This window comes from Gordionus sp. m RMFG-2023, chromosome 2 (assembly GCF_954871325.1).
Source record: "Gordionus sp. m RMFG-2023 chromosome 2, tfGorSpeb1-WG-v2, whole genome shotgun sequence".
In the NCBI taxonomy this organism is placed as follows: Eukaryota; Metazoa; Nematomorpha; class Gordioida; order Chordodea; family Parachordodidae; genus Gordionus; species Gordionus sp. m RMFG-2023.
The window spans coordinates 1,049,868-1,121,956 of NC_088776.1; the positions used below are offsets into that span (position 1 = coordinate 1,049,868).

General features: G+C 28.2%; 3 protein-coding genes across 5 annotated transcripts; 1 reads left to right on the forward strand and 2 right to left on the reverse strand.

The window, feature by feature from the left end:
• Positions 1–21,417: 21,417 nt before the first annotated feature.
• LOC135925558 (endothelin-converting enzyme homolog) lies at positions 21,418–30,066 on the reverse strand. The gene is made up of 14 exons (XM_065460949.1): positions 30,031–30,066; positions 28,702–28,850; positions 28,407–28,638; positions 27,853–27,951; positions 27,313–27,390; positions 26,780–26,883; positions 26,227–26,285; positions 23,953–24,004; positions 23,620–23,687; positions 23,385–23,509; positions 23,080–23,145; positions 22,056–22,151; positions 21,916–21,992; positions 21,418–21,739 (listed from the first exon to the last, which is right to left on the reverse strand). Exons 1-14 carry the CDS (start codon positions 30,064–30,066, stop codon positions 21,640–21,642), a joined length of 1,341 nt encoding a protein of 446 aa, XP_065317021.1. The 3' UTR covers positions 21,418–21,639.
• A 35-nt stretch (positions 30,067–30,101) lies between these two features.
• Positions 30,102–35,317, reverse strand: LOC135925560 (endothelin-converting enzyme homolog). Its single transcript, XM_065460950.1, has 5 exons — positions 35,312–35,317; positions 34,278–34,466; positions 33,677–33,880; positions 31,134–31,515; positions 30,102–30,120 (listed from the first exon to the last, which is right to left on the reverse strand). Exons 2-5 carry the CDS (start codon positions 34,447–34,449, stop codon positions 30,102–30,104), a joined length of 777 nt encoding a protein of 258 aa, XP_065317022.1. The 5' UTR covers positions 34,450–34,466; positions 35,312–35,317.
• Positions 35,318–38,353: 3,036 nt separating this feature from the next.
• LOC135925472 (uncharacterized) lies at positions 38,354–42,784 on the forward strand. 3 transcript variants are annotated; one of them, XM_065460804.1, is made up of 11 exons: positions 38,354–38,466; positions 38,523–38,643; positions 38,696–38,807; positions 38,880–38,965; positions 39,031–39,173; positions 39,218–39,382; positions 39,460–39,554; positions 39,794–39,836; positions 39,889–39,921; positions 40,530–40,767; positions 42,108–42,784. In XM_065460804.1, the coding sequence occupies exons 1-11, from the start codon at positions 38,404–38,406 to the stop codon at positions 42,713–42,715; spliced, it is 1,707 nt and encodes a 568-aa protein (XP_065316876.1). In that variant the 5' UTR covers positions 38,354–38,403; the 3' UTR covers positions 42,716–42,784. The 3 variants fall into 3 exon arrangements, with proteins under 3 accessions (XP_065316876.1, XP_065316877.1, XP_065316878.1); XM_065460805.1 differs by having other exon boundaries at positions 39,218–39,358; XM_065460806.1 differs by lacking the exon at positions 39,889–39,921.
• Positions 42,785–72,089: the final 29,305 nt, after the last annotated feature.

Below are 72,089 nucleotides of genomic sequence, written 5' to 3' on the forward strand. Positions count from 1 at the left end.
ACAGAAATTCCAAATTTATCAAAACAGAAGTTCCAAATCCATAGAAACAGAAATACAAAACCATCAAAACAGTTCCAAATCCATAGAAACAGAAATTCCAATCCAAAATCAAAAGACAGAAAAATAAATTAAAAAACCATCGAATCAGAAATTCCAAATTTATCGAAACAGAAGTTCCAAATCCATAGAAACAGAAATAAAAAACCATCAAAACAGTTCCAAATTCATAGAAACAGAAATTCCAAATTTATCGAAACAGAAGTTCCAAATCCATAGAAACAGAAATAAAAAACCATCAAAACAGTTCCAAATTCATAGAAACAGAAATTCCATATCCATCCAAAAAAATCAAAAGACATAGAAACATAAATTCAAAAACCATTGAAACAGAAATTCCACATTTATACAAATAGATCAAAAGACATAGAAACATAAATTCAAAAACCATCGAAACAGAAATTCCACATTTATCCAAACAAATCAAAAGGCATAGAAACATAAATTCAAAAACCATCGAAACAGAAATTCCAAATTTATCAAAACAGAAGTTCCAAATCCATAGAAACAGAAATACAAAACCATCAAAACAGTTCCAAATCCATAGAAACAGAAATTCCAATCCAAAATCAAAAGACAGAAAAATAAATTAAAAAACCATCGAATCAGAAATTCCAAATTTATCGAAACAAAAGTTCCAAATCCATAGAAACAGAAATACAAAACCATCAAATCAGTTCCAAATCCATAGAAACAGAAATCCCACATCCATCCAAACAAATCAAAAGACATAGAAACATAAATTCAAAAACCATCGAAACAAAAATTCCAAATTTATCGAAACAGAAGTTCCAAATCCATAGAAACAGAAATACAAAACCATCAAAACAGTTCCAAATTCATAGAAACAGAAATTCCATATCCATCCAAACAAATCAAAAGACATAGAAACATAAATTCAAAAACCATTGAAACAGAAATTCCACATTTATACAAATAGCTCAAAAGACATAGAAACATAAATTCAAAAACCATCGAAACAGAAATTCCAAATTTATCGAAAAAGATGTTCCAAATCCATAGAAACAGAAATACAATATTATCAAAACAGTTCCAAATCCATAGAAACAGAAATTCCACATCCATCCAAACAAATCAAAAGACATATAAACATAAATTCAAAAACCATCGAAACAGAAATTCCACATTTATCCAAACAAATCAAAAGGCATAGAAACATAAATTCAAAAACCATCGAAACAGAAATTCCAAATTTATCGAAACAAAAGTTCCAAATCCATAGAAACAGAAATACAAAAGCATCAAAACAGTTCCAAATCCATAGAAACAGAAATTCCAATCCATCCAAACAAATCAAAAGACGTAGAAACATAAATTCAAAAACCATCGAAACAAAAATTCCAAATTTATCGAAACAGAAGTTTTAAATCCATAGAAACAGAAATACAAAACCATCAAAACAGTTCCAAATTCATAGAAACAGAAATTCCATATCCATCCAAACAAATCAAAAGACATAGAAACATAAATTCAAAAACCATTGAAACAGAAATTCCACATTTATACAAATAGATCAAAAGACATAGAAACATAAATTCAAAAACCATCGAAACAGAAATTCCAAATTTATCGAAACAGAAATTCCAAATCCATAGAAACAGAAATACAAAATTATCAAAACAGTTCCAAATCCATAGAAACAGAAATTCCACATCCATCCAAACAAATCAAAAGACATATAAATATAAATTCAAAAACCATCGAAACAGAAATTCCAAATTTATCGAAACAGAAGTTCCAAATCCATAGAAACAGAAATACAAAACCATCAAAACAGTTCCAAATTCATAGAAACAGAAATTCCATATCCATCCAAACAAATCAAAAGACATAGAAACATAAATTCAAAAACCATTGAAACAGAAATTCCACATTTATACAAATAGCTCAAAAGACATAGAAACATAAATTCAAAAACCATCGAAACAGAAATTCCAAATTTATCGAAAAAGATGTTCCAAATCCATAGAAACAGAAATACAATATTATCAAAACAGTTCCAAATCCATAGAAACAGAAATTCCACATCCATCCAAAAAAATCAAAAGACATAGAAACATAAATTCAAAAACCATCGAAACAGATATTCCAAATTTATCAAAACAGAAGTTAAAAATCCATAGAAACAGAAATACAAACCATCAAAACAGTTCCAAATCCTTAGAAACAGAAATTCCACATCCATCCAAACAAATCAAAAGACATAGAAACATAAATTCAAAAACCATCGAAACAGATATTCCAAATTTATCGAAACAGAAGTTCCAAATCCATAGAAACAGAAATACAAAATCATTAAAACAGTTACAAATCCTTAGAAACAGAAATTCCACATCCATCCAAACAAATCTAAAGACATAGAAAAATAAATTAAAAAACCATCGAAACAGAAATTCCAAATTTATCGAAACAGAAGTTCCAAATCCATAGAAACAGAAATACAAAACCATCAAAACAGTTCCAAATTCATAGAAACAGAAATTCCACATCCATCCAAACAAATCAAAAGACATAGAAACATAAATTCAAAAACCATTGAAACAGAAATTCCACATTTATCCAAACAAATCAAAAGACATAGAAACATAAATTCAAAAACCATCGAGATAGTTCCAAATTTATCGAAACAGAAGTTCCAAATCCATAGAAACAGAAATACAAAACCATCAAAACAGTTCCAAATCCATAGAAACAGAAATTCCACATCCATCCAAACAAATCAAAAGACATAGAAAAATAAATTAAAAAACCATCGAAAATGAAATTCCAAATTTATCGAAACAAAAGTTTCAAATCCATAGAAACAGAAATTACAAATACATCTAAACAAAAATTCAAAAGCCATTGAAATAGAAATTCAAAAGCAATCGAAACAGAAGTTTCAAATCCATAGAAACAAAAACTTAAAACCATCGAAACAGAAATTCTAAATCCATTGAAACAGAAGTTCTAAATCTATCCAAACAGAAATTCAAAATCCATCGAAAGAGAAGTTCCTAATCCCTAGAAACAGAAATTCAAAATCCATGAACAGAAAATCCAAATCCTTGGAATTCCAAATCCATAGAAACAAAATTGAAAATACATCCAAACAGAAATTTAAAACCCAAAGAAACAGAAGTTCCAAATCCATCGAAATAGAAATTCCAAATCTATTGAAACAGAAGTGCAAACTTTAACTTCCAAACCATCGTAACCTCACCACCCAAGAGCAATGCGACCTGATCAACAAATTTAATAAATAAGAATATTTTTAATATTAAAAACCGCTTATTGATAGCAATATTGTCATAAAATTTATTAAAATCCGATCTAATTTCCTTACAGCTATTTAAATTGGAACGTATTTTAAAGCTTTGATTATTTTACAATCCAGAACGGTGTGTTTGAAACTCTTGTCATTTAAATAATTTTAAGCTAATTTAGATTGGCATTAAAAAAAATCTTTCAACATTCAGCTTTGCGTTTATATTATTCTTAATTTTGTCAATTACCATTAACTAGCTTAAAATTATAAATTTTTGTTCTCGGCGTGAATTATAAAAATGAGATAAACCTTCATTATCTGATTTAAATTTATAAAAATTTATCCGCAAAAAATTTCCATAATATTATAGAACATTTATGAATTCTGTTAATATACATATATACAGGTATTATATTTTTGTCATTATAATTACAGAAATTCTAAAGCCCAGAAGTACAAAAGCCATTGAAACAGAAAATCAAAAGGCATCGAAACAGAAGTACCAAATCCATCGAAACAGAAATTTAAAAGACATCAAATAGAAGTGCGAACTAAATTTTAACTTCCAAACCATCGTAACCTCACCACCCATGCGACCTGATCAACAAATTTAATAAATTTAAATTTTTTTAAAATTAAAAAACCGCTTATTGATAGCAATATTGTCATAAAAACTTATTTATTAAAATCCGATCTAATTTCCATACAGCTATTCAAATTGGAACGTATTTTAAAGCTTTGATTATTTTACAATCCAGAACGGTGTGTTTGAAACCCTTGTCATTTAAATAATAAGATAATTTAGATTGGTTTAAAAAAAAATCTTTCAACATTCAGCTTTGCGTTTATATTATTCGTAATTTTGACAAATTACATTTCAATTTAAAAATAAAAAAACTAGCTTAAAATTATAAATTTTTGTTCGCGGCGTGAATTTAAAAATGAAATAAACCTTCATTATCTGATTTAAATTTATAAAAATTTATCCGCCTTGATATTATAGAACATTTATTTAATATTCACATACATATATACAGGAAATAAAAATTGCTATTATATTTTTGTCATTAAAATTATCTAAATGATTCAGTATCATATCGATTGGCACTCTAGATATATGTATATTAAAGAATAAAATTCATAATTTTGCATAAATTTGTCATTTGATGTAGTAATATTATTAATGATTAACAAAAGTAATAAGAATAATATATAGAATTTTTGGTTAAATAATATATTTCTCTCATTTTGCGTAATTAGCTATTAAATATAATAATATTTATCGGAGTTGATAATTTTAAATCAAATTATTAATAATTATGATATTATTCTTTAATCAAATATATTAAATAATTGAAATAGAATTATTTACCGATATCATTTTCTTGGGTTTGAAATGCATTTAATGGCTAAAGACATTAGAGATGATTAGGGATAAAAATAATTCGTTATTCCGCGAAGAAAACATCAATGAGAAAACATAATCTATTTTTAATTATTATAATCATCTTAAAATGAATATTTTATAAAATATTCAGTATTATAATAATGATTTTATAATTTGCTCAGTTTATTAAATTTATTTTTAAGAAATTTACTTTAACAAAAAAAGCTCAAAAATTTCGAATAATATTTAAGCAGGTTTTTGTTTTTATGCTGTTTTAATGCTGTTTTTTTGCTGTTTTTTTGCTGTTTTTTTGCTGTTTTTTATGATATAAACGAAGTATATTTTTTGTTTCATTTTACATATATAGGGTTGAGTTGACCTCGGATAATATATTTTAATCTTAGGAAGAATTGTCAGTTTTTCTTTTAAATTTGAAAATAAATTTTCCCAGTTCTTTTGGTGAGATCTAATTACGGCCACTGGAATATAAAACATATGCAAGCACATTGTTAATCATAAAAATATTGGTTTATTAATGGAAAAAATTTATTTTGTCTACACTTTTTTTTAGATTAAAATTTGCTTTTTTTTTGACTCAAAATTTTGAATTTTTAGTCATTATTTAAAAATATTTAAAGTCATTATTTAAAATCTAGATATTATTTTTTTTCCCTGGGGGGGGGGGGGCGGGAGAAGGGATATTTTCTTTAGTTTGAAAAGTTCAGAGTTCTAATATACACCATGAAAAACATAAACTACGGTGGAAGGAGTATTAGGAATGATCATGTTGACGGTTATTCTTTTTCCTCTTCCACTCTCCGCTCTTGGAAGAAGCGGGTTACTTTCTAAAAAAAGAAAAATTTTTTTTGCTCAGAAATGTTAGAATTACTGAAAATAAATATGGGTTTTTTCCCAAAGATTTTTATTAATTTGATATAATGAGTAACATGTATAATTTAAAATTTAAACGAAATATAAGCGTAATAATAATATTCTTATAAAAATTGAATAAAAAAAATTTCCGTGTAGACGCTATATACGTATATATTTCTAGACTTAGGGAATCTATTCAATAGGACTATCTTGACATAGAACTTTTAATAGTCACGTATCCTAAAACCTAGCTAGGGCGGTGGATATTAGCTTGAATTTGACTTCGTTTTTCCTTTAATATTTAGTTGCCAGTTCTATTAGGATATGTTATAATTTCATAAATTTCACTGTGCTGCATTAGCGTTTTCGAAGTCCAATTTTGAAATTTCCTGGTGAGCCTAAACTATACCTATATTACTGCCACAGAACTCACCTAGGAATAATTAAAAATATTAGCCTCATTGCGTTATAACCATGTGTATTCATTTCAGCCCCCAAGTGGCTATCTAAATTGGGTAACTGTCAATTTGGTTATAATCATGTTAACGATTTTGAGCATGGTGGATTAACTGCAAATCTGAGACAACAACCTAAATAGTAATAAAAATATACTCTATAAGAATAATATTGTAAAATATTCACTGAAAAGTTGGTTTATCTAGTGAATTTTTTAAGGTCCGTTTCAAATAACTCACGTTATTAAAATTACATTTCGAAATCAAGGTACATGACTATTAATATTTTCATGTTTATTTATATATGTGCTTTTTTTACATTGATAAATTTGGATATTATATTAAAACAATTATCTTATATTACTTTAATGTTGGATTAGATTATTTGTAAATTTTAAAAAGTGAAAAATGAAATTGTTTTTATCTTTGGATTTACTTTAAAATTTTATTCATGATTGATATTTTTTCATTGATTTTAGCATTAATTTTAAATATATTTTAATTTATTGACTAACGCAAAAATCAAGAACAGAATTATGATGAACGCCGCCAAGGTTAGCGGGAAGCGATTCCGCGATGACGTAGAGGTCTATGTATTTTGCCCCTCTGAAATTCTATATCATCCCCTGTAGCATGAAACTATTTGGTTGATTTCACAAATATAACATGGTTTAGCTTAATTTAGACCTAGAACTAGTGCATTGAAATGCACGATACTGATTCTACTAGGCCATAGAGTCTATTCGAAAGCAGCAATCATTTTTGTATGGGTAAAATTAAGACACTTTGAATACTGTAATAAACACATTAGAAATCGATAACGTTGAAAGCTCAGTAATTTTGTAATATTAAGATATTTATGGAAAATAAATTTTCTGATATATTTTTCAAGTTCTTTAATTTACTTTAATTTATATACGGTTATTAAATAAAAATTAAGATAGCATGCCTACCGATGTTCAGAGGAAACACTCCATCTTTCTGGGAACAAACTGTTACAGGGCACCAGAAGTTTTAGTAACCCTTATTATAGTAAATACAATATTTCATTCTATTTCACAATAAAATTTTCTATTTTTATTAATATAATCGTAAAGATAGTATAATAACTTTGGAATTTAGTAAGAAAAAAAAATCGTAATAATTATATATTTAAAATAATATTATATTTTATAAATAATCGTTATCGTAATTTTTAAAACTACTAGAAATATTTCTTTATATAAAAATTCAAAGACTTCTGCATTGACTGGTGGGCCTTAGGGGTAGTTCTGTACGAAATGCTGGTTGGCGAACTCCCCTTTGGCCTAGAAGCCAAACATATCAGATCCAGGTTCAATAATTTACAAATACTTTTAATGAAATTTAATTAAAAACATATTTAAACTCAATATATTATCATTGAGTTAAAAATTCAATTATAAAGATAGTAGGCATATTTAATCTATATTTTATTTCTTTTTAGTCAAACTCGAACGACTTACAAAGTTCGTTTCAATCAAAGCTTTATCCATCATACATGTATTTCTGACCGAAGTTTGATATAAATAATTAAATTTTATTATAAAACATTATATCACAAAATTCAGATGAATGATAAAATTAAGCTTATATTCAAAATATGCTTTAAGAAATTAAAAATTTTCTGAATTTAAACCTAATGTTGAATTTTTAAATTTTTTTAGAGGTGCATTTTTTTGATATATTTATTCATATATTAAATGGCTTATTATTTATTTTCATTAAAGTTTTCATAAACAAATTTTAAAAAATTCAATTTTAAACCTACCTTCACTCATAAATATAAACATCATATTATAATTAATAGGATCCCAGGAAAAGGCTCGGTGCTAATCCGATGGATATCAAATCTCACCCTATTTTTCCAAAAAATAAATTGGGAGCTGGTAAAATTATATAGTTTATCTTATTGAGTTTCATTATTTATTTATACATTTTTTTACAAATCTTTTAAGCTTGAGCAGAAAATGATTACACCCCCCTATACACCGGAAACGGGTTGCTACAACCGTAAATATAGGGGGGTTTGGGATGCCGTGAAACTTGTTCAAATATGACATGGCTCATATCGAGGAATAACCTTTATGAAAATGTGTTCAATTCTCTTAGCGCCCCTTTGATTGGCAGAAATAGATTACTGAATAACGTAATGTAGACTATTATTGCCATAAATAGTTTAAATGGCGGTTTTTACGGCCAACCATAATTAGTTGCCTTATTACGAAGTCAGAAATCCTTGGGCACCAGATTCTATGACATCTTTGCCTACTGTTGGGAAACGTAGAGGTAAAAGCACTAAAGGAAGGGATTCCTATAAATATTATTTGACGGAAGATGAATATAAAATTAACTCGTCTAAATATAAGAGAGAAGTAATTACATTTTCACTCTTCAAAACTCGCTCTATTTGTAGTATTGTTCTACTATTTCTAACACTAGTTCTAAATCGCTTGACAAGAACTATAGGAGAGTATTACTTGTATTTAACTAATATTTGAAAGATCCCAGGATAGTATTTGTACAGTATGGGTTTACTCGGGCCATAGGTCTGGGATTTAACCATTCTTCTATACCCTCTATTCCTTGATATGAGCCATGTCATATTTCATCAAATTTGACAGCATTACAAACCCCCTCCCTTATATTTACTGTTGTAGCAACCCGTCTCCGGTGTATAGGGGGTGTAACCATTTTTAGCTCAAGCTTAAAAGATTTGTAAAAAAATGTATAAATAAATAATGAAACTCAATAAGATAAACAATATAATTTTACCAGCTCCCAATTTATTTTTTGGAAAAAGGGATGAGATTTGATATCTATTGGATTAGGACTGAGTCTTTTCCTGGGATCCTGTTAAATATAATATGATGTTTATATTTATGAATTAAGGTAGGTTTAAAATTGAATTTTTTAAAATTTGCTTACAAAAACTTAAATGAAAATAAATAATAAGCCATTTAATATATGAATAAATATATCAAAAAAATGCACCTCTAGAAAAGTTTAAAAATTTAACATTAGATATTTTTTTTTTATAAAAGTTTTAAATTCAAAATTTTTTTATAATTTCTTAAAGCATATTTAGAAAATAACCTTAATTGTATGATTGTTTACTGTTATAATGTTTAAAATAAAATTTAATTATTTATATCAAACTTCTGTCAGAAATCCATGTATGATGGATGAAGCATTGTACGAAACGAATTTAGGAATTCGAGTTTGACTAAAAAGAAATAAAATATAGATTAAATATACCTACTATCTTTATAATTGAAAAAGAAAACTTCGATATTTTTAAATCAATGATAATATATTGAGTTTAAATATATTTTTAATTAAATTTCATTAAAAGTATTTGTAAATTATTGAACCTTGATCCTGATTTTCTTTGGCTTCTAGGCCAAAGGAAAGTTCGCCAACCATTTCGTACAGAACTACCCCTAAGGCCCAGCAATCAATGCGGAAGTCTTTGAATTCTTAATATTACCATTTTTTTTCTTACTAAATTCCAAAGTTATTATTATCTCTACGACATATTATATTAGTGAAAATAGAAAACTTTATTGTGAAATAGAAGGAAGTATTGTATTTACTATATTAAGGATTACTACACACATCTGGTGCCCTGTAATACCTTGTTCAGTGTTTCCTTTGAACATCCGTAGGCAAACTATCCTAGATTTTTTTTTATTAACCGTATATATATTAAAGTAAATAAAAGAACTTGAAGAATATATCAAAAAAATTTATTCTTAATATTAAAAAATTTGCAAATTACCTAATATGTTTATTAGTCTTAGGAGATTTTTGCTATGATAAAATTGGAATGCTGAGATATTGTTAAGCGAGAAGGCAAAAGGTATCATTTAAATTTTATTATCAGTTTCCATAAAGGTACCAAGGATACAAGCCCTCTATATATTTAAAACTTTTCTAAAAATGACTTAATCTACTCTTCACCCCTCCCCCCGACCCATTTTCAAGGATAGGCATGCTTCATAGCTCTACTTACATGATACATTTATTAATGATCTAATTTATAAGAATTACTAGCAACATATATAGAATTTTACCAAGATGGCAACAACAAAAATTCTAAGAGGTTCACCAGTCACCTCATTGGAATTAGGTATTTTTGATAATTAGACATTGTCGAACTAATTTATTATTAGGTTAGGATCATATTCAATTAATCAAAAATAATTTAAACTTCAGGTATCGGTTATATAGTTATGTAATCTTAATACATTAAGCTGATGAGACATAGAAAGAAAAAAAATTGTAATATATTTTAATGATGATATAAAATATGATAAATATAAGATAACGGAGATTATGTATAGAGATGTATATATATATATATCATTTACAATTATGGGTTACGATTGAGTTTAATTCGTCCTTTGATATGGATCTCCATCAGTGGGTCAGAAATTGGCTTGGGAACATGCAATCTTATTCTCTTCACTAATATACAAAATCTAGTCCACATTAGACCTTTTTAGCCTAAAAAAATAGTTTAGGTGGTCAAATAAATTATAAATATTTTTAAAGAATATGAATTTAACTATTATCAAATCATGTAGACTATTAACAGTTTTTTTATTCAGAATATCATCACATCTAAATTCATCTCCAATAATTTCATTCATCTAACCTTTCTAAAATATTAATAATAATTTAGAGCTAACTAAACTATAATATTCGTTAAATTACCTCATCCCCATTTGCCTAGTATAAATAGGATTCAAAATTCCCTAGTTAATGGTGGATCACTAATCATAAGGGAGTTGCTCACGTCTTAAATGCTAAATTTTACAGATCTTCTAAGTGCCCTCGCGATCCTTCACGATTACTTTAAAAGAAGCTTTAATCTTTAGAATTTTTTTTCTATAATCAATTTAATTTTATATAAATTCATTTTAAACAATCAATTTTTATTAATTGTCAAGATATGTTAGAATATAATTGTATATTTATATAAACTTAATATTATTTACTTTATCAACAAAGCACTATTATGTAATAATGGATATTTAATGGTTTGACATCGCAAAGCATAAATTAAGACAAAACATAAACTAATAAATGTATTTTTATTAAAAACAAAAGAACTAAAATATTCTAAAAAACTGAAATAATATGGTGTTCTATATTTTTTCTTTCTTCTATATAACATATATTATTTCTTTAAAATCAATGGCATATTGAAAAGAGATGAATAGATAAAATATTTTGTATGTTCTTAATACTTTTGTATGAAATTTTAAACTAAAAATTCGCTTTCATTTTGTAAAGTCAAGGTAGTGTTGTTAAACGGTTCGTTTTAAGCCGATTTTTAAAAACGGCTAACTCAGTATTTCGTCCAGAATAGTATTACGCAAGCCTGAAGATTTTGTTTATAGAAGGAACAAACGTTTGGACATCTATTAGCGAAATCTCGAGGCTTAGAAAATATTTTCCTGGCTAATATATTGAATTAGCCGTTTTTAAAAATCGGCTCAAAACGAGCCGTTTAACAACACTAATGCAAGGAGAGAACATGCACTTAGAATTTGTATTTGATAACGGTGTTAGAATCTGTAGGTTGATAACGGTCTTGTGATATAGTATCAAAGAATGAAGTTAAAAAAAAATTGAAAATGAAATATAATAGTATTTATATAAAGAAAAAGTTTATTTTTTATTTAAGGAACATATAACTCTTGTATGAACATATATAATATATATATAAACGAATTTCATCTCTTTAAAACAATTAACTTTAAAACTCAAAATAAAACATATAACATGTCCAAAATTAAAGTAAGGTCTTAAATCATGATTAATAAATAAATATTATTAAAAATATATATTAGCTCTACACTAATATAACATATAAGAATAAAAACACAAAATTGTATTCCAGTCATCATTCCAGAATTTCTGTCATCTTATAACACTTATGCAATGAACATAAAAGATATAAAATAGAAAGCCATGGTGAGATCCTTTATTCAAAAATTTAATAAGACACATTAGCAAGACAATTTATAAAGCAAAAGTCTTAATTTTTTATTTTATCAAAGAAGTTAAATTTAAAATTGAACAAACCACTTTAATTGGATTGAGAGTCAATTTCAGCAATTTTAATAATTTTTTATGATATTTATATTTCACGGAAAGTCAGTGATAAAATTTACACAAATCGAAAGTACAGAAGAATTGAGAAATATCATAACTATCATTTGTTAGATATCATACACTTAGCTCTTTGTCAAAAGGGTGATTAATTTTCTTTCGGTATTATCATTAGCCAATTAGCTATCAATGATAAAAAATAAATTCCAATAATTATTACGAGGTCCGATCTTCGTAATCCAATCCCACCCCATAATAGTTTCGACATATTTTTTTCTACTAACCCCATAAATTCCAAACTTATGGTGGTAGTATCATTGAAAATAGGATCCCATTTAGTTTTACCTAAAACTTTAATTTCAGAACCATCAAACTGTTTTCCACACATACTTTATTTTTTTCAATAATGCCATTCGGCCAATATTTATATAAAATTTACATGAGACATTATAAGAAATGCTAGTTCGGGTATCGAACCACAGATCAATGTACACTATGGCCAATCCTTAATTTAGCCCTAGGACAAGGAGATTGTTCATTTATTCTTTCAGTCATTTAAAATCTCACATGTTGTAATCGGCTGATTAATATTTATTCTATCTGAAATATTATCAATTTCTTTAGAATCTAAGCTCTCGCCTAAATTCAACTCGGAATTTAGAGGCAGCTCTTTAAGCATATTGATATGTTTTCTTGACGATATCACCAGGATGGATATTTTTCCCATCTGAAACTAGTAACAACCATTTTATTTTGGATGGCAATACTCATTTAGAATATATTATTTTTCTCATTTTAAAATTATTATAAACTACTTTTTTATTCGGATTATAATGATAACTAACATTTTTAATTTTATCACCTTAATAATAAAAATTTCTTATTTAAAATCATTATTTTCATGAGAACTTATATCTCACTTTATCATTATTATATACTTTATTAAAATTTTGATCTCTCTCGGTATCTTAACTACAATATGATTACATTTGCAATCGTATAGTCAGTGTAAATTACTTGATATTTCACCGCAATTCATGGCTACATATCCCGTTTTGTTTACACTTAAAATACAAAACTGGAATAGTCATAATTTGATTGCGATACATCAAACTTATTTGGGTTAGTTACCCAAAATTTTTATTACATTAGAATTTTCCATTGTATTTTCTTAACGGAAGACCTCCACATGAATTTTGTTCTTAAACCATTCAGGTTTCAACTTTGTGGCCTCTATAGCCACAATGGTATACATATAATATTATTTCCAATTTCTTTTTCCGGGATGGCCTAGTGGGTTTATGATGTATGCTTGGAAGCAGAAGGAACAAGTTTTTCTTCCGTGACGGATGTTTAAAGACATATGATAAGATAAATTTTTGAGCTTAGAAACACCTCGGTCACGGACAGGCTTGGACAACCGGGTGCTAGGAAACGTCCAATAAACCTTAATTAGATGAAAGAGATAGCAAGAAAAACATAAAATGGAGAGAGATTTTGAGGAGCTTACCACCAGAAAAAGGTAAAAGCTAAAAAGAAAGAAAGAAAGAAAGAAAGAAAAAAATAATATATTTTTGTCCCATATTTGTCTTTTAACACAATTATTATTCATATTAATCAATTTATATATATATTCTGATATATAACATTGATTATTTCTTATAATTTCTTTTATTTCTTGGAGGATAACCACCGACCTCTCCAAAAATTCTGTATACTCTAAATTAACCACTTCCAGTTTATCATTCTTGAATTCCATTCAAAACTATTTTTAAATTATTTTCCAAGTTCCAATACTTTTTTTTAAAATAATAATTATCCAACACCACAGTGTCTTTCTTTACATTATTATTAATACACCTTTTGTCACTACATCGGTACATTTTCCTTATCCAAATTGTCAATGAAATGAATAAAAAAATATTAATAATACTTATATCCAATTAGTTTAGGTTTTTTACAAATATTTTTATAACCATAATCCTTATATAAATGAAATCTTTATCAAAAATTACGATGCTCATTATAATGATCAAAATACTAATGTTGTTAGACCATTCAACTTTGCCCACTTCTAAATCAGCTTAGCCAAGTTTTTATTCTAAAAAAGATACTCTCTATCATTAAGTTGAGGCTAAGCTTAGACTTTTAAGTCAATTTTTTAGGCGATAGTTGTTTTTATAATGACACTTCTTATTTAGAACCTGAATCTTAAAATGAAAAATTATTAATAATTTATGTATATAATCTGCTGAAGCATAAAACGATTGATCTTCTTATACCTACTTTATTTTTCATTAAAACAAATACATTATATCTGAGGACAAAGCTTCCTCAAACATGTGATCATTTTTTTTAAATAATAATATTCACTAAAAAAATTAATTCCAAAAGATCACTTTTGATTGACATTTCATATATATCATTACATATTATTAACAAAAAATACAAAACTACAACATAATCTTGACCACGCCATATTGGAATTCGTCAAACTTAAGGTGATTTAAATTTAACCTTATGAAATGCTCATTTTTTAAAAATGTATATTTTTCTAAAGCCGAATTAATCCAAGTTCGAATCCACTGGTCACGTGCATGGATTTATCTCAACTAATTCCCAATTTTATTTTATCAAATCCAAATGATTCATTTCCAAAAATCCTCCATAAAATCCGATAAATTTATTCACAAAAAAAAATAATAAGTGCGTACAAATATTTTTATTCATCATTATTTCTTATTCATGATAATGCTTCGTTTAAATTCTAACCAATCAACGATAAGCGTCATTTTTTTGATTGACGTTTAAAAAAAATTTAAAAATAAAAAAATTTACAACTCTTATAAAATTAAGTGAAGAGTAAGACAATTAAGAGTGATATTGATATTCCATTTTTAAATATTTTACCAATAACCAGTACTATTTATAGGTAACCCTTTAGTAGAAGAATATAGTGGGTTTCTCATATTCTTTGATAGATAAATAAGGTAATAACTTTCATCTTGGTCTTTAAATGGACATTTATTTGTATGAATATATCAGAAGTTTAGATTAAGTAAATGTAAATATAAAATTCAATTTCAAATTTACAAATTATTTTATTATGTTACACTCAAATATTTAGTGACATCTATAATGTCTTTAACGTTTTACATTTTATTTATTAAAAATCTTATTATATTTTGGACATAGTACGAAGCATTTGTGATATTTTTTAGAAATAATATTAGATAACGGGGGGAGGGGGGTGAGTTGTATATAAAAATTTTACCAAGTTATCTTCACCTGGTTCTCAAAATAGAAAGGTTATTTTTGACTGTTTCGTTAATAATTCGTATCATTATAAATATTGAAGGGGATCAGACTTTATAAAAACTTTTTTAAACAAATTATATTATCATGGATCTTGAAATAAAATATAATCATCTCATGATTACTCTTTAATGATATATTAAGGATCCAGTGTATACGAAGGGAGTTATGTATGGAAAATTTCTTTCTAACACATTTTGGTCTTCATAATATTATTTAGAATTAAAAGTATATTAAATTCAAATTTAAGATTCATAATACTCTCTTGTGGATTATCGATTTTGAGAAATAAAATTGCTAATTGAATAAATACCATTTTTCTAAATAAGAGTCATATATAGCAAACTAAGCCTCAAATTTATTTAAGAATTTTAAACTCAACGATATATTTATTGTTAAATCATAATTGTGGAATGAATAATAAATTGGATTATTAATTTTTTAAATAAATATAATGTTTGGGTATTTTGTAGTACTTTGATATAATAATGACTAAAAAGTTATATAGAACATTAAAATAAATGTACTTACCTTTTTGTTGATATAATTGATAATAGACTGAGATATTTATTAATGTTTTATTTGATAGACAATTTAATTCAAGTAACGATAATATCAAAACAAAAATATATCTAAACATTAAGAAAATTATAAAAAGTTAAATATTGAGTGTCACATTTTTGAATATGCTCAATCATATTTTTTACAGTAATATACCTAAAACCATTTAGCCCATCATTTTTAGAACCCGCTTACATCAGACCTATTGCAATAGAATCGCTCTTCCGGCGAATAATTTCTAAAATAATTTGCTCCAGTATAAAATCTAATCCATCCAACCTGCTACAACCTAACCAACCTATGATTTAATGTTCCTGGAAGTTGTAAGGCTGCATCTCATTCGACACGTGTCATCTTCCATAATACACATTATCAATGCATCCTCAAAATAGATCTACAAAATGCCTTCAATTCAATTAGAAGGGAACATTTTATACCCTTTTTCTGTGATATTTCCCAGATTATTCAAAATACATTTCAGCATTTTACAACCAATCCACTTTTTTTTAAAAAAAAATTGAATGATTCTATCACTCTCTAAACAAGGCATCCAAAGAGGAGATCCTTTAGGTCCTCTATTATTTTGTCAAGGGCATTCAATTAATCATAAAAATATTTAAATGTTTGGAACTTCGATAACGGCACACTATCGGGCCCATATAATGAAATTATAAAAACTACTACAATTATAAATCGCTTAGCCCCTACAGCAGGACTGTCATAAAACCCGAATAAGTGTGAATTTTATTCCCCCATTGAATCGGACTGCCCACCCGAAAATTTTATTGTAGTTGACAAAGCTAACTTTACCCACCTAGGTTCACCCATTGAAGGGGAAAAGGCTGTATTTCATTTTAGAAATGAATTCCTTGCCAAATTCAATAGATTGATGTTTTAATACATTTATCTGCTCATCAGGCTTTTTATTTACTTAAATTTTTTAATATTTATTACAAAGATTCTACATGCCTTTCTTTCATCAACAATTTTCACATCCCCTGAAATATTATTAGACCTTAAAGTTCATTTAAAAAATACTCTCGAATCTATTTTAAATATCAAATTCTCGTCACACTTATGCATGCAAGCTACCATTCCACCAAAGCTCCAATATCCTTGAGCATTTCAGCCTTTTTATACCCAGTTGCTAAATTTCGATACACAATGGAGACTTGGATACTAAGATCTATATCATACGGCGGCATTAGAACCCTGGAGCAAAATTGCCCCGAACAGCTTTTAGCCAAATTCTTAAAGACAAAGAGACTGGTACCTTTAATACAGCATTACGTCGAATACTTACACTTCTAAGCTGTTCAAAGAAAATCTCCATCGTTCTTTCTCCATATTACCCCAAGTACACAAAATGACAACATTAGGCTGCGAATTCGTAACGCCTACATCATGTGTCCTGTTTGATACTCATATCGATAGTCTTGGACACCACCCCCTACACTGTCGCTTTTCAAAAGATGCAATTATCAAAAGAATAATGAAATCCACCAATATTCCTTCTTCACTAGAACCCTCTGGCCACATCCTTGATAATCAAACCAGACCGGATGGAATGACGCTAGTCCCTTGGAACCAAGGTTTACATCGCTTTGGACTAATACGTGCGTAGATCGGTTTTGCCAGATCTTTTTCTGCCAACTCCATCACGAATGGGCAAAATATATAGCCACCTTTAATAATGTTTTGTTTGTTCCCATAGTCTCAGACACCTGATGTGGATCATTTGGATTACGGGCCAAAATAATTCAAAACAAATAGGGAAAAGGTCACGTTTAATCACAGGCGATCCAAAAGAATGCTTACAAAAGAATATCAATAGAACCCTGTCGTTTCAACTTGAGCATCCATATGGGTCACTGTCGATCATACATAAATATACATTATTTTTTAATATAAAAGTAATTTTACATAAAAGCAAATTAATTTTTAATGTTATGTTGTCGAGAGGCGAAAATCAAGCGGGGGAATGTTAGCTTGTTTTTTTGGACGTCATATATAGGAATTAGTCGGAAATTTAAATATAAGGAAGATTTCTTTATTATATCAATTAGAAATAAAAATCTGTTACTATATTTATATAAAATAATCACGTTATCCAATTTACAACATATGATATATAATTATAATATTATATATCGATCGCCTTAAACCAATGACATATATAATACCTAGACTGACGATTCATTCATTCATTAAAATGCATTTTTAAACGTCGTTGAAATGCAAATCAGTTGGATCCGCCATTTTGGTAACACCCATGTTACAAACTACTATTAAAATAGATAACTTGCTTCCTTATTACCTCGATGATCAGGTAATTTTTAAATAAAGTTTGCATCAGATATAGAAATAAATTAGGCGCTCTCGTATAAAATTTTAATAATGATTACTTGTAAACAAGATGGCGTCCCCAGCTGATTTGCATTGATGTACAACCTTTAATGAATGAATGGTCAGTCTAGGTATTATATAATGTCATTGCCTTAAGCCATCTAAAATGAAAAAATTATATTAATATAAAACAAAAATATATAGTTACGAACATGTAACATGTTACATATGTTATGATTAACATAATGCAAATCTTTATAGTCAATCCTTTAGCTGACGAGAATCGCTTTTTCTTCTCGATTGTTAGATGGGCAATTTATTTGTATCCAATAATTTGAGAGATTTAGATTATGTAAATGTAAAAATTATAGTTTTAAATATATAAATTTGTTTATTATTTGCCCCTAAAATATTTAGCTACATCTATATTATCTATTAATATTTTTACATTTTATTTATTAAAACTTATTATATTTTGAACATAATAGGAAGCATTTGTGATATTTTTTTTAAAAAAAATATTCGATTGACAAAATGTATAATTTTATTTAATATAATTTTGGCTCAGAATAAAGAGTTAGAACTCAGAAAATTATTCCTCAAATGTTGGCGTTGAAATTAAAAATTAGAATTTTTACTGATATTTTCAATTATTTTTTTAATTAAAGCTCTAAGGTCTTTGAGTCTAGTATAGAAATGGATGGGGGGGAGGAGAGTTATTTATTGCATAAAAAATATCTCGATAGGATATTGTTATCATACCTAAATATATTTTTAGTTGAATGCTTCATGAGGTGTGATTTAAAATATTTTAGTTTTTGATAAAAAAGAAAAGGTGAAATTATAGGCTTGAAGATTTAATCTAGAATGGTTATTAGGATGGTCGCACAGGATAAAAATTAGACAGAAAAAAAGACACTTTATTAAATTCAATCGAAGAAAAATGATAGTCTTTATTGATTATTTTATTAGAATATTGACGTTGATGTAATGTCTTTTTATTTTATAATATGGTTATACAAAAAAAAGCAAGTGGTGTTTAAAAATGAAAATATATATCAATATATATATATTTAATCGCCTTGAGATGTATTTATATACATGTTAATTTCATTGAATAAAAAGATAATATGAACATATTTAAATATTCAATTACAACAAATTGAATAAGCGAAATATTTAAGAAGTATTTAATTATACAATGAATTACAACAAATTAAGCGAACATGTAACAGTTTTAATATATATTTTATCGCTTACTTAAATTCAGTTTGTATTGTATCATCGTTTAAATTAGGATTTATAATTTTATTTTATTATTGCATAAATTAAAATGATAGATTGATATATTTAAAAACATATTTGAAATTGTGGACAAAAATATATATATAAAGATGTCATCATATATTATTTATTGTAATGATATATATATTCTGTAACAACCTAGACATTACATATACACACCAATATTAATTTAATTAGAAAGTTATAATATATTTATTTTACATAAATAACCCAAAATAATCATTATTATTGGTACATCGAGTATCGGTTTTTGAAAATCCGCTTCAAACCGGATCGGATATTGACCGTTATCATATTAAAATCTGACTCGATGACAATTATAGAATGTGTTAAATACATTACTTCAACCACACCAATTCTATCTTATAAAACAGGTATTGAAAAAATTCCGTTTTTGCATTTTATTGATAATTAGCATTAAAATGGGGGAAAGCAAAGTAATTTTGCGGAATAAATGAATGATTTAAAAAATTAGAAATAAAACACCTTAATTATTTTAAATGATGCGACATTAAATAGTGATTATAATATAACATAACAGTTTTATTAATTATCATAAAATTATAGAGAGGTAATTTAATTTTTTGTTCTTCTAGTAACATAATTTTATTTTTGTCCCGTATCTTCGTAAAAAGTCGTTTATGTTAAAATGAAAGAGAGAAAATTACGGTCAAAGATATTGGAGTGGTGGCTATTATGAGTAGGAATATGATTAGAAACAGGGGCTATTTGGTAACTTATTTTCCCATTCAGCAATGAGATTTACATTGCATGCTATGGAATCGATATAAGAAAATCTCAAATTAGGATTTAATTATTGTTCCAGAGAATTGGGTTCAGTTAGTATGACGTCCACCATTTGAGTGGATTCAGCCGATTTTTAATCACGTGTTAGTATCATTACTTTATTGTTTATAGTGTTAGGTGTCTCAATGATTATATCTTTATTTAGTTTGCAATATATAGTTAATTGGTATTTGATTGAATGAGAAGGAGACAATAATAAAATGTGCCATATAGGTGCCTGTAGCAGCGTGCTAGATAATACCACTAGCAAGACATTCTGGAAAAAAAATTAAAAGAATTGTTCTGCATCAACTTCAAACTAATGATAAGACTTTATGATATACGATAATATACTTTTTTCTACAATATATATTTGAAACTGTTTATACCAATGTATCACGATTTTTATATTCATTAATTAACTTATATCGCTATAACACTATATAATATAACTATATTAAAAATAAAAGCTTGCCTTAAAAAAAAAGCCTAAAATATTTTTTCAAATTACAATGAATTTTTTTGCAACTCCCTAGAAAATTTCCTGGAGCACCCATGCATTACTATCTTTGCAGTTTTGCCGGATGTGAATGGCAAGATAAAGAAGAACATCGTGGCATATAGTTTGATAAAAGATTTTTGAGAAAATTGCATGTATATTTTTTGAAATTTGGACATGTTTTTATTTTTATATTTAAAAGAGCTTATTATTTAGATTCATTGAGTTTAGAAAGTTGTGAAATTTAATTATTTAACGATTTTATAAATTATAATCTTAAATTAAACCACATGTTAAAATGATTATTTCAATATAATTTATATCTCATCAATTTTTAAAAATTTATGATGTTTTAATAAAACCGAGACTTTACAAATTACACCCAATATTAATTTAATGAGAAAGGTCATAACATTTATTTTAAATGAATAACAAAAAAAAATCATTGTTATTGGTACATCGAGTATCGGTTTTTGAAAATCCGCTATAAACCGGATCGGGTATTGACCGTTATCATAGTCAATTTAACATTATATAATATATGAATGTGAGAATTAATTTGGCTTTAAATAGTTTGTGTATAATATTAAATGACTCTTTTTTTGTTCAAATATTCTTTCATTTTTTTTCCGAGACGCGATCTAAACTACCAGATGGTACACTTGTTAGGAGGATTCATGGCGGATTTAGCTGAACAGTTATACGCCTCTGAAAACTGTTTAAAGTTGGATAAAACTCCGTTTACTCTGTTTTTATATTAGATTTTAATATAAATCATAAAGTTTAATATTGAATCTACATGTCGAATTAAGAAAGAAAGAAAGAATGAAAGAGAATCCAAATGGCTGCTATATGTTGGCTAATAATGTTAAAAGTGGATTTTGAATAATAAATTTAGTATAATATATACATATAAACAAACCTGTATTTGCCAGGGCTGTGAGAATAAGATATAATTTTTTCATATAGAGCTTCGGGCGTGTCCTTAGAACAATAACTCTTATATATTATTTTTTAAAATGTATATATTTATTTTTTAATAACACATTCATATAAATAAACTTGAGCATAAGCAAGGAAGAATAGTTGATCTTCGATTGTATCGGATTTGAAAGGGTATTCATCCCTCCTTTTCCTGGCCTGATAACTCTTCAATGCCTATTATTTTTTAAATGCAACAAGTATTTTAATTTTAAATTATAGGTTTTTAATAAAATATGCCCAAACAATTTATTTTTCTAAAACTCTTTTAGGGTTTTAATTTACTAATAAAATACTATTCATTATTTTCATAGAATAATAGTTATGCAAAGATCAAGATAGCATCGGAATATGAAGATAGCCAAATTGTTTTAAAAGTGAATATTTAGACTGAGTCTTGTAAGGAATCTTTGTAATTTTTTTACATCTCTTAGAAATGAATCTATCCCAAACAACAATATAATTTTTTTTTTATCTTACCATAACTCCATTCAATGTGTATACTGCAAACTCCTAAATTTTAAATTCTAAATGCTAATAATATTATCTGATAATCATATCAGTTTTAAAAAATCAGCACAGGCTTCTAAGTAATTTTAAATCAAAGGCCCATCGTTACCCTAGCATAATGATGTGTTGTCGATACTCATTAGCCCAATAGCGGTGGACGGATATTACTTTTCAATTTTTAATTAGAAATAAATATACCTAAAAAGTAACAATTATCGTGATCTAAATCTCAACTTCATTACTATTATTTTTTAAATTAATGGCGAGCCAGAACAAATATTCAGTGGTGTTGTTATTTTTTTATATAGTAATAAGCATAGTTTGAGAAAATATCTTCAAAGATTTTTTAAAGTATTCTGAAATGTATCTGCTAGTAAAAAAAAAAGGATAAGATTAAAAATCTTTCTAATTCTGGGATTATTTGTGAGAAAGATTTGTGCTCAATCATGACTCTTTTTATTTTTCTTTCTTTCTTTCTTTCTTTCTTTCTTTCTTTCTTTCTTTCTTTCTTTCTTTCTTTCTTTCTTTCTTTCTTTTATTTCTTTCTTTCATTCATTTATTCACAATAATTCAATTTTTGAATAATTTTTATTACTTTCAAAGATATAGCAACTCCCCCATTATCTGCTATATTTTCTCTTAACGTTTGTCTGCCGTCCAACTTTGGATAAATATTGTAATCATACAAAGAGAAAGCAATATTTTTTTAAAAAAAATGATATAACCTTTTCAAATAAAAAAAATTAAAGGACTGAAGATTTACAAATATTGACAAAGATTTCTAATGTTGTGTCTTAATGTTAGTCTTACTAGTTTGTCAACCAACTAGACATTATAATGCTATCTAATAACAATTTTTTTCTTCTTCCCTTCATGATTAGATAATGATATATAATATACCTTATTGCCATTGATAGAATAATTGGAATATTGGTATATGTAACAAACTGCTTTTTTTACGAAGGCTTCGATAGATTTATTTGTCCACCACAAGTTCCGATTACCATTTTTATCATATTTCCTACCTATAAAATAAAAATTGTCATCTTATCTATTTTTCCACAATTTTCCATTCCAATCTTTCCTTATAAGATCCTTTTTTTAGGACAAATCAGAATAAACATACGATATTTACCTTCAACATCAAAGCCGTGTCCTATTTCGTGGGTTATAACACTACCTATAGTTCCAAATTGATAAGAGCTAAACGAAACACAATTAAGAATCACAAATTATTTATATATTAGCAAATATGAAGCCTATTCCGTATCAAGTACAAGCAATAGCTTTAAAACGATTTCTGAACAAAATCAATAAAGACTGAGCGGCAGATACTACTGTTTCAAAAAAAAATATGACTTATTCTCGTTTCGGCGCATATCATTACCCCCCCCCCCCCATCTTGCCGTTAAGTCTTTACGCATGCGCTCTGACATTTATAATAAAATAAATTATGATTCTTTCGTACTCTGGATAAGTTTTATCGTAGAATGGCTTCCTCAAAATTCCGGCGGGGAGGTCTAGTGCAAATTATTTATTTTGTTTAAAAGAAAGAAAGAAAAAAATTAAGATAATAAGAAAAAAAAATGAAATATAATTAATTTCTTTGATAAGATATAGTGAATCCCAAGAGAAATAAACGAGAGTTTCAGCCAAAACCCTTTTCAGATATCTTTTAACTGAGAAATTTTGTATTTAAACCACCATAGGGAACGAGATATGAGGTATTCTAAGCGCAAGATTTTTTGAAATGGGAAATATCTAGAAATTTTATTTAGAAAATTAAATAAATTTAGTTCCAATTTACTAAATATTTCGTGATCATTTTAAATAACATGGAGTTAATTATTGAAATTGCTGCTGAATATAGTATGACCTGGTCAAATACGTTCAAATACTCTAAAAAATATTATTGGTGAATTAAATATATTTGATTTAATTAAACTAATATACATATATTTAAAGCATGTTTATCAATTCTAATTAGGTTTCAATTTTATGCATCATCAAGGCATCGAATTTATTACTATTTTACAGAGTTGTTAAAGAGATACAAGTATCTAGATCCTGTATCTAGATATTAAAATGTGGTATCTTATCTGTATCTAGATAGATTTTTGATTAAAATATCTGTATCAAGATATTATTTTAGACGATGTATCTATATCTAGATCCAATTAAAAAGTATCTTTTAACAACTCTGCTATTTTATATTAAAAATATCATTATTAATTTGATCCGATCTCAATATATAAATAGATATAATAATTTTTGCTAAAGCATGATTTGAGAAAATTATTAATAGCCTGCCAATTTATATTATAATATGAACAAATCCAAACAAGATAGGCTTCATCAATAAAATGTGAGGAACAAATACAAATATACTAGAAAGCTCGGAAAGCAGCTGTTGACGAAGTTGGATATTCGTCCAAAAGAAGTTATATACCAATAATTTATTAAATTAATAAATGGAAAAAAAAAAATTAGAAATTCTAAAACTATTCTTTAACAATTTTAGCTATCTCATTGTTGTAAGTGCAAAGGGATGAATATATATTTTTTGGGCCCACTTAAAATAACAAGTTTAATTTGGAAAAACGCATGTTTCAATCATGCCATAATTTATCCATTTTTTCCACCTAAAAGGAGTAAAAAAAAATTAAAGATATGTTTGAATAAGAAAAAATGATCCAAACTAGTGTTGTTAACTTAATATTTTAGCCAGAAAAATATTCCCTATTCGAGATTTCGATAATATGTGTCTAGCTAGACCTTTGTTCCTTCTAGGAACTAAATCTTCAGGGTTGCGTAATATTTTTCTGAATGATATATTGATTTTACAAGCCTTTTAACAACACTAATCCAAACACGTCTGCTCACAACTGAGGATTATTTATTGGATCCCCATTATAAGGGTCATATTACTGGTAATGAGCTTGATGTAGCAGGTGTTAGCATGTGAAGGGCATTTTACAAAGTTATGATAATCAAGTTAAGTGGCGTGATAAATTTCTGAAGTAAATACGGCGATATAGCCAAAATATGTGTAAAACAATAACTTCAATATATAAAAAACCCGTCAAATTTTGGTCATCAAGCTGTTGTAATGGGCTTTGAATCTTGAAACATTGAGAGAAGTGTCTAATATCGTACTAAGAATTATATTTATCTTTAAGAAGGCTGTTTGGGGTAGAATATTGAATAAATCCTGCCATATTTGAATGGCTAACAACTTTAATTATAATTTTAAGTTATTTAAGACAAGGGAGGCAAAAAAATTGAACCATTTGTCTCTTTTTTTTACATTATCGAAACGACAAAACCTGTAGAAAAATCCGAAATAACCTAAATATATATGAACGCCTAAAAATTAGAGAAAAGGTTCTTTCTAAAATCGCTTTGCGTTTTTAACTTCCTATATGCTCTTTATATTCTTTGGGGCCGATTTAATATAATTAAAAGAGGTAACGTTAAATTAATAAAATAATATTATATTTTAAAAATTCAATAATTTAATTCAAGTTTTGCACATATGAAATGCTCATATCTCAGGACCCTGAGTGATTTATCTAGAATTTTTCTCAGTTATTTAAGAGAATCTAATATATACAAAAAAAAATTTAATGATATCTGATGGAGAGAGGATGGCAGAAGATAGCCTCATTTTTTTTTTGTAATTTTATAAGTAAAGAATTCATTATATTTATTATATATATATAAATTTTGTTTAAAAATATACATATTTCATTTGCGGAAAAGGAGTAAAAAGCGTTAAAAGTGTGAGGTAATACTGACCATCTGTTATATATATAAACATTATAATTTATATTAAAATAAATTTGAAAGACTTTCTTTCTTTCTTTCTTTCTTTCTTTCCTTCCTTCCTTCCTTCCTTCCTTCCTTCCTTCCTTCATTCCTTCCTTCCTTCCTTCCTTCCTTCCTTCCTTCCTTCCTTCCTTCCTTCCTTCCTTCCTTCCTTCCTTCCTTCCTTCCTTCCTTCCTTCCTTCCTTCCTTCCTTCCTTACTTCTTATTAGAACAATAAGATTTTCCTTTTTAAAATTTTTACGACAGTTTATAAAAATGGGTAATATTTTTTAAAAATAAATAGGGCGTGATGGTATGGGGCGAAAAAGTCAGATCTCTATGACACTTAAAAACCTGTCGATTGGGTCCTAAGAGATATCTATAACTATATGAAGGAAAATTTATTAAGAAAAAATATAAACGTCAAAAAAAAATACTTTTCTTTCTCCTTAGAATAAAACGGTTTTAATTTTTTATTTGTAATAACCGTTTCTTATCTACTGGCGCGAAAAGTTTTTTGATTTCTTGTAAGTCACTCGCACTTCTTTGACTGACGTAATTTTTAAAATAAGTGTCATCTCGCATATATAGCTTTTATAAAGAAGAAGAATATAATATATTATTTGTAGCCTTTTAAATCACGTGATGTCTTATTGAATAGGTAAGAGGGCATTACGAGTTTTTAGAAAGATTTCGATGTTTAAAAAGTGACCCAAATTAAGAGAAGAGAAGAGAAGAGAAGAGAAGAGAAGAGAAGAGAAGAGAAGAAGAAGAGAAGAGAAGAAGAAGAAGAAGAGAAGAGAAGAGAGAGAGAAGAGAAGAGAAGAGAAGAGAAGAAGAAGAAGAAGAGAAGAGAAGAGAAGAGAAGAAGAAGAGAAGAGAAGAGAAGAGAAGAAGAAGAGAAGAGAAGAGAAGAGAAGAGAAGAGAAGAGAACAGTTTAATCTTAAGAAACTTAATTCAAATATATTCAATATTGATTATATTTTCCATATGCCATATATATTTATATTTTGTTTAACTCCTTCGTAATCTTTGTCCAATTCATTGGGATCTACGATGTATTCCGGATAGCCAATTTTAGCTCTTATCGCATCTACCTATAAGAGCATTATAAAAATTTAGCAATAATTTTAAAAAAATTAAGGTAAGGTATATCAAAAATTGGGAGGGGGGCGGGTTTGTCTTGAGCCATCCCTTTAATTTTAAAATGATTTTTTTTGCTCCGGTTCTAAATTTGCTCAAATTATCACTTCTCCCTTGGTCCTTTTGTTTATAAAATTAAAATAAATTGGTTTTTTTCCAAACTCTGGAAAAAATTTATATTAAAACGTAAAAATATGAAATGTTCCTTAAAGGGAACAATGTTAAATATTTTATGAATATAAGTAAGTTTTTAATACTCCACTAACAAATTATCGAATATTTATAACGATTAATTATGAATAATTTGGTCAGATTATATAAAATTATTCGAACGAATAATATATTTCAATTATTTGGTATTTGATTCAAATACGAATAGTTTTGTTATGGAGAATGTTTAAAAAAATAAAATAAACTTTTTCCATAGATCTATTCTTAGTAATTTCATCCATCCAATCAAGATTCCGAAAAGTTTCTTTATAAGCCATTTTCAAATAATCAACCATTCCTTCCACCTGGGAGATAAATTTAAATGTCCAATAAAAAAAAATGATATTGACTTGATAATGAAATTTAAAAAAAAATTAATTATTTATAGAAGAAAGAAAGAAAGGAAAGAAAGAAAGGAAGGAAAGAAAGAAAGAAAGAAAGAAAGAAAGAAAGAAAGAAAGAAAGAAAGAAAGAAAGAAAGAAAGAAAGAAAGAAAGAAAGAAAGAAAGAAAGAAAGAAAGAAAGAAAGAAAGAAAGAAAGAAAGAAAGAAAGAAAGAAAGAAAGAAAGAAAGAAAGAAAGAAAGAAAGAAAGAAAGAAAGAAAGAAAGAAAGAAAGAAAGAAAGAAAGAAAGAAAGAAAGAAAGAAAGAAAGAAAGAAAGAAAGAAAGAAAGAAAGAAAGAAAGAAAGAAAGAAAGAAAGAAAGAAAGAAAGAAAGAAAGTTTTGCAATAATATATTATATATGTTTAATCTATATTGCCTTTAATTTATCGGAGGAATTAAAATTAGATTTCAGGTAGAGGGAACTCAGTGGGAATTGCATAAACGTGGGAAATTTGTATAAACATTTCTTCCAAGCGGGCACTGCCACGTCTTCATAATCTTTTATATCGTCCGCCATTAGGACTGGGTCACGTGCATCCCTGAACTTTTTCGACAAATGAGATATTAGGGGTTCTACAGCATGCCACATTATGTAATCGTGAAAAGTTCTTTTTTAAAAAATAAGTAAGAAATAAATTAAGATACAGATACTTCTGTTTTAAAAAAAATACCTAGTTTTATGGGTTTCATTTATGTTAAGCTTGATTAGGCTATTCATATATTCCATGTAAGAGATGGATTTGACCCAAAATACTTGATCGGCTGGCAAGGATATGTTATGAAATTCGAAAAATTGGTTTATATGTCTTGTCCAATTCATCTTGTTGATAAAAAAAATAAGGAATAATAAATTAATTAGACCCCTTTGACGACAACCGTGTATGCTGGTCCTGCTAACGTATCTTATACGCGCAATTTATCCGCTTTCTATAATTTACAAAAGGATTAGGATGCGGCAAGCGTGCCAAGCTCCTACTAACCTTCCTTCATTGGGATTGCGTACTTTAGGTTAGATTTAGTCTCACATAATTTTATTTTAGTTATAATCTCAATCGGGCAGTCTTTTAAAATCAACACCTAATCGGTCTTCTTAATAACATTACCGATGGGCGTACCGCTTCCCCCTGGGATATAGGTAAAAATACAAGTGACCTCACGTGTATGTAGACATTTTTTTCCCCCATCAAATAATAATTACGATCCATTTAGGGTTATAGCGGAAAAAAAATGAAACCCCCAAAATATTCACATTATAGTTTTAACAAACTGCTCATTTGGGAAAAGGGCATAGCAAAGTATACCCCTGCTCCTTTTCCATAAATCCCTAATCAAACTTAGAATCACCAAAAAAAACCTTAAAACAAACAATTCTCAAAGACCCTTTTTTGAAATCAAACAAAAAAAATTAGCTTAGAAATACTAAGTTACAATTTTAAAATTGTTTTTAAAAGATAAATGGCCGCCACCAGAAGAATATGACTATTTTTGACAAAATTTTTCTTTTCTTTTCTTTTCAAAATATCTTATCATATATGCAGTTTACATGATATCCTGATTTAGTACTTTATATAATTTCGATAAATTAAAATTAAATATATAAAAAAAAATGAAAAAGATATAATTTAAAACAAAAAAATTACAAAAAATTTTATGGTTAGAAAAAAAAAACCTAGTGAAAAAAGTAGCAGGTTCAGCTATGACTCCAACAGAATGGGAACATATCTAACCATTTATCGTCCAATTTTAGCAATATTTGATTCAAAATAAATTGGGGATTTTAAGTTAATAAAAATAAGTCGATTTCGTGAACAAGTCTGTAACACGATTTAGAAGTTATATAGATATTTTTAAGTCACTAATAGGTATAATATTTTTGTAAAAATATTGTTAAATTGCCTATTTTATATATTTTTTTATAAAAAATATTTTTTAATATCATGCCATGGGACATTTTTTGGCTAAAATTGTCACATATATTCTCTTAGATTATTAACACTTACGAAATCAAACTTTTCGTCCAACTCTTTTAACGACATTAAGACGTAATTGGATTGGTCAAGAGCAAGCAAATTTAGCGGAAATGTAGTATACTGGTTATGTATCAATAAAATTAATAATTATTTTTGATAATATATAAAAAATAATCTTAATCATGTTAATGTAATTCCACCCTAACCCTAACCCTTTTTCCTTTAAATGATTCATTACGGTGTTTACCCTTTTAAAAATCGATTAAAATAATATATATTAAACTTTACCGACTCATACGACTCGTTGATAAACGGCTCGATTTGAACCGGTTTTTAAAACCGGTTAACTCAATATTTTAGCCAGAAAAATATTGCTTTAGCCTCGAGATTTCGATAATATATGTCTAAACCTTTGTTCCTTCTATGAAGCAAAATCTTCATGCTTGCGTAATATTTTTCTGGATGAAATATTAAGAAGAAGAAGAAGAGAAGAAGAAGAAGAAGAGAAGAGAGAGAGAAGAGAAGAAGAAGAAGAGAAGAGAAGAGAAGAAGAAGAGAAGAGAAGAAGAAGAGAAGAGAAGAGAAGAAGAAGAGAAGAGAAGAGAAGAGAAGAAGAGAAGAGAAGAGAAGAGAAGAGAGAGAGAAGAGAAGAGAAGAGGAAAATCATAATACGAAATATATATCCTTTTTTTTTAATAAAAGGGAAATATATTTGACGTGATATTTGTGGCGTACATTTTCATACTAAAGAAATCATAAATTGCGATTCGTGAAATTAAATTATGCCAAAATAATTTTTAAAATTAGAGCCTGATTTCTTGATCTCGTAACTCTGGGACTGATCAAATATGCGTCACTTTTTGCTTAATCGCGAAATTCGTAAGTTTTGGCGCGAATTTTCGGCAAAATGCGCCCAAAATATTCTGGGATTTTGGTATTCTTTCACCGAAAATTCGTACTAACTTCTGCGAATTCGGTTTATATTAGATTAATTCAATTAGGGATTTCGTCAAATTGCGTAAGATTTTAAAAAAAAAATGGTAACATTTTTAAATTCCAGGCATTCCTGATCATTTTACGAGAATATTCGAAAATAAAAATTGATTGAAATAATTTAAACGTCAGTTAATAACCACTCAAATATTAGCACGTTCTTCATAACGAATGCGAGTCCATTATTTATCTGCGTCCGATAATCTTCTTTGCCCGAAGCGTGGCAAGTTAGATTAGTATCGCTTTGATTGCATCTTCTATCTTTGCTCCCTGTTTTGGAAAATTTAGGGGCCCCTGCACTATATACCAGCAAATTTCCAACGTTCATCATGTACTCTAAATAAGCATCGTAACGTGTAATGTTATAGGTAGCATTGCTATAGTAATCATCACGATATGGGAGGGTGAGTTCCCCTGGAGAGATGCAGAGTATGTATTTGGAAGAGTTTTTGGGGTCTAAACACGGATATAGTTCAAAGAATATAAATCCGAAATTGGCGAGAAAGCCATCAGGGTATCTGACTATGTGGAGAGGGGGGAGGGGGGGGAGAATAAATAAATTCAAATTTTAGTCAAATTCCATTTAGTTTGAAAGGAATAGGAAATCGGAAGAGAATATATGAATAATTGAAAGTAGGTAGAAAAAGAAAGAAAGAAAGAAAGAAAGAAAGAAAGAAAGAAAGAAAGAAAGAAAGAAAGAAAGAAAGAAAGAAAGAAAGAAAGAAAGAAAGAAAGAAAGAAAGAAAGAAAGAAAGAAAGAAAGAAAGAAAGAAAGAAAGAAAGAAAGAAAGAAAGAAAGAAAACAATATTTAATTAGGAATCGCTCTTGAAAATCCTGTTTTAATTATTTTCAAATTTTTCTATCCTTTATAAGATCCCCACTACAAAAATTCATAAAATTTGGCTAATTTTAATAATTTTGGTTTTGTAAAATAACTGTGAGAGGACCGTGGTAATATAATCAGTCTTTTGCACCCCAACCTTCCACCATCTTCCATCTACCATTGAAATTAAAAGTAAATATAAAACAAATCATAAAATCGAAATTTCAAATACCTCACTTTCACACAAAAAAAAATATATTTATATTTATATAAATACTTTAGAAAAATATGCTTAAAATTATGTGAAATGTATTCTTTTCCCGCTAAACCCAAGGGTAGAGTGGGTTAAACCTAACACTGAACCTGATATTAGTTTGAGAAAAGAATTACGATCTTGGCATAGTTGCATATATAGATATTGTCAAAATTAGCACATTTAGAATATTTACATTAATGAGTTTAAAATAAAAATAAGCTTTGTTTTGGCAAAATATATATTAAACCAAATATATATTTTATATTTTAATGAACTACGAAATTATACGAAAATATAACTTCTCAAAGAAATTATTCGGGTTAAAATTGGATTACCATTTTAACCTCTTTACCCCGGTTTCCTCTGCGATCAATCTGCCCCACCCGAATTTGTTAAAAAAAAATTTTTTTGGTCCGGATCGGATTATAAATTGATTTATCTCTACTCTAAGACCGGCCCGGATTTCAATAATTATTATTTTAAGGGCCGCTTAAATTCGGTGTATGAACCGGATTTCGGTTAGAAATTTGCTAAATTCTGCGAATAGCTCTCATTCTGAGGAAAAGTTATTTGAAATGTTTAAAACTGTTAAAGTCCTTAATTTTTATTATATCTAATCCTGAAATAAGAATTATTCTCAATAACATTTTCAATAAACTTCCCTACTTTTTGCATATAATTCTTAAATTATCCAATATTTCCTAACACAATCCTCAGTTATCGATAAATGTACTGTTTAAATTAACATCTTCTTATAGAATAATACTTCAATCTATTAAAAAAATTAAATTAAAAATGTATATTATTACCATATAATATTATCATTTAAAACAAAACAAAAAAGAATTTGAAAGATTAAATTATTAAGCATTATTTATTACCGATAAACTAGTGTTATTAAAATAGCCCTATTTATGTTCGTGTTTTGAATACGGGTTCTGTTAAGAGTTTAGCTTAAATAATATTATGTGAGCCTGAGCATCGAGATCTGGCAAACAGATACCTGAAGCATTTCTGCCAGTCAACGAGCAATATCTTCAGGCCTTAAATAATGTCATTTTGGTTATCAACCCTAATCGGACTTTATAACAGTGCCTAATTTTCAGATAAAAAAAAGCACCAAAATTATTTTTATATAAGAATAGGTGGACCTAACGATCTCCAGTCAGCAGATGGAGCAGCCATGGCTGTATGGCCAAAAACCCCGCTGAATAAGATTTTCTCCCTATAGGAAAATTCTGGATACGGTTATGTATGTTCTAATAAGAATATATTAATTACAGAGGATAATATAAACTCAATATTATTTCTAATATATTCAATTTTTTTTAAAAAATTTTAATTTTAATCTAAAATATAAAGACAATTATGTAAATATAAAGTTTTGACAATAGTTTTGCCATGTGTTTAATTTTGTTTGATAAATTGTACTTTTTAGATTAAATAACATAAAAAAAAATGAAAATGGTTGGAGTTATTTTATTAATAATAAAAATAAGAGAAAGAGAAGAATGGTTGAAATGAAATAATGCCTGAAATTTCCTGAAACTCTTAATTCTATCACTCGTCAATAAAATGTAAACTACAAATTCAAAGAAAAAACTTTTCTTTAAGCTGGAAGATTCATCTATGAAAGGGGAAGATTTGTTATCCACGTTCAACACATCCCAACCTCCATATAAGTCTAATAGATCGGTTAATGGCTTTCCACCCAATTTTTCTATAATATTGGCCTCATCCATACAAGAATCATAATATGTCTTGGCCAATCTCTCCGCCCTTGCTTCGTATTTTGTATGAGGATTTTCTATATTTATTTATATGATGTATAGATATAATTTTTTTTCGTTAATTGTTATTACATTTTTTTTTAAAAAATTTATCCATGTAACTTATCTATTCGTGTTAATGTAACTAATGAATATTTTATGAAAGGTTATACTATCACTGTGGTGTTTTTAAATTAAATATTAACAAGTAACTTAGTTATACCTAAATCATGAACTACTTTTTAAGAAAAAATATAACTCTAACTTGTAACTTTTCAAAATACATAATTAACTAATATTATTTTCAAGTTACACTTATTACTTTGAAAAAATTTACCTAGTAACTGTAATTAAATACTAGTTCTCGAGATAATTTTGGCATTACTGATCCTTCTTACCAACCCATTGTTGTTCCTTTGATGAATGAATAATTACCTAATATATCTTTTATAGTTAAAAGTATCGATTCTGACATTGCTTTAAGTGGATTCCACTCATTAAAACCGCTTGGAATTGACGTTTTTTGGATGTAACCACCGCAGGCGAATTCGTAAAAATCTGTGCATGGATCCACACTTCGATTCATCCAGGAAGTTAATTGACTCATGTTAAAACTAGACAAATCTTTTTTTTTTTTAAATTTCATAAAAACATACACATATATAGCCAGTAACCTTATCGCTTGTCCAGTTTAAATCTAATTATTGTATCTTGATTAGGGGTCTGCAGCGGACGAGTCAAATCAAACAAGCCGCCCACTCGTTAATTGCGATATTTTGAAATTAAAAAGATGGTATTTTAATAATATTTAAAATTAACATGGCCCCCAAACCGCCATTTTTTTAACAAATATTTATCAGCTCCCTTCTCCGCCACCCGCCGGATGTTTGAAATATATTAGATAGCCCGCCCGCGCCAACGCGTAGAAGCGGAAAAAGATGTAAGAGCCAAAAACCAGCCATTGAGGACCTTTAATTAAGATACCAATTCTTCAATTATATATTACTTTTTTCCACATCTGATAAATCAATTTAATTTCCGGATTGAATATTTGCCGGATCGAGTTTTACATATGTTTTAATTTAAACTTTTATTTCATTCCCTTTTTGGGTGTTCCACCAATTTATGTTTGGATTCAGCTTTGGCATATAGCATTAATCATGAAATAATGAGCAGAGATGAAAAAAAATAATATATAATAAAAATCCAATGCTTAATTTGTTATTTAGATCTAAATTTTCATTCAAACGTGTTAGTTTATATGTATAATGCATGAGTTTTTTTTTTTTAGAAATTCTAATCTTTAAAAATTCAGCACACTGATCCCTGCAGATGTAGGCAGGTCTATTGTATACTATGAAAAAAAAACTATATATAATCTGTTATAGCTAGCTCTCCCTATCATAAAATAGAAATGCGTGTTTTTTAAAAAAAAAATATTTATTTTCAATTCAAGGGGAAAGACTTACAATTCTTCTGAGTGAAATCTTCTGGAATGATCGAAGCACGTGATATGAATGCTATCATTAATATCGATAAAATTAGTCGAAAATTTAGGTTAGGCATCTCAAGTTCTATTTTATAAAGTTTTATAAATTTATTTGGATAAATTTATTTCGGTTTAAATAAATGAGGAAAGGGGGGGGGGGACTGGATGTTTTAAAAGATTTTATAAAAAATATCTTCAAACGATTATGATTATTGAGCCAAAAATATTTTAAAAAATAAACCAATTTTAGTTTAATTATTTAAAAATATTTTTATTATTTTTTAAAAATATTTTTCTTTTTTAAATTTCTGAAAAATATTTATCAAAGTATAATTTGAATAGAATATAGTTGGAATTTTTCTTTGAACCTGTCGAAAAATATTATTGTCCTTTAGGCGTTTTTATATTGCGTCTCCGCAAATTTGTTTGTATTTAATAGTTAACCCAAAAATTTCTTTTTTTTTATCCACTTAAAAAATATATTTTTTAAAAAAAATGTTTTTTTTTGTTATTGCTAAAAAATATTTTTTTCATTACTTTTAAGTTTAGTTCTTAGTAAACAAGTAAAATATTATATCCACCACCCTAGGTTATTCTTTAATTTTTTTTTATTCCTTAAATTTCATGTATATAAATCATTTCTACCTAAAAAAAAATTTTTTTATCCAGTTAAAAAAAATATTAAAATTTTTTGAAAGAAAGAAAGAAAAAAAGATACTTGCTTTAAAAAAAAATTGGTATGATGAAAGGGAACCTAGGCTACACCATGCCAGATCGTATGACCAATGATAGCTTACGAAAGAAGGTGAGAATAGCTCCATTTTCAGAAAAGATAAAGGTAGAGTAGAATGAGAATGTATGGACAGGGGTTAAGAACTGTGCTCAAACTAATGTGAATCGGTAAGTTCTGATCTTGGAGTTACGAGCCAACAAACTAGAGGCAGGCCACGACTACACTTGGATTTCTCAGAACCGTGAGGACATGTTAGATAAGAAAATTGTCGTTGATATGGGCCCAAAGCCGAGCTGTATGGAAAGATGGGAGGCGTTTTAAAGATCTCAACTAGTTTTGGAATTAGTGATATGGAAGAAGAAGAAGATTGATTTACATTCCTTGATTTCTAAATTTGAATTTTTTTGCCCCACTATTTTTGAGCCATTTTTCTCAGTTTACAATTTGCCTAATGTTGTTAAAGTCATTGAACAAGATTTCAGTCACTTAAATGAGACATATGAGTTAAACTTAAGAGTCAGACTTCTTGGAAGGATTCTTGCGACTTTAGTTCCGTCACATATTTTGCTAAATGATTCCAATTACTTATTTACTATTTAAGGCATTTTCATACTAAACCCGTTATTAAGCGATGCGTTATTTAAAAAAGCAAGCTTAACAAATAAGGCACAAAATTTATAAATATGGAGCGTAATGAATGATAATGCTATGTTAAAATTTGAAAAACATATGTTGCTGTGCGATTATAAAAAATAATAGCGAATTCGATAAAAAGTTATATAATATTTCTGAATTATTAAGGGAGACCGGGGATAGTTTGATCCCGGAGCAGGTATTTCCTCTCGAATAATTTAAAAATTAATAAAGTTTAAGTTTTAAAATTTTAGCCGTATTTTAATAAGGTGTTTAAGTTGGCCCAAAAATGTTACGGACAAAATTGCTCATGAAAAATTTTAAATGCAAATTTAAATTTCAACATACCCAAAGTAAAACTTATTAAAATTTTACGTTTTCACTGATAACTTTTTTTTATAAACGGTTGTTTGGACTTAATATTAATTCTAAATGATAAAAAAAATCTCCATTTTATCATATATGAAAATTGATACAAAATTTATGGCAATTTAATATCTTAAAATTATATTTTAATTAATTGGGAAAGCCTGGGGCAGGTTTTGGTGGGGTGCGTATTAGCCATTTTTAAGCAGGGCAGGGATTATTTTGAATAAAAAAAAATCCAACTAAATTTATAAAGACATTAGAAGCCACTAGTTTTTATAGGTCCACTAGTGACAATATGAAGGTTATTGACTTAATTTTTGTAATTATATTGATTTAAGTGACAACAAGTACTTCCGGGTGACATATGTGATATAGATGAACCCTAATAAATTTAACATATTTTGACAATTTATTTTTATTTATTTACTTAGAATCAACACTTTAATATAAAAAAAATGTAAGCGCTATGACACATAACGTGAAAGGATAATAGCTACCCCTGGTGTTTTTCATAAAATTTAAATTTTCATTTTTTTTAAATTTCTCACTAATTAAAAACTAAATTATTTTTTTCTTAAATATTAATTTCTACCGTAGAGATATATGTAAAGAATAAAATTATGTTTAAACATTTTAGAAAAATTGCTTTGTCTATTTTTTATATAACACTCCAATTTTTTATGGACAATATAACCCCGGTATCCTCTAAATAAAATATTTCGCTTTTTTAAAAAACAATATTAAAACTCTACGAAGAATCAGTTATGATTTTTTCGATAGCGTTTTTAATAACGCAACGTTTCGACAAAGCGTATTTAGATATAAATTCAGCTATACTCTCAAATTGATACAAGCCTTTTTATTTTTATTTTCCTTAATTAAGTTTATTACTTCTTAAGTATATTTACTAAAGTTTTGGATAGCTAGACTTGATGATTCAACCTACCCTGACCCGTTTGGACCCGATCAAACAGTTTTTTGAACATTTTTTTAAAATATTTTTCAATTAGGTTTTTACCGTTTTATACGTTTTTATCATAACTATCACCCCTTCTAGATGCTTAGCTGACTTTTTTGGCATGCGCCTGATTGCATGGCATCAACCGATTTTATTATCATTATTTTAAATTAATTTTCATTAAATACACTATTCTATTCTTTTATTAGCTTATTTCCAATTTTACATTTACATTTAAATTTACAATTTCCAAATGATTTACGATTCGTTACTGCCTAATATATTAATTAATAAAAAACTTTTATCCTGTAAAAAAAATTTATATTTTATTTTATTTTTTTAAAATCGTCTGCGCTATTGAAAAAAAAAAATTTGTATCATGAATTGGATGAATAGGTATAAGCAGAAATATAATTCCAAAGAAGATAAAAATATACAAAAAGTATTAAAACATTAATTTTAACATTTCTTTTATAAATATGATATATTTAAATAAAGAAATTTTTCGCACAAAAAAGATCGTACGATAATAAACTAACAGTAAATAATTTAAATACCATTGGATCAGATCTAAAAGCGCTATGTTATGCCAATCGCATATCAGGAAAAATAATATCTAGTAAATATTTTTGAAATATTTAATATTCTTTTTATAACAATCCATTTATTAGATAGCAATACGATTAAATATGTAAATATTGAAAATGAAAATTCCAACAATAAACCTAAATTTAATGTGTATAAACATATTCATAAACCATTGGCTACCTTGAATGAAGAAAAGTAAAGCTTAAATCAAAATAAATTTTAATAAATTATATGCTATTTACAAATATTTTAAATGATTATAATAAGAGAAGATCCATTTGATATAGAAGATGAAAAAATAAAAGAACTTAAAGATTCAAAGATGAGAACCACACACCTACATCATTCTAATTGTATAAATAATTAAAATTTAATTCATATAAACTATATAATATATAATTAATATACAAATATATAGCTGAATATATTAAACATAAAACTAAAAATCGAGAAAACATGGGCCTATGTGATAATAATTTGGCGGAATGTAAGTCGAAAATTAAAAGTAGATATTTTGAGACCTGCTTATCAGAGCCTTCAACATCTTCTACTGATAAAAAAGTTAAATTCTAAGCAAAATGTAATATTATAATTCCGTATTTTAGATCAATGACGGTTTAAAAGACACTTACCTTCTAAGAAAGCCAATTTCAAATTTATTTAATGCAAGGGTAGGTGATAAAGAGTGTCGAGATAACGATTTTGAAGCCGATTTAAATGAAGGATGGACGTATAAACCTCACAGGGTACCCAACATTATAATTGTAAAAGTATAATATTTTACTATATCTTAAAGGTATGATATACTAAGTTAATTTTACCCACCCCCCACCTCCTCATTGTTTAGAAAGATGAAATTGGCAGCAGAGATATCGATTGTGACGTGAACGAAAACGCCGAATGTAACAAAAAATCTCTTTTACTTCCATATAGATCAAAAAGGTATAAAAAATATTTACTTATAATATAGAAGTTTAGAGAATCTGGGACCTGATTTTATCGGCTTCGTATTTCCAGCTTGGTCCGATCCGACCCTAACATAAAATAATTTTTTTAATATGGGGCATATTGGTCCGCAATTTTAAGATTGTTCCTCGAAAGGAAGAGCTTCAAACTTTTATATTAATTAAAGTTGGTTGATTTTAAAAAGAATAATATTTATATAACATATGTTTTTTTAGAAATGGACGAGCTATGCAACAAGACAACATGAGGGAGAGGCGAGTAAATAATTTTCGATATTTTATAATTCTGATAAACATCTGTATTTTTTAAGGTCACGTGTCCAAAAGCTAATTTTACTTTTTTCGTAAGTTGATAATGTAAAAATAGGAATGTTGTATCCTAAAGGAGCGTTTTGAAACCGGAAACGGGAACCTTGAACCCTCGGATGTTTATAGTATTGTTTATTTTTTTACTTTAACAGTTTTGAAACCGGAAATAGGAACCAACTTCAATTTTAGGAAATCCGCGTAAGCCTGAAAAATTAATTTAAACGACTTAGAATTCATGGTAAATGTGACCTAGGAAAAAATATTCTACCCTAACTGTAATAGATATAACCTTATAAATTTAAAGCATTTTTATATATACTACACTCACTGATTTAACTTAAGACGATAGCCATATTGCCTGATTTCCAGCATTGACTCTAACAAGAAATATAATTCAGTAAACGATATATCATTTAATCAAAGGAACAAGATTGAATGTGGAATACTTTGAACATGGCAAATTTAGCCGGAGCATATTTATAAATATTTTTGGCTGTTTTTCATTTTGTTTATCATAGATTTTATATTCATAATATCCTCGTGCAGTTCTTTCATCCCCTCTATACAGAATTTAGATATCTAATTTTTAATAATTATATTAGATAAACCAACAGTCGTCTTTATATAATAATTTTTTTCAAAGAATTCCAGAGATTATGAAGGATCTAATGAACATCGGAATGATTTAAATTTCGAGAAAAGTGATATTAGCGGAACCGCCGATAGCCCAAACCGCTATAACGGGGATGAAGATCTACCAAAAATGGGGAGAAATTATGATGAGTTTGAAAGAGAAGGGTTCGATAAATCGAAACGCTTTCAGTGGTCCAAATATGCCCATCCTTTCGCCACTTACGATTCTGGGAGCGGAAATAATGAAGGTATCTGTATACTCTGTAGCACATTATAAATTTTATACCAATTTTTAAAAAAAAGTGGGCTAAGAGCTAAATGTGATTTGACAGGTGTATATCTTTTTTATATTTTATCTAAGACTATCTCCAAACTTTATTTTTAAGTTTTTATTTTACAATTAATGACGGGGGAATAAAAACCTTTTTTTAAGATAAAAAAAATTTTTTAGAAGAGGTTAAAATCATTTTATTTATTTTAAAGAAAATTATAAATAACATGAAACTATACAGTGTTGACCAGATAAATTTCTACAAATTCTTCATCTCTTCTCCGTTTAATGGCGATTTCCGGGTTTGCCCAGGTTGGCCAGCTTTCCATCTGATTTTTCTTTTCCATTTTTGACGGTCCTGAGCATAAATACTTTGTAAGATCAGTTTTCTCATATCCGCTGCTATCACATTTATCCACGTCATCTCGGGCCTTCCTCTAGGTCTTGATCCCCTCCCCCCTACTTCCATTAAGGTGCATCGCTTTACCCGGTCATCTTTTGTCTTACGTTTCACTTCAAACTATCTTAGTCCATTTCTTCGCATTACCAATAAATAAATATATTTACAAATGAATTTATAAAAAATATGGAAATGTTTCCCAAATTAAATCTATACTACACAACAGTATTTATAAAAATAACATTTAAAATCCTTATTTTTACCAGAAATATATTCTATCATGTTTTGAATTACCTATCTAATAAATTGTAGACAATTTTGCTGTTAAACCTTTGAAGTTATTTATAATTTATATAAAAAATGTATGGAAAATTCGAATATAAATTATATTAAATTTAAAAGTTTATAAAAATAAAATGGTCTAAAAATTTCATTAGGATATTATATTCCAAACATGATGGAATACCATTTCCGGTTTAATCAGATTTTTAAATTCTTAAAAACGCGCTCAAAAAATTAGACTGCTGTTGTTGAGTTCCAAGGAAACCTAGATAATTTGGGCTGATTGTCAAATTTTAAAACAGAATCCATGATCCCCAGTTGACCGAAATTTTTTCGAAGTAATTCATTTTAAATGTTGAGTGTTTTGAAATTATATTTTAAGCCTGTATTTTTAATAGATTTTCCATTTAAAAAAAAACAGCTCTTAAGATACAACACCTCTAACTTGATTACCCCTATTTCAAATTTTCTTTACTGGTAATTTAGGAGTATTTAAAAATATTACTTGTATGTGGAGCATAAGTCTTAAATAAGATGATAAAAGTAAAGTTTAAATAACCATTCCTTGAGGAGTGAAAAAATATTTATTTAATAATTATACCTGGGGGAATATATTGTTATATATTTAATCCTAGAAAACTTCAAGTTTGCCAAAATAGCGATTGAAAAGAGTCACGGGATAACGACCAATACCAAAATCACTCCCAAAGGAACAATCTACAAAACGGAAAAGGCGTTCGTCAATGCTAAATTGGAAGCCTTTCCTGTATACGATACTGAGGATTATTCCTTCACCGATCCGGATCATATTTTTCAGAGGAAAGGCTTCGAGAGGAACGACAGAAAACCGGAAGAAAGGCACGATAATTCATATGAGGAATGGAAAAATCTTAGAAAAAAAGGAGGGTGGGATGATGGAATGGACGAAAATGGAAACAAAAGAAATTTCGAACACGATGTTGGGAAGAATTGCGGGCTCATCACTCATAGGTTTAACGATGTTATACAAGAACGAAGAAAAATGGACCCTTTTCTAGGTAATGACAACATGATGACCAACATGGAGGACCAATCGGTAGCCAGGGATAAACTTCATGAAGGGTTAAACCAGATTAAGGAACATTCGGGAATGAACAATAAAAATTATCACGATAACGAGCTCGCTCCTAATAATTACAGGGTGATCAATGGCAAACTTTGGGATACAAAATCTCTGATGTTGGAGAGGCTAATTTACGACTGATTATTCATTTTACCTTAGAGCTTCATATTAAAGAAAGTCATTCGAAATTATATAATTTTACTTTGTAAGATAAACCAACAAAATTGATATTAATAAATATTTTATATATATAACTTTACTTACTGCTTTCTATATTAAAAAAATTTATTAATTGATATCAATAATCATTTAAATAAATCCAATATTATTACAAATTTAAAAAAATTGTGCTTAAATAAATTTAAAAAATTTTTTTAAAACACCAAATTCATTGGTTACATCTAATACTTTATTTCCACTCCACCCTAAAAATGTGGCGCCTACACCTTTGAATTAAATTGAGACTCTAATATCTATATTAACTCGAAAAGAATATTAACTGATAAAATCCATATTATAATTGTATCAATTTAAATTATAGATAATTCAAAGTTAACGACATTCAAAAAATTGAATGTACACAATATTTTTTTACTAATTAGCCACGTCAGATAATTTTTAATTCCTATTATTAACTAACCAATCATTATTATATAGGAGCAGTAAAATTATCTGGAAACCTTTGAGCTGTAGGTCCATCCATGATTATATTTATCCATAGTATTTGCATGGCGTTTAAAGGAGATATATGGATTTTATGGTGCAAATTCGGTGAGCTACCACCATTGTGATACTGATAACTTCCTACATAACCATGGTTAGCGTATGACTCATTTCCAAGGGTTAAACTAGAATATGCGAGGGAATGGAGAGTTTTTACTCGTATTTATGAAATAATAATTCTATATAAATAAAATCTTTATAACTAAAAAATTTTCGAATAATAATAGCTATGTCTGGATCTTCGAAAATTGATCGGTATTTTTTTGTCGGACCGGTTTCGAAAAATAAAGCGATGAAACAAATGCAAAAATATTTAAGTTTCTTTAAAAAAAAGTAGCAAAAATGAGAAATTAATATAAAATATTATGGCTAATAAAATCAGTGGATTGAAAAAGAGGGTGTTACTCAGGGACATCCATAGATAACATGGTTGACAATGCTATAAGCGTCATGGTTGAATAGAAGTATACCAAGCTGAAATCAAATTGATTATCATCAAGAAGATTAATATATTAGACACAAATTTTTTTTAACAAATAGTACCACAAATATTGTTAAAAAATCTTATTCTGGTCAATTTTAAAAAAAATGGCTGTTTATCTCTGTAACCAAAATAATATTATGTGGTAGAATGGTTTGAACATATTTGCCAAATCTCCAGGGGTTACATAAGATTATTTTTTTACTAAAATCTTATTCGATCCCTTCATAAATCCCAAATTATGCTTTCACACATACCCCCTTTTCCCATCTAAAATGCTCCTGTTGGTAGCTTTACTTAGTATTGCTAAACGGAACATAGGCTAGAAAGGGTAACTGGCTTGTCAAGATTTTTAAATTTCTAAAAATTTAGTTATACTTATAAAAGTAATATATAATTTTTTTTTTTGGTTGCGTCCATCTAAAATATACTTTATATTAGAAAAAATTAAAAATACTTCGTTAAGAAAAACTTGGTAGCTGGAGGAGCTATCTCCTTCTTTTAAATAGAAGTTATTAAAAATTAACAGCTTTGCATACTGGCTCTCAAAATATTTTTTAATTTTGATAAAAAAAATCTTTTATCTTTTAAGAAGAATTCTAGAGTTATGTTGATTCAGCGAAATTCTGATTAGGGATGGTGACAGAAATATGTAATCAGCATATCAACATATATTGGAAATAGTATGAAATGTTTATAAAAAAAAATATTGATATGAGTATTGTAAACGGCATCAAATTTTATTTACTCCAGGAGAAAAAATAACTTATATAACCCAAAATGTTTCTTAAAAAGAAATATAGACTAAAGCTTAGATAAAAGAAATACTCAAAGTATAGAAAAAATAGCCATCTATATATTATGTAGTGAACTGCATCCCGTCTAATTTTTCAAACCCGGCCTGGCCCCAAAACCGGCCCGGCATGAACCAGAATTTTTTTTAAATATAGAAATATAATTACTCAAAATAAAAGACATACGTTATATGGCCTAGTTTCTATAAATAAAATCAAGTATTGACATTTTGCATAAAAAATTCAATATAAAATTGATAAATTTAGATATATTTAAATAAATTTCCAAGGGTCGACCCGACCCGGCCCGAACTCGCTTCTTTAAATATTTAGGCCCAAGCCCGACCAGATCTCTAATATAAGGCTAATAATTTATTTTTACAAATGAAATATTTTAAAATCAAAAAAATGTGATAATTGAAAATTATTTTCAACTTTCAAAATTAAGTACATCTGTTTAAAAGAAATAATGAGTAAATAAAAAAAAATTTTTTAAAAAAATACGACACACCCGCCCATCAGGTCCAGCGTTCTTATATTCAAAAAAAAAATGCGTACAAATAATTCTGATCATCATATTGAGTCCAAGGTGGCCATTATAATCACGTAAATATTGGAGCAAAAATTGCTTGCAGCTGATTGGTTAAACATTATTTTTATAATGTATAATTTAGTCAATAGCGTCATTGAGGGGCGGAGCGGGTGCAGTGACTAGAACCTCAGCAAAAATTTGAAGAGCCCCTAATATACTAAAACTATACAGCACAATGCAAACATTGAATAATCAAACGCGCTCGCAATAAGCGTTCACAAAAATCGAACGCCTTAGTTATTGTAATAACTTATACAGAGGGGGGGGGGGTCATATTATTCTTATTTTTTTATACTCACGTGTCTTGTTCGCCAATCCCAATATGAACTTTACACTAATTAGCCCCAATTCACACAATTTACGATAAATAAATCTATTCGGAAATCAGAAATGTTTAATGAAATTAATAAATTTTTCTACAGAAGCTCCCTAGGGTCTTTCCTTATTTTCATTAATATTAGGATTTTTAACCTAAAAATTATTAATTTAATATTACTTAAATATAAGTTTTGCCATTCAACCTAGCAAACAATTTATTTGCGAATGATTATGTTACCTTCAAACGGCCAAATTGCCACAGCCATTAAAATTTATCATTGGGTAGGCAATACGAAAAACGATTGCTTTTAGTACATATTTTAACCTAGTAAACTAATAAACTACAACAAACATTAAAAAAGATTTTATCACAATTTTATAAATTTTCCAATCAAGTGTTAACCTTTATCTAAAAGAGGGACCATAACAATTATCAGGACAAGACTTTTCCCTGGCTGTCTTTATATTTACTAACTATTTTCATTATCTGGACGAGTCACATAAAACATTTAAATATTAAAATAAAATTTATAATTATAAATTTGAGGTATTAAAGGAAGCCATTTTTTTTTAAAATCAGAAATTTTTATATTTAATTATTTCTTTTAAATTTATATATTTTTCGTGAACTTATTTTATAATAATTAAAATTTATCTAAGATTATACTTACTAATTTCATATATATATTAGATATTATGATGAACCCTATTTCTATAAAATCTAATTAAATTTCACTGAGATAAGCATATTTCTAACATACAATAGCAATAGAAATACATACTAAAAGGCTATTATATTTTTTTTACTTCAAAATTTGTATAAAAATATTTTAGTAAATCTTTTTTTTTTGTTTAAGAAGAAAATATATTCTCTCTAAAGAACTTTTAAAGAAAAATGTTGATGAAAATCTCGCTATTGATATTATGTGCACTCCAAACTGGTAAAATTATTTTTATAAATAATTTTATATTTTATCTGAGACCAGCAGGCCCGGCTCATGTACCAGGGCGGAGCGGGGCCGGTCCTGTTTTTTAAAATATCCTGGTCGGGTTGGGCCTTAAAATTTTTTAGGTAAACAGATTCCCAAAATAAACCCTAGAAATAAAACCACTTAACATACCCGCTCCCCCCCCCACCTTTTCCCTCTTCCAGAAGAAAAACATCTAAGAAAATTTGAGAAAGAAAAATTCTGAAAATTTATAGAGTGAAATGGAAATTTCAAATATTTTTGTTTTCAAGTCATAATCTGCCACATTAGAATTCCCTTAAGGTAGAGGATGCCAATATTATAGTAATATTTTACTAAGCCCAACTTTAACACTTTAGGATTAAAAGAATATCCATTATTTTCAATTTTCATTAGTCATTTTAATTTGGTTATCACATTTTCCAAAACTGTTACTAGCCCATTAAATTTTTTTAATGCTACCACTACCCATTAAAGATATCATAGAACTTTCATAGACATCGGAGTCACATATTTCTATTACAGCATTACTTAGTGGCTTAAGTTTCAGAATAGGTGCTTTCAGAAATTTGGCAACAAACTATATGATTAAAGACATAGTCTTGTTGTGATTAAAATTCCGATCAAGTTCTTGAAAATTTAACTAGTTTCTTGAATTCATTTAGATTTTAACTATTTTACTACTCAGACAAATAACATCTATAAAGATGGTAGAATCATATGATTTTCATTATTTTAATAGGGGAATGAATCAATAGGTTACATGTAGCTGTGGTAAGAAATATGAGCGGAAAATTTCTAAGACAATGTTCTCGCGAATATAGAAATATTTTTAAGGATAGCGCTTGAGATAGGTAAATTTTTCTTCCTATCTCCCCTCCAGGAAGGAAAGTGCCTTTTGGCCAAAATTTCAGGGTGTTGATGGAATAACATAAAAAAATACTATTAATTTGCACCGAATATATTATTTTTCATTTCCGCCCCACTTGTAAAGAAGGTTTTTGTGGGTGTTTGATTTATAAATATGTTTTAACAAGTTGTAATCAGAGGAATATCCTTGCCCCACAAAATTCTGGTCTCTTTAAATTATAGAGACCTTATGGCTCTAAGATGCATAATATGTTGTCTTTTCTTAGATCTTTGAATATTATATCGTTGACTGAGTATGACTAGAAAGACGGCCCTTAAAAGAATCAGCCAGTGTTTTAGATATTTCTTGAAGAACGAATATTTAAAAAAAAATTCATATTTCTAAAAGTATTCAATTTGGTAAATGGAATATTTTATACATATATTACTTATATATATATATATATATAGTTATTTTTATATATAATCCATTATATTTTTAAATAATTAAATTATTTATAATGGGTATGATTTGTATCTCATTATGCGGGATAATAGTTTAAATTATATTGATGAATTTTTTGACTCAGAAGCTTAATATGCAGCTTGCATTTATTCTCCTACCACCCCCATTTTAAAGAAATGATCCTCAATTAATTCCTGCACCGCTTACTTTAATAAACCTTATGGGTCAAAAGATATTGAAGATGCTGTTACTACATATAAAAAATATTATAATTATTATTATCTGATTCTTCTAATAAAGAGGATAAAAAGATTATGAGTCTACTTAGATTATCATAACGCCTGATTTGCAATATCAATTCGATAATATCTAAACTAATGCCAAGAGGTTTGAATTACCTCTTATCCATATCACTATATATATACGATATTACTTTCGACCCAAATTTTCCGATCTCGATTAACTTTACACAACTAAGGTAATTAATATCTGTTAAGTTGACAAAACGGATAGTTTATGTGTGCACATCTACCATAAGAATCCAGCTACCCAACACCATCTTATAAAAAGAAAGTGTGCGCGAAGATTAGGAGATGTGCCGCCTCACGTTAACCAAATAAAATACGAATAAATGAGAAGATAGGCTTATTGTTCAACAGTTATTGATTAACATTGTTCAAATTGGGCATGCTGTATGTGGCAATAGTTTTAAATCTTATTAAGAAATAATAAATCACAAATCAGTGAGAGAGCAGTAGCAGATGTCCCACTTTAATTTTTGTAATATCTTATGAAAGATTTTTTTTATTATATATTTACATAAGTTAAATGTATTCTTCATTTTATTTCTCACTGTTTTCCTTGAAATGTTCTCGTTTTTTCCCGGAAATTGGCAGGAGAAAATTTAGGTGTTTACTAATTGTACATCGATTGCCAAAAAATTATATATTATAAACTGATATCTCTGAAGTAGAAATAATTAAAGGTTTTCTGCCTTTTGAAATTATTTAAATTTTAAACCTTTTTTTTGTCCTTATTTTTTTTAGCAGTTACAATTGGCGGGGAGATAGAGAATAGATGTATGTCCGGCAAATACGGCACCGAGTGTATGGCAGGTAAAATATATATATAAATATATTTTATAAAATAGCTTTTATTATTATTATACTCTTAAAATAATATAACGAAATTATCAGTTTATTATCACCCCCCCCCCCCTCTTCAATTATTATTGTAATTTATATAATTTTGATGATAAAGGGAACTAAAAAAATTTAGTAAGCAAAATATCTCAAATCGGACATTTGTAATAACCAAACCCAACTAAGAACAAGATCTAGATCCCTCTCTGAAAAACTTTAGGAACCAGAATCCTAAATCCATCCTATAAAATTAACACTGAATCAGAACCGATCCATTGAAAAGAGAGATTAATAACCGATTTTGTACCAGAATCTGAGACACTAAAAACTTTTTATCAAATATTAAAAGCTGGAATAACTTCTCTCTAGTGCTGCATCCTAGCTAAGATTAATCTCTGTTCTTAATTCTGATTTCTATGCAGAAAAGCAGTCAAATGGACATCCTTTATTTTATGAATTATACACATTATCCGAAAAAACACATTTCGTTTTTTAAATACCAAGATTGCTCTTGCCACCAGAATGGATCATCTGGAAATTGTTCTTTCTATGGGCAGTGTGATTGTCTTGATGGTTACTGGGGATACAAATGCCAAAGAAGTTATAAACGATATTTTTGTATAAACATATGTTTTTTTTAAAATCTTTCATAAATAAATTTATTTAGATAAAAAAGAATGTGATAGGAATTGTAGTTCAAATAAATGCGATGCTATGTGGGGTACCTGTAAATGTGAAAATTTTATGTATGGAAGAAATTGTGAACACGGTATGAATTAAAATATTATTATTAACCACTTACCGCGTATATAAATATTAATTTAAATTGCTTTCCCAAAAAGCGAATAGTAAAGTAAATTTAGTTTTTATTTTATGTAACAATGTCTAAAATGACATATTTGAGTGTCAGTTAGTGTCAAAGATTTCTACTTTCCCGAAAAGCGAATAGTAAAGTAAATTTAGTTTTTATTTTATGTAACAATGTCTAAAATGACATATTTGAGTGTCAGTTAGTGTCAAAGATTTATATTTTCCCGAAAAGCAAATAGTAAAGTAAATTTAGTTTTTATTTTATGTAACAATGTCTAAAATGACATATTTGAGTGTCAGTTAGTGTCAAAGATTTCTACTTTCCCGAAAAGCAAATAGTAAAGTAAATTTAGTTTTTATTTTATGTAACAATGTCTAAAATGACATATTTGAGTGTCAGTTAGTGTCAAAGATTTCTACTTTCCCGAAAAGCAAATAGTAAAGTAAATTTAGTTTTTATTTTATGTAACAATGTCTAAAATGACATATTTGAGTGTCAGTTAGTGTCAAAGATTTCTACTTTCCCGAAAAGCAAATAGTAAAGTAAATTTAGTTTTTATTTTATGTAACAATGTCTAAAATGACATATTTGAGTGTCAGTTAGTGTCAAAGATTTCTACTTTTCGTGAAAGCAAATAGTTGAGGTAGATTTAGTTTTTATTTTATATATTAATGTCCAACCTTATTTGAATGTCAGTAAGGTGTCAAAGATTTAACTTAATCTAAAAAATAGAATCTAAAACAAATATCAAAAAAAGGAAGAAAGAAAAACAGAAGAAAGAAAAACAGAAGATTATAATTAAAATACTTCTAACCCACGAAATTTTGCTTCTATTTCCCTGAGTATAAGAGAGCTAACAATCCTCGAGGTAGGAAAAATGGGGGGGGGGGGGATTAAGATTTTAAAAAATTGAGGGTTTTTATGGGAATATCTAAATAACCTCTAGTAACGAAGAGAAAATCTTGCAATATTTTATAAAACAGGAAATGAAGTTGTTGTTTTTTTTCCGAAGGGAAGGATTGGAGAGATATTTTATTTTCTAGAAAATGATACACTTAATAAGAACTCTTCTTAAAAGTTATGTATTCACCTTTTTGCTGCTAATGGGAGTATAAACAGATAAAATCTTCCTTAGAAAATCGTTGGGGGATTAGAGGAGTGAGGTTAATTGGAATTGATATATTAAATCAGTATATCTTTTATTAGAACTTTAATAGATTAACCTAAGCCAGATGTCATGCCAGGAACTGGCTATTTTATGTCTGCCACCCCCCTCTCATTCTTCTTGAAAGAAATATGGGTGTTATTTGCTTTTCCATCACTTGTTAATATAATCATTACTCACTTTAATGACTCTATATTATTTGACTGAGAAAATGCTATGTTTCGATTTTATTAATAGTGAGTAGTGTAAAAGTATCATGACCATTCTCCTATACCATTCTTGGATTTTGAACTAGGCACAAATCTGTTAAAAATATGTCAGGCGTTCCTTCTATTTGAAAATTATTTTAAAATACCCAAGATCCATATATTCTATGAGATGCGCCCCAATCTTCTGTTAAAGATCTTCTGTTCAAACACGAGTTGTAAATACGAGCAAAGATGGAGGCCAAAGTTAACATAAAATTTTTAAAATCATATAAAAGTGGCATGATTAGTTTCCACCCCCCAACTCTCCTCTCTCTTGCTGTTTTTAATTCCTCTTAGTTAAGAATCTAAATCCATTCCTACTGGTCGTAATCTTGACCATGATAGAAATTTTTACACTTAGATGAACAATTGTCTACCTGGTTTTAGCACACCTATATCCATACTTCAGAAGATCATGGGATATTTCCCTAGTGTCTCACTCCGGTGATTATTTATTATAGAGCATTAGAACAATGTCCCAGATTCTGAATTCTATATCATGACTATTCCAAGCATAAATCTTGGACGTATTTTCACTGATTTAAAACTTTGTGTAGCTATTTCGCTTTCTTCACGCGATAATTGCTTCCTTCTAAATCTATTAATTGTTCTTTACCATCTGATTCCAACGCACCCCATCTATTATTTTATAGATATTCCAAAAATCGCCTCCCATGCCATAAAAACATAAATAATTTAATCTCAAAACTCTTAAAAGGGCCATAATCATGAATACCCTAGAGTAACTATTTATGCGTTCAAGGAACGACCGAAGGTTTGATGTCATCAGCCTGAATACCTTGGTCTTTCTGGTTTTTCAGTAGCTTGGATGCATCGATTATTCAGCGCTATCTAACAGAAATGCCTCAGCAATAATTAATTCGTCATAAATCTTGAAAATAAACAAATATTCAGACACACGTAATCTTATCCAACTGGTCAGCAATATTCCAATCTCCTAATTGTTTTTTTTAATTCACCAGTTGTTTGTTTTTTAACAAAATTTTTATAATCGTTAGTTGTTTTTTATACATTTTAATATTTAAAAATAACTATATTTTTTTTTCTCTTTAGCTTTCACCTTTTCTGGTGGTAAGCTCCTTCAACATCTCTCTCCACTTTATGTTATTCATACAATCTCTTTTATCTATTTTATACTTCTTTATATTGGCTCTAACTTTATGGCCCCATTGAAGTTTTGGCCTTCCTCTTTTACGTTTGCCCATCACTTCCAAACTTTCAACTTTATTTCCTATGTAGATCATAGGCCTTCTCATTGTGTGCATACCACCTAAGTCTGTTTACCATTAACTTAGTCTTAATGGGCACTACCTTTAAACTATTTAGTATTCTTGTACTGCGCACCTTATCCTTTCTTGTTACCCCAGCAATCATCCTCAGCATTCTCATCTCCATAGTTTGTAGACTTCTCTCGTCTGATTCTTTGGTTGGCCATGTTTCCGAACTATATAGAATAGTTGGTTGTACTATGGAACTGTAGATTTTTCCCTTTAATTTGTGTGGGATTCTTTTGTCAAATAGCACTCCAGATAAAGATCTCCACTTTAACCACCCTTGATTAATCTTATTCTTTTCTCTTTTTCTATTGTGCCGTTTGTTTGTATAGTGGAGCCCAAATATTTGCAGCTTTTAATTGCGGATATCTGCCAATCATTTATATCAATACTCTCCGTTTCATCTCCTCCTATCACCATATACTCCGTCTTTTCTCTATTTACTTTAATCCGTGCGTTTCTAGGATATTTATCCAATTCACTAACCTTTCTTTCATTTCATCCTTGGATTCGGCAAGTATCACAATATCATCTGCAAATATCATATTCCACGGGACTGTTTGAGGTATAGACTGTGCTAATACATCTATTACTGTAATGAAGAGAAGTGGGCTGAGAGCCGACCCTTGATGAAATCCTTCGGCTATTGTGAAGTACCTGTTGTGCTACGGACCATTGTTGTATGTCCCATATACATATCCTGTATTATTCTTATATATTTTTCGGGAACTTTTTTGTGGCGTAGCGCCCACCAGATAAGTTTTCTTGGGATTCTATCGAAGGCCTTTTTTAGATCGAGAAAGACCATGTGTAGCTTTTTGTTCTTTTCTCTGTATTTTTCACTCATTTGCCTAATTGCATGGATAGCATCGGTTGTTGATCTTCCAGGCATAAAGCCAAACTGTGTCTCTCCTATTTCGATTATATCTCTTAATCTCTTTTCTATTATTTTTTCGTATAGTTTTAGACAGTGTGACATTAGTTTTATGCCCCTGTAATTTTGACAATTGTGTGGATCCCCTTTATTTTTGAAGATAGGAACTAGATAGCTCTTCCAGCATTTTTGGGGAACCTCTTCATTTCCAAGTATTTTATTGTACAGATTTGTGAGGAGATGTATTCCATCATCTCCTAGTGCTTTAAGGCTTTCTATTGGAATATCGTCTGGACCCCTAGCTTTTTTGTTTTTCATATGCTTGAGGCATGTGATTATTTCTTGTTCCGTTATAGGTTGTACAAGGTTTTGACAAGGGGAGTGTTCATCGAGATGCAATATGTGGGAATTAAAGTTGAGAAGCTCCTGAAAATATTCTTTCCATCTATTCATTATTTCTTTTTCCTTTATTATCAATTTCCCATCTTTATTTTTGATTACTTTCGGAGCTCCGTTTATATCCCTAGAGTTCTTTTCTCGCTGTTTGGCTAATCTGTATATTTTATTTTGCCCTTCTTTGGTATGTAGATCTTCGTACATGTCATCGTATGCCATAGATTTGGCCCTAGCCACCGCCTTTGTAGCTAATCTCTTGGATTTTTTGTATCTTGACTTGTCATCTGCATTTTTGGATTTGTACCATATTTTATAAAGGGCTTTTTTCTCCTGTATAGTGGTTTGTACCTCTTGATTCCACCATCATAGTTCTTTGTGTGATTTGTTGCCTCCTCTTGCCAAGCCTAGCGTCGATTTTGCAGTGTCTATTAATCTGGATGAAAGGTTGTCCAGATTTTTCCACTGACTTGTGAGCAATTTATTGTTTCAATGTTTGCATTGATTGCAAAGGCATCTGTCATTGTTTTTAATTTGCCCATTTAATGCATGGTTCCAGTTTTATCTTATTTTGAGTGGATTTATTTGAGATTTGTAAATCCATGATTAGTAGCTTGTGTTGTGCGGCGATATCTTCTCCTGGGATGACTTTGCAGTCTATTACATCTTTAATCTTCTGCGAGAGATTAGCATGTAATCTATCTGTGTTTTCCTAGTACCACTTTCATATGTTATTAAATGACTGTCTTTTTTTCCTATAGTAGGTGTTGGTTAAGGCAAGGTCGAAGGCTTGCGCAAATTTTAGTACGTGCTCTCCTTCATCATTTCTTTCTCCGTATCCAAAACCACCATGATGCCTTTTGTAGCTATCTCTTGCTTTCCCCACATGCGCATTTAAGTCACCACCAATCATGACTAGGTCATCCTTAGGGATTTCCATTAAAGCTTCATCAAGGATAGCTCTAAAGTCATCTTTCTCTTCTTCCTTGCGACCCGTTTGAGGAGCATATACTGATAGGATGTGTAGTATTGATTGACCAATGCAGAGTTTTATCTTCATTAGTCTATCAGAGATCCTGTTGACTTCTACTACTGAAGAGGTTAGGTCTTGGCTGAGGATGATGCCGACACCGTTCCTATTGCTAACAAGTCCATTATAGTACAATTTATACCCATCTCCAATCATCAAAGTTTTCTGTCCTTTCCATTTCGTCTCTTGTATACACGCTATATCAACTTTTCTCTTGTTCAACATTGATGCCAATTCTCTCGTATTACCTTTAAGCGTCCCAATATTCAAACTTGCCAGTCTTGTCTTCTTTGCTTTGACCTTTACTTTATTTTTCACAGGATGGAGGTCTACATCCTGCGCGTCGCATGGAGGGAACGCCCTAGCTTTCATATTCATATTTTCATTTGTGTCCTTCATTTGTTTATTGGACAGGTATCCTTAGCACCCGACTGTCCAGGCCTGTCGGTGACCGGGGTGTCATCTCTAAGCTCCGAAATTCATCATACCATATGTCTTTACACATCAATCATCGTAGAAAAACTTGAAAGTTTTTATGGTTCTAACCAGGATTGAACCCGCGTCCTTGTTCATACTCGTGTTTCCAAGCCTACATCTTACCCATTAGGCCACCCCATATTATAAATTTGCTTTTATAAGTTTGCAATTGGGATCCTACGTTTTCATCCAGGTGTGATGGTATTGGTAGATGTTTGTGCATACCGGGAGAAAGCAATGACATTTTGACTCCAAGATTTGCTATTGCATGAATTATTTTTTCAATTTAAATTGCTACCAAAATTTAGTTTAGGCTTATGACTTAATCGAAGGTTTTAAGTTGATTAGCTTCTCCAAGGCAAATATTTTTAAAATAATTGATGTGAACATTAGAAGTACTAACTCACTCGATCGTTCAAAAGCATTGAAAGATCATTATCTGGAGTTTTTTATTTAATTAAAAAAAAATTTTTAAATATCCATTAGAGATCTATTTAGTTTATTTTCCGATACAGCTGGTTGATCTTTTACCTAATTTTTGTGGCCAAGACATAATATTTGGTCTTTTGGGGTAATGTCAGCCTATATTGTAAATGATTGATTTTTACAGGCAAATCGTAAATATCAGAAACGAATATACATGTTAATCCTTCGGCGTTAAGATGGAAAACTACAATTAGTTGTAGGGGCATTAGCTCACCCCTTTCCTTTAGAACTGTTATAGTATATCTAACTCAATGTGAGCTTACATAAACTTCAATTCAAAACTTTTGTATTACACTCGCTAAAAATTTTACTTACAAATATTAATTAAGTTAACCTTATATTAATTTTCATCGTTTTACCATAGGTTAAAGCTCTGTTCAGGGTGGGACCTGCAGTTATCCGCTAATATTTTGAGCTGTCTTAACTTTGTTTCTTTCAAAATTTGATCATTCATTAATCAATTTTTTTTTTAAAGTATATATATATCTAATTATTATATTGTTTTAGATGGTTCTCTATGTTCCGACTCCGACAAACAATTTTGTGATACAGATAGAAGATGCAAATGCAAAGATTGGAAATATGGGAATGAATGTGAACAAGGTTATTTTTTTTTTCCAACTTAGAATTTTTCGTAAACTCAAAATCTGTATATATTTATATAAAAATAAAATTACATAAAATATAGAGACCACTTTGTAATAGAAATAATTCGGAGTCGTGGGATAGAACAGGAGGTTGTCAGTGCAAGGTGGGCCATTATGGCATGGATTGCGAATTGGGTTTATATATATACAACATACACATATTATTTGTTTTTCTTACTCTATGTCAGCTGATTTATTATGGACAAGTTATCGGGTCGGATTTAATGCGTTTGAGTGTAAGCTTTTGGCTCGAATAGTAGCTTAAGAAATTATAAATATCAAAAGAAATGAGTAAATTTTAGAAAGAAGGCTTGTTTGTTGGAATTAAATGTCATTTAGGGAAAAAAAACGCGATTATTACTATTTTCTAATATTCAGGAAAATTAGGCTAAGTTTGGTTTTAGGTTCTATATATAAAAAAGAGAGAGAGATGATATATTCATGGAGATATTAACTTTAAAAGTTCCTAGAATCAGGGTACCAGAAGAAGAAGAATGGATGGAATTACGTTTGTAAAAAAAAACATACGAAGCAAAAATAAAAGAGATGGTTAAATGACAGAAACTCATAGAGGACAGGGATTTAATAGATAGGATTAGCGTTGTTTTTTAAAAATGGCTAACTCAATATTTTATCTCAGAATAATATTACGCAAGCTCTGAAGATTTTTTTGCTCATAGATGTGGCATAAAGGTTTAGACACCTCTAGGCTTAGGGCAATGCAATATTTTTCTGGATAAATATTTGAGTAGACAGTTTTTGAAAAAAATCTCCACAGAAACGAGCCATTTAACCCCACTAGCCCCAGAATTCAATTCTTATCATTAAAGAAATGTGGACACTTAAATCTTTATTACATTAGTGCTAAGGGAAAGAGTAAAATCAAGTGTTGTTAAACGGCATGTTATGAGCCGATTTTTAAACACGGCAAACTCAATATTTTAGCCTGAAAAACATTATCTAAGCCTCGAGCTTTAGCTAATACATGTCCAAACCCTTGATCCTTCTACTAAAAAATCTTCAGGCTTGCGTAATATTATTCAGGATGAAATATTGAGTGACTTTAAAAAATCGGCTCAAAGCGAGCCGTTTAACAACACTAGTAAAATCAGATTTTTTTTTGAAAACTTTGTCTTAAATTAAATATATATAAATAATTCAAAGAATGCCCTACTGATTGTCGCCATTCTTTTTCCTATAATAGCTGCAAGTATAATGGGCAATGCCACTGTATACATAACTACTATGGATCGAGATGCGAGCATAGTATATAAAAGAAAATAATCTTAAATCTATATATATTTTTAATTCAAAGTTTTTTTTTATTCTTTAGTACAATCTTGCTCTAATCCCCAGATGATTCGATGACAAAAATGGCGAAAATTAGTTTTTTTTTAGCCGAGAAATGTCATCCACTAGTTTATTAATTTTTTCATGAGATCGATATTTTATCCAGAATATTTATATGCCAGCCTGAAGATTTTGCTCATAGATGGTACAAAAGATCTAGACAAATTAGACAAATCTCGAGGCTAAAGAAGCCTTTTAACAACACTTAGTTTTGAAGAAAATTAAAATAAATTAGCCATAACTCAATTATATTTAGAATAAATATTTAATCTAATCATGCTAAGTTATCTTCTTTATGGTGTGTCCATTAATTTCGCCACAAGGGAAACTCATTAATTAGGGCATTTATAATTGCAACGTTTTAGAAAATCTAATTAAAATTAAATGGGGACAAAAACTCTGGTTGGAAAATATATATTAACTATCATAAATAGCTTAAGAAAATATTTTTTATTCAGATTGTTTAACATCAGTAAATTTATTATGGTTTGTACGAGAAGTGTCCCAACTTACCCCGGTCTCCCGTATATCCTAAAAATCTATTTTTAAAAAGATTAAATATATTATATTCTTGCTATATTTTTAAAATAATTTAGGGTGTTTCTGCAGTGAGATCCAATACTGTGATTGGAGAGGACATTGTCGAATTTCCTCCTCAGTATAAATATTATATATATATATAAATTTTTCAAAATTTCTAATATAAATATTTAGCATTATGAAAGCCTTTTTTTGCTCATTTTCATTATTATAATTAAAAAAATTTCTTTTTTTTAAAATATATATTATACTTAAATTTTTCTTTCTTTCTTTCTTTCTTTCTTCCATGGCTGATTCGGCAAGAATATATTAGATATTTTGTAAGCGTATTGTCGTATTTAAAAAATTCAAAGCGAGGCAAAGTAAAATTCTAGCTTATTTTTATTTCAAAATATTTCGCAAAATTTTGATTTAAAAAATGAAATTAGTAAGAAGGCACATTTTGATATCTTTTCATATTTTAGTCATTTTGGGGTTAAAATCTTGTTACTGTTATAACGTCTAAGAATATGTAGCCTCTAGGGAAAAAAACTTTTTCCAATTGCAATGGATTATTCTAGCCTATTTGTTTCGTATGTTATATTAAACATAATAACAAATAATGAGAATATAATAATCTTACAATAAATCTTTCGCAAACCTTTAATTGGAAAAATATAAGCTAGCGAATCCTCGAATAGCTAATATATGGAAGCATTTTATTTTAAACTACGAGATTTTGGTATACCTAATGTAATTTTTTTATTTAGAGTATGTATCATTCATTTTACGACCCTCAGAATTTAGAAGCAATTAGGAACAATAATAGGTATCGAGAGCTGAAATTTATGATAACTACCATAACATTCACTTCTTCTGTCACAATATCAATTTAGAGGGGCACAGTTGATGCTGAGTAATCTTTAGAAAAATAGAAGATTCAAAATTATATCCCAAAGATCATTTCAAAGTATTAGTTTTTATGTAAAACAAAAACAAAATATGTCCATAAATAAGACTGATATCCAAAAACCACAAGATGGACTTTTATATTATAGATCCATAGTATTGCTAGATTAAATATTAAGCAAATAGGCAATATCTTGATTGTTTACGTGGTTAACATAAGTGCTTATACGAATTACTCAGGAGCATAAGAATGTAAATTTTAATATAATCGTTAATTTTTAGAAATGAATAAATTTCAAGTTAAGGAGCCTTAAGTGAAAATATTGTAGGCTAGCTTCATATGAATGAGGCTTAAATTTTTAACTTCAAATAGCAAGCTGGAATCACTTTTAAAATTGATTGATTTTGCAGATTTCGATTTTGTCAAATCTCTGGTAGAATCTATCACGAAATATTAATAATAATATATATTTTTACAAACTGCTTATAATGATGAGATAATATCATTGTATAGCTTATTCCTGGCATTTAAGACGGGATAAAAATAAGAGAATTTTTAAAAATAAATTATATAACCTAACTTAAAAAAAACCTACAATTACAACGGAAAATGAAATACCTAGGATTCAATCAAAGTCACTATCAGCGAGATAATATACCAAAGACTAATTTTTTTTCTTAACAATAAAATGTATTCAATAATTTTAAAAAAAATTTTAAAATATATTTTATATAAATTTACAATGGCCCCCTTTTTTCTAGAGTGTTTTATTGAACACTTTTTTTAGTTAATATGCTAAGATTCTAATGTCGAAGTTCAAATTTAGAAAAATTTCTACTTCTACAAAAATAAAATAAAATAAAAGATTTGATTATAATTATTTATATATATATATAAATAATATGATTTTGTTTAGTGTACACTTTTATATTCTTTAAAAAAAATTAAAAACAAAGGAGTGGGTTAAGTATGGGGTCTTTCCTTTCTTAAAATTTAGCGGGAGTTAGCTCCTTTTAAGAACTGGGTAGCGGGAACGGGAGCTAAATCTTTTTTTTTAAAAAACGCTTTCGATTTTTCTCCACTCAAAAACAATGATGAATGGTCAAATGAATCATACAAATGGTCAATTAACATTTGAAATGCGCATGCGCATTCGTGTGCAACTTCAATTATTCCCTACTTTAGCCAGTGGGTTAGAATTGGAATTTTTCTTTAACCACATTTTTTTTTTGTAATGATTTTAAATGGATTTATTTTATATCGCTATATTTATATTTATTCATAGTATTTCGTGTGATTTAGGATAAAGAAAATAAAAGTGGAATCATGAAAATCAAATATTTTTTTGGGGGAATTCAAACATTATATTAATTTTTTTTAACAAAATTATTTGTTTCTAAATTTATTTTATTAATTAATCAATGGGGAAATTTTTGACTCTATATTGATGTTTGTTTATTAACATAAAAATAAAAAATCCTGATAAATTTTATAATATAATGGGGGAATTTGACCTTCCATTTTACCAGGACTTGTGTTCAATATCTGTATAAATTATGAGGGCTAAAGTTTTCTTCAGGCCCAAGTACCCAATAGTCCATCTCTGACCAGTGGTAAAATTAGGTCTAAATAATATATTAAGATTTACTATGAATCCATGGTTAAATTATTGAGGTTACTCATAAAATCATATATAAAAGAGGTTTGGGTTTTAATTCATTCTACTAGTATTTCAAGTTAGACCTAAATACAGCAAAACCTTATAGGGTGAGGTCTGTTCAAGTTCTTTACAGGTTCAAATACACAATAGTCCACCCCTAATGACGCAATAAGATTGATGGTAAGCAAAATAAGGCTAAATAATATAAGATTAGATAAGATTTACTATATTTTAAAAACTATTAAATTATTGAGAAAAAAAAATAAGAATAGATTAGAAATATAAATAAAGATATTTTTGTAGTTAATGATCTAAGGGTTAATTCTTACTCGTAAAAACATATATATGAGAGGCATGTATTTTAATTTCAATTTGATTTTACCTATTAGTTTTTCAAATTTAGCTATATACACAACAAGCCTCTACAGCTGATGGGATATTAGATGTAATGTGACGAGATTTTACCGATAATTTTTAATGAGAAAGAAGATAATTACACAGGCTAATAGAGTAAGTCAGTATCTAAAGGGTTTATTAGAGTAGGAGGAATATATTTCTATATTCGTTTTAAAAGCAGAGGGACTTCCGAGAGGGGATATCTTATAAATTATTCAAAATCACTAAATGTTTACCCTAATCTTAAAATCAATAAAATATCAAATAAATAAAGGGAAGTATGTATTTAACTATTAAATAAAAGCAAAGTTCATTTTGTGGTGTCAAACAAAGAGAAAGGATATATTAAAAGCCGCTTAAATTTTAGCGCCAAATTAAATAGCGGCCCGATTTTATTTTATTTTTAAATATATATTCTCTACCTCGTCTATTGGATTAGCCACGCGAATTTCGCGTAATTAATTCGAGCAAAATTAAATATTTTTTTCGTCGCATATTAATAATTCGTTCTTCTAGTTCTCAATTTTTAATGCTTTTCTATTTCGCATCAGTTCGTTGTTGCGCCTGCGCCTTATAACGGTTTATTTATTGGTGTCTTCTTTCTGCTTTATATTTATCTGCTTTATATTCATTGTCGCGTCATGATATCGTAATATAATGGGAGGCTCCATTTAAACCCAAAATTTGTCTCTCTTACTTGAAGCTAATATATTTAACAGACGATAGTTTATTTTAAGTTCACGGACATTATTACTAGATATTCACATTCAAAACTCTCACATTTCGTCTTAAATGCCAACCCTTTCTTATTCCTGTCACAGAACTCTTATCAACTAATTCCTTCTATCACTCTTTCTTAGATATTTATCAAAACTACAAAACCAAACACATATCTAGAATCCCCTAAGTATCTAGGATACAAGTAGCTTAATCTCTCCATTACTCCATTTTTTATTTCTTGTGAAACTTTAAATGAAGAATAATGGTTAAAATTCCTTTGCCTTCAATTCAAGACTTTATAATTCCAGACAAATCAGCACAGAAATCCTGGGCTCAACAGATAAAGGACGCCGTCTCAAAAACAAGAAAATGTTTATCCACTCCAAAAAACCTCTTTGATTTCGATCAAAATCAACAGTGGTAGCAATAAAGAAGTCCTCAAACTTGCTTCCATCAATGATACCCTCGCTGACTTTTTTAAAATTATCTTTAGCCAGCTATGCCCAACACACCCGACATCTATCCTGACTCTTATAATTCCACCGCCGATTGTTCCTCAGATTTCAAACAGGAAGAAATAAGGAAAGTAAACCGATCTCTTCAACCGGACTTTATGGAAGTAGACTAACCTTCTCTCAGGACAGAACATCACTTCTCCTTTCAGATATACACATGATTCAATAATAACCAAAATTGTCAACTTATGCAATAAAATCTTAAATGAGAAAGTAGCGAGTTTTGTTACCCCCTTACTCTTTAGGTGGCAGACTCATCCCACTACAAAAGCTCAACAAGTACATTCGGCCAATCGCCATTGGTTCTTACATGTAGCAGTTTGGTAGTAACAAAATTAATAATCTAAAAATCAAACACGTATTAACACACATCCTCAGTCCATAGCAATTAGCTGGTAACTTATAATTGTGAAGCGACTGTACACCTTAAAAGAATTTATCTCGAAAATAATCCAACAAATAAAATTTTAGCGAATATCGATGTTTCTAAGTCTCAAAACACTTTCTTGCATTCCACGTTCATTCTTTTTTTTCTGGCATATCTTTTCTTTTTGCTTGGTACCAATTTCCCACAATCCTAATTTGATAATATTCAACAGCGTGACGCCCTCGAATTACCCTTATCTTGGAATCAATAAAAATATATAAAAATTCTTACCGTGCCCTATTGTTTCACGCCTGGTACATCAGGGAATCTTGAGTGATCCCAGCTTTGAAATCGAAAAAGCATCAAGATAATTCATGAAATAGGTATTTCTCTTGAGACCTTTTCTCAACATGCTCATAACACTCTTGATTTAAAATCCACAGTTCAGGATGAATTAACGCATCTAGTCTCTTGTAGGAGGATATATGCACCTTCTTTCACTCCACCCTTGACATTATCCTTAAATTGGGAGACATCTTTAATCTTCTTCCATCAAACAAATCTTGGTCAATTCACAATATTTTTAAAATTATTTTTAGTATAATTTTTAACATAGAATGCAAAAATTAAGGTTATTAAAGGTAACGCCAGTAATGCAATATTTAGTCATAAGATCTGTTATGTGTCGGTTATCAGTAGTTAAATCACAATATATTTAAAAATATTTTTTGTTATAATGTTTAACTCGTATTAATATCTATAGAAAACAAAAATGAAGGTTTTTTTTATTGGATAACGCCACCAATGCAATATTTAGTTAAGATGAATATGAGTCGGTTAACAGTGTCTAATCACAATGTTTTTATAATATTTTTAGGGTTCATGTGTAATTGATAATTATAGCGATAAGAAAACAAAAAATGAGTATTATTCGATATGTAATAACCGGCAATGCAAATGTCATCGGCCGATCTTGAGTCGGCAATTGCTCAAATCATGATACTCTAAAAATTATTGAGTAAAAAAAAAATGAAGTTATTTCTATCAATAACACTAGCAATGTATGACCAATAATCATTCCTGTTTACTGATAAAATATTTATGCATTTAACGCCATCTTTTGGAGTAATATATATATATTTTGAAATTGATAAAAATAAAATTTGAGTTAATCAATCGAAATTTGGAGAATAGATTGTCCAGACTTCGGCCTGCTATTAGCAAAATCTCCGTGGCTTACATAATGTTATTTTGGTTATAATCTTAACCAAGCCGGTTTTTTTAATCGACTTGAATCCGGCTTTTTAACAACATTAGTCCAAATGAAATTTTGACTTTGGAGGCTGCCATAATCTCTAGTTTTTATTTGATAAAAAAATTGGAAAAATATGTTTCTGAAAATTATTCACGATTAATTATGATGAATTCCTACTTCAATGCAGTTTAAGCAAATGCGGTATTTAAATCATACCGCAGATATAATATTTAAATTGTAAATATATTGCTATAAGCAAATAAAAATAAGGGGTATAAAGTTAATTTTAGCCTTGCAAAGAAATAGAAGGCATAATTTCTAGCTAACGCGACAGTTGCGATCTAATTATAATTCAGGAATTAATTTAGGAATCTTAAAACAAAAAAAAATGAAAGAATACAAATTTTTTATTAAAAATTTGCGCTGTTTTGTAATTAAGCGGTAGCTTAAGAAGAATAACAGGTGGGGAATATTTTTGAGGTGATTGAATTAAAAGGTAAGGGGGGAATCTAAAGTTGTCTAGTACCAATTGTTGATTAACCAAAAATATCTTGAAGCAAAATGTTGAATGTCATGATAGTGAGAGATGGAAGGGGGGGGGGGAGTTGGATGAGAGAATTTCTTTCCATATGAAGTTTTTAAACTAATTATGGTATAAATCCGTTAAAAAAAGATGATTTATCTAGCAGACACCGAACAATTTTAGAAGTATAATTGAAACGAAGTATGAGTTAAGGGTTAGCTGGAGGATATAAGGAGTAAAAGACCTATAAATATGAAAAAAGAATTGGCGATGTTATGAAAAGAAGCTGCACAATAGTAGAGTTTATAGAACACATAGATGGATAATAATTGTAAAACAAAGGACGGGATAAGATAAGAAGCAATATGTATTATCATAGTCTATACCGCAAACAGTTCAGTGAAATATGATATTTGCAGACGATATTGTGATACTTGCCGAAATCAAGGATGAAATGAAAGAAAGATTAGGGATTTTGGATTTATAGAAAAGCACGGATTAAAATAAATAGAGAAAAAACGGAATTTATGGTGATAGGAGGAGATGGCAGATATCGGCAATGGAAAGAGCTGCAATGGGCTTCACTATACAAACAAATGGCACAATAGAGAGAGCTAAAGAGTAATATTAATCAAGTACGGTCAGAGTGGAGATCTTTACCTAAAGTGCTCTCTGACAAAAGAATCCCACACCATTTAAATAGAAAAATCTACAGTTCCATAGCACAACCAACTATTCTAAATAGTTCAGAAACATCGCCAACCAAAGAATCAAACGAGAGAAGTCTAAAAACTATGGAGATGAGACTGCTGAGGATGATTGCTCGGGTAACGAGAAAGGATAAAGTGTGCAGTACAAGATTACTAGGAAGTTTAAAGATAGTGCCCATTAATACTTAGATAATGGTAAACAGAGTGGTATGGGGACACAATGAGAAGGCCTAAGAACTACGTTGGAAATAAAGTTGAAAGTTTGGAAGTGATGGGAAAACGTAAAAGAGGAAGGCCAAAACTTCAAAGAGGCCATAAAGTAATATAAAGAAGTTTAAATTAGATATAAGAGATAGTATAAATAACATAAAGTGGCGAGAGATATTAAAGGAGTTTTTCACCAGAAAAGGTGAAAGCTAAAAAAATAAATCTCATATGCAGTTATCAGTTAACAGAAAAATCTTTAAACTGATAAATCCGCTTAGAATTGAAGGAAACAATTAACTCGTTGGTTACGCGGGCACTATTATAAGTTATAGTTCGCTAAAAAGAATAAAGGGTTAGAGACCATGGAAGAGTCAAATTAATTTTGAAAAACATTGAAGGATTACTCAAAATGATACGAAAATAATAAAGGTAGGTAACGGTATTTGGTTAGTTATGTTATACTGGAAAAATAAAACGAGGCTATGATTCGTTGGATGATAGAAAATCTTTGCGGAAAAGAATTAGGATTGTATATTAGAGATTTGCACGGCATCTAAATCCTGGCCCACAGACCAGTCTAAAATAAAAAAATAACCTTAAGCGAAGAAATAATTTCCGACCGACCTAAGGCTAAAATAAAATAAAATTGAAATTAATTTTAAAAATTTATAATATGTATTATTATTTTTTTTTAATTTTTGTTAAAATTTGACCCCATGTTTTCATGAACTTAAAAATTAAATATTTTTAGTAATTAAAAAAAAAATTTGTAATAAACATGTAAAGGTGAAATTACTAGATATAAAGAGATAATGTATTTGATTGAGCATATTATCTTAATATAATGGTGATTTAAAAAATAAACCTTTAAATAGTAATTTAACTATTAAAGTCATTAAAATTTGGACATAGATTACTAGATTTTATAGACTACTCCATATAAATTTATCGAAAACAAAGACTAAATACGAAAATGATTCATAAATATTTGAAAGGTTAATAATTCTGATGCAAATAGGGTAATAGGATTAACTATTACAAGAAATATTAAAGAATAACAAGTTCATATTCAAAATTTTATGATAACAAAAATAAGAAATTGAAGAAATAAAAGGTTTAAAATTGTATGATTTAAAAATTTTACAATAACAATAAACAAGTTGTAATTTATTTAAACAATTGGAGTTAATTTTTTGCCAAAAAATTAGTACAAAAAATAATTTTTTCGATATTTTACAGAGAAAATAAAACTTAATATGATATTATATTTCTTGGCTATTCTTATGTTGCACAATCGGATTGTAATTAATATATATATCAATGTATAGTATAAATCTAAAGGATTAGATTATATGTGCTATGACCTCTAAATGTGCTGAGAATTCTTCATTAATTAAATATATTTTATTAATAATTTTTTTTTGGCGGTCTCCAATATCACGACATATAATTTTTTCCTTATAAAATAAGGTATTTAGTATTCCTATAATGGCAAAATTGAATATTCTTTTCTGTAAACATTTGGTTCGTTCTATAATATAAAGGTAAGTAAAATTATAATATTATAATATATTTAAATTTATGTTAGTTCATTAATCATCGACTAATAGAAATATTCTGATGGTATTACTTTAGAATTAAATATTTATCCTCATGTATTGTTCGTAAACAGAGAGATTAAGAATTAGAAAAAAATAGATATTTTGTGAGCCTAGAAATTTAATAGAAAAATGTCTAAAATATACTTTGATTTATCTTCACGTTTTAAAATTTTTTTAAAAATGTTAAAAATTAAAAATATGTATGTTAAAATATTATTTAAAAAAATTTCAATGGGTATTAAACATTGACTGTGCTTAAATAAATTTAAAAATTTTTTTAAAACACCAAATTCATTGGTTACATCTAACACTTTATCTCCACTCCACCCTAAAAATGTGGCGCCTGCGCCTTTGAATTAAATTGTGACTATAATATATACATTAACTCGAGAAGAATATTAACTGATAAAGTCCATATTATAATTGTATCAATTTAAATTTTAGATATTTTCTTTCTTTCTTTTCTTTCTTTCTTTCTTTCTTTCTTTCTTTCTTTCTTTCTTTCTTTCTTTCTTTCTTTCTTTCTTTCTTTCTTTCTTTCTTTCTTTCTTTCTTTCTTTCTTTCTTTCTTTCTTTCTTTTATGATTATATTTATCCATGGTATTTGCATGTCGTTTAAAGGAGATATATGGATTTTATGGTGCACATTAGTTATCTACCATTATTGTGATAACATTCCTACATAACCATGGTTAGCGTATGACTCATTTCCAAGAGTTAAACTAGAATATGCGAGGGAATTTTCTGGAGAGTTTTTACTCGTATTTATGAAATAATAATTCTATATAAATAAAATCTTTATAACTAGTGTTGTTAATCGGCTTAGCCGAGTCGGCTCGAACAGAGCTCACCCAAATTTTGGGTCGTTTTTTTCGACTCCAACTCAAAGTTTTGGTCGTTTTTTACGACTTCGACCCGAGTTCAAGCCGAAAAAACGACTTCGACCCAAAATATGGGTCGTTTTTTTCGACTCCGACCCAAGTCCAAGCCGAAAAAAACGACCTCGACCCAAAATATGGGTCGTTTTTTACGACTCCGACTCAAAATTTGGGTTGTATTTTTCGACTCAAACTTGAAATTTGGGTCGTATTTTTCGACTCAAACTTGAAGTTTGGGTCGTATTTTTCGACTCAAACTTGAAGTTAGGGTCGTATTTTTCGACTCAAACTAGAAGTTTGGGTCGTATTTTTTGACTCCAACTTGAAGTTTAGATCGTATTTTTCGACTCCAACTCAAAGTTTGGGTCGTTTTTCTGAATCAGACTCAAACATCGGGTCGTTTTATTCAATCCGACCCAAAATATGGATCGTTTTTTTAAAGACGCCTTAAAGTTAGGGTTGCTTTTTTTCACCTAACCAAATATCTAGATCATTTTTTTCGACCAAAAGTCAAAATAACATTTAGTAGATATTAATATTATAGGCGGGAAAGTTTCTTAAAGCTTCTTTAAATTATAACGCTCTGATTTAACTATTCCATCATAGTTATTTTTTAAAATTTTTAAGTAAAGATGTACCATAGAAAAGAGCCATTTGTTATGATGGTTATTTTTGAACTTTTTTAAATAAAATAGATAAAAATATATATTGTAGACATGTTAAATCAAAATTTCAGTGAAGATGTACCATAGATAAGTGACATTTGACATAATCGACATTTTTGAACTTTTTTGAGTTTTTTTATAGCAAATTGCTAAAAATATATATTCTGAACATGTTAAATTAAAAATTCAGTGAGGATGTATCATAGATAGGTGAGAATTGTCATAATCGTTATTTTTGAACTTTTTTCAATTTTTTTAAAGGAAATAGCTAAAAATATATATTCTAAACATGTTAAATTTAAAATTCAGTGAGGATATATCATATATAGGTGACAATTGTCATAATCGCTATTTTTGAACTTTTTCAAATTTTTTTAAAGGAAATAGCTAAAAATATATATTCTAAACATGTTAAATTTAAAATTCAGTGAGGAAGTATCATAGATAGGTGACAATTGTCATAATCGCTATTTTTGAACTTTTTCAAATTTTTTTAAAGGAAATAGCTAAAAATATATATTCTAAACATGTTAAATTAAAAATTCAGTGAGGATGTATCATAGATAGGTGACAATTGTCATAATCGTTATTTTTGAACTTTTTTAAATTTTTTTAAAGGAAATAGCTAAAAATATATATTCTAAACATGTTAAATTTAAAATTCAGTGAGGATGTATCATAGATAGGTGATAATTGTCATAATCGCTATTTTTGAACTTTTTCAAATTTTTTTAAAGGAAATAGCTAAAAATATATATTCTAAACATGTTAAAAAAAATTCAGTGATGATGTATCATAGATAGGTGACAATTGTCATATTCGTTATTTTTGAACCTTTTTTAATTTTTTTAAAGGAAATAGCTAAAAATATATATTCTAAACATGTTAAATTAAAAATTCAGTGAGGATGTATCATAGATAAGTGACAATTGTCATAATCTTTATTTTTGAACTTTTTTTAATTTTTTTAAAGGAAATAGCTAAAAATATATATTCTAAACATGTTAAATTAAAAATTCAGTGAGGATGTATCATAGATAGGTGACAATAGTCATAATCGCTATTTTTGAACTTTTTCAAATTTTTTTAAAGGAAATAGCTAAAAAAATATATCCTATACATGTTAAATTAAAATATCAGTGAGGATGTATCACAGATAAGGGACAAAAAATGGTTATTATATATACGAGTAGTTAGGTACATAATAATCTTTAAGTGATAAAATGAGATGCTAATATATTTCTTGTAATTTTAATTTATAATAAAATTCTTAAATATGTTATTGTCATAGACTGGGTTAGAAAATCAACTATCACATAAACTCATCTATGTTTTATTCATATTATATTTATAAGTATGAGGATATAAAAATATTTCCTCTTTGAAGTTACTAGTTAGGATAAAATTTACTTGGCACATCTTACAATGATATTTATACTTGTTTTTTTTTTCGAGAATAAATTTTATGCGATATCTCATGAAGGAAATTACATATCATTGTACAGAGAAATAACTTTGTATATATTATCTGCACCCATATCTTTTTTATCAATCTCTATCGATGACATTTTAAATTATATTGGAAACTAGACTGTGTAGATTTCTAAATATTAATTTAAAAGATTAAGATGCTAGAATTAATTATAGATATATCTTAATAATTTGTATATGCATTTATTATTTAAAATCTCTCGTTTTAAGCCTATTTAGCAAGAAAAATATTGACTAATCCTGAAATTGATAATAGATATCTATACCTTTATATAATCTATGAGAAAAATTGCTCTCATAATATTCTTCTTAATAATATAGTGAATAATTAACGCCTGAAAAAAAGTAAGCGCTTTATAACATGGTCCAAAGTTAATCCCAGTATCAATTTTAATGTGTAATTTTTCTCAAGTGTTCAAAATTCTATATCTTAATATCAAAAACTATTTTAGTTATCAATTTAAAGTCAAATAATATTAAAACACTAATATTCTCCAGTATTCATAAAAAACAACAGCCTGAAACAAGAATACTAAGCTCAAAACATCTTAAATATTTGATACATTTATAGTTTAAATATTTTTAATTAAATTATATTTATTTATTAATGTACAAAAAATTTAATTTAACAATATATATAGATATAAAAATTATATATAAAATTTATTATTCATGATGTTGATATCCCATGAATTTAAACATAAACACTGTTTAAGTGTTTCACAGGCCATGCGATCTTTTCTTTGTTACAGTGTCCACCCCTCTTGAGAAGACACGCTCGCTCTCAACGGATGTACTTTGCTGCGACAAAAAATCTTTAGCCATCATGCAAAAGTACGGAAAACGCTCAGAATTACAGTACGACTTAAAAAAACTCGACTTAACACTACATTTTTGAAAAATATGGCTCGCCTAAATTACTAAATTATATTTAAAAAAATTCATATTTTATATTTAAAAAATGCATCCGGAATCGCAAATACTTATAAAAAAATTTTATTGTTTTATTAGTTTAAAAATTCCATATGGAAGTGAAGTGACTATTTAAATTATAAAATTAAAAAAGATATTTTATTTTACTTGGCGTGGTGCCAGCTAGACGGCAAATTTGTTGAGATTTTTTCTTTTCTTCATTGTTAGGGATAGGGATATGATTAATAATCATTTTTTTTAACTTTCCAAATTTTTTTTATTATTTTTGAGGGTAGCCAAATTAAATTTTAATTTTTTTTTTTAATTCATTTTTTGTTTTAATATAATTTTAAAGAGTAACATAAATTTTATTAATAAAAGTTGTCCTATTTTTCTTGCTAAATAGGGTTAAAACGAGAGATTTTAAATAATAAATGCATATACAAATTATTAAGATATATCTATAATTAATTCTAGCATCTTATTTTAAATTAATATTTAGAAATCTACACAATCTAGTTTCCAATATAATTTAAAATGTCATCGATAGAGATTGATATAAAAGATATGGGTGCATATAATATATACAAAGTTAATTCTCTGTACAATGATATGTAATTTCCTTCATGAGATATCGCATAAAATTTATTCTCGAAAAAAAAACAAGTATAAATATCATTGTAAGATGTGCCAAGTAAATTTTAACCTAACTAGTAACTTCAAAGAGGAAATATTTTAATATCCTCAAACTTAAAAATATAATATGAATAAAACATAGGAGTTTATGTGATAGTTGATTTTCTAACCCAGTCTATGACAATAACATATTTAAGAATTTTATTATAAATTAAAATTACAAGAAATATATTAGCATCTCATTTTATCACTTAAAAATTATTATGTACCTAACTACTCGTATATATAATAACCATTTTTTGTCCCTTATTTATGATACATCCTCACTGATATTTTAATTTAACATGTTTAGGATATATTTTTTTAGCTATTTGCTTTAAAAAAATTGAAAAAAGTTCAAAAATAGCGATTATGACAATTGTCACCTATCTATAATACATC

Bases quoted from the DNA above. Each gene is read 5' to 3' on its own strand.
- LOC135925472 (XM_065460804.1), top strand. From the start codon at position 38,404: ATGAATTGGATGAATAGGTATAAGCAGAAATATAATTCCAAAGAAGAT. The intron at 38,644-38,695 runs GTAAATATTTTT...TCCATTTATTAG, and splicing joins ATCAGGAAAAATAATATCTA to ATAGCAATACGATTAAATAT. The intron at 38,966-39,030 runs GTATAAATAATT...ACAAATATATAG, and splicing joins ACACCTACATCATTCTAATT to CTGAATATATTAAACATAAA.
- LOC135925558 (XM_065460949.1), bottom strand. From the start codon at position 30,066: ATGTCGTTAAAAGAGTTGGACGAAAAGTTTGATTTC. The intron at 28,639-28,701 runs GTATTTTTTTTA...TTTTTAAAAAAG, and splicing joins AATGAAACCCATAAAACTAG to AACTTTTCACGATTACATAA. The intron at 27,952-28,406 runs GCAATATAGATT...TTTATCTCCCAG, and splicing joins ATTCCTCCGATAAATTAAAG to GTGGAAGGAATGGTTGATTA.
- LOC135925560 (XM_065460950.1), bottom strand. From the start codon at position 34,449: ATGAGTCAATTAACTTCCTGGATGAATCGAAGTGTGGATCCATGCACA. The intron at 33,881-34,277 runs GTAATTATTCAT...AAATAAATATAG, and splicing joins AACTATAAAAGATATATTAG to AAAATCCTCATACAAAATAC. The intron at 31,516-33,676 runs GTTTTTTCTTTG...CTCTCCACATAG, and splicing joins ATCTTCCAGCTTAAAGAAAA to TCAGATACCCTGATGGCTTT.